The sequence below is a fragment of the Durio zibethinus genome, chromosome 2 (assembly GCF_047325235.1).
Source record: "Durio zibethinus cultivar Kanyao isolate XHJ-2024 chromosome 2, ASM4732523v1, whole genome shotgun sequence".
Lineage (NCBI taxonomy): Eukaryota > Viridiplantae > Streptophyta > Magnoliopsida > Malvales > Malvaceae > Durio > Durio zibethinus.
This window is the reverse complement of record NC_143163.1, coordinates 26,516,465-26,587,238: the sequence shown is the minus strand read 5'-3', so window position 1 is coordinate 26,587,238 and position 70,774 is coordinate 26,516,465. Positions and strand designations below refer to the sequence as shown.

Sequence of the window (70,774 nt, the reverse complement as noted above, 5' to 3'; positions counted from 1 at the left end):
AAACATGGTAAAACTTGCATTGGTTTTAATTTTTCACAGAGTTAAGTGTAAGTTATAAAGGATTTTAGAGCTTAAAACATCAGACATACTTTTTGAACAATTCGGGGCATAAAAATCGCACAATTTCAAATTATGGCGTTTTTGCATGATTTTAATTTTTTGTTGTCTTTCATGCTTATTTGCTTTTTGATACATTTTTAGGTGCTCTAAGAAACTTTCGGGATTACATATGAATGATCTTGATATTTGGATATTATTTGTGAAGTTGTTATTGTTGCTTGATGTGATTAGTTATGTGCTAACTTGTTTTAGCAGTATATAGAGGGAGCACTTGAAGCCTAATTCTTTGGAAAATTTATGTATTGCTTGAAAAATGATTGTCGCTAAAGTCAAGCGTTAAAATATGGAAGCATTATTTTAGCAGGTTTTTAAACGAAAATGAATTTGAATATCTTGAATCTATTTTTTTTAACACGCTTGAACAAAGAAACATGGCAAAACATGGATTGGTTTTAATTTTTCACAGTGTCAAGTGTAAGTTAAAAAGGATTTTAGAGCTTAAGGAACTTTTGGGTTAACATATGAATGATATTGATATTTGGATATTATTTGTGAAGTTGTTATTGGCGCTTGATGTGACTAATTGTGTGTTAACTTGTTTTAGCAGTATATAGGCGGAGCACTTGAAGACTAATGCTTTTGTAGTTTTATGTTTTGCTTTGAAAATGATTTCCATTGGAGTCGAGTTTTAAAATATGAAAGCATTTTTTTAGCGGGTTTTAAAATGGAAATGAATTTGAGTATCTTGAATCAAATGTTTTAAATGTGCTCAAACAACAAAGCCTGGTAAAACTTATGTTGGTTTTAATTTTTCATAGTGTTAAATGTAAGTTATAAAAGATTTTGAAGCTTAAAATATTAGACTTTGTTTTTCAAAAATTCTGGGCATAAAAAATATTCGCAGAATTTTAAATTGTGACATAAAAACCACCTTTGCATGATTGTAATTTTTTGTTGTGTTCAGTACTTATTTGCTTTTCTATACATTTTTAGGTGCTCTAAGGAACTTGTGGGATTACATATGAATGATCTTGATATTTGGACATTATTTATAAAGTTATTATTGGCGCTTGATGTGATTAATTATTTTGTGCTAACATGTTTTAGCTGTTAATAGGGGGAGCACTCGAAGCCTTATGCTTTTAAAATTTTATGTTTTGCTTTGAAATTGATTTTTGCTGGAGTTGAGCTTTAAAATATCAAAGCATTGTTTTAGCAAGTTTTTAAATGGAAATGAATTTGAATATCTTGAATCCAATGTCTTAAACTTGTTCAAACAAAGAAACATGGTAAAACTTGCATTAGCTTTAATTTTTTACAGTTTTAAGTATAAGTTATATAGGATTTTACAACTTAAAACATCAGACATAGTTGTTGAACAATTTTGGGCAAAAAAGCCATTCGGACATTTTCAAATTGTGACATAAAAACCTTTTTTGCACAATTTTAATTTTTTTATTGAATTTCATACTTATTCGCTTTTGGATACATTTTTTAGTGCTCTAAAGAACTTGTGAGATTACATAAGAATGATATTGACATTTGGATATTAATTGTGGATTTGTTATTGGTGCTTGATGTGATTAATTGTGTGCTAACTTTTTTTAGAAGTTTATAAGGGAAACGCTCGAATGATAATTTTTTGGAAATTTTATGTTTTGCTTTAAAAATAATTTTCGCTTGATTCCAGCTTTAAAATATGAAAAAGCATTATTTTTCAGGTTTATAAATTGAAATGAATTTGAATATCTTGAATCAAATGTGTTAAACATGCTCAAACAAAGAAACATGGTAAAACTGGCGTTGGTTTTAATTTTTCACAGTGTTAAGTGTAAGTTATAAAGAATTTTGGAGCTTAAAACATCAGACTTTGTTTTTGAACAAATCTGGCATAAAAACCATTCGCACAATTTCAAATTGTGACTTAAAAACCATTTTTGCATGATTTTAATTTATCATTCCGTTTCATACTTATTTGCTTTTAGATACATTGTTAGGTGCTCTAATAAACTCGTGGGATTACTTATGAAGGATCTTGATATTTGGATATTATTTGTGAAGTTGTCATTGGTGCTTGTTGTGATTAATTGTGTGCTAAATTGTTTTAGCAGTTTATAAGAGGAGCACTCGAAGCTCAAAGCTTTTGAAATTTTATGTTTTGCTTTGAAAATGATTTTCATTGGAGTAAAGCTTTAAAATAAGAAAGCATTGTTTTTGCAGGTTTTTAAATGCAAATGAATTTGAAAATCTTGAATCCAATGTTTTAAACTTGGTCAAACAAAGAAACATATAAAACTTGCATTAGTATTAATTTTTCATAGTGTTAAGTGTAAGTTATAAAGGATTTTCGATCTTAAAACATCAGACTTTGTTTCTGAACAACTTTGTTCGTAAAAGTCTTTCGCACAATTATTGCACGATTTTAATTTTTCGTTGCGTTTCGTACTTATTCTCTTTTAGATATATTTTTAGGCACTCTAAGGAAGTTGAGGAATTAGATATGAACGATCTTCATATTTGGATATTATTTGTGAAGTTGTTATTGGTGCTTGATGTGATTAATTGTGTGCTAAATTGTTTTAGCAGTTTATAAGGAGAGCACTCGAAGCCTAATCCTTTTGAAATTTTTTGTTTTGCTTTGAAAATGATTTCCACTGGAGTTAGGCTTTAAAATATGAAAGCATTGTTTTAGCAGATTTTTAAATTGAAATGACTTTGAATATCTTGAATCCAATATTTTAAACTTACTCAAACAAAGAAACATGGTAAAACTTGCATTTGTTTTAATTTTTCATAATGTTAAGTGTAAGTTATAAAGGATTTTGGAGCTTAAAACATAAAATTTGTTTTTGAACAATTCCGGGTTTAAAAACCATTCGCACAATTATTGCATGATTTTAATTTTTCGTTCTGTTTAATACTTATTTGCTTTTAAATACATTTTTAGGTGCTCTAAGGATGTTGAGGAATTACATATGAATGATTTTCATGTTTGGATATCATTTTTAAAGTTGTTATTCGTACTTGATGTGATTAATTGTGTGCTAAATTGTTTTAGCAATTTATATGAGGAGGACTCGAAACCTAATGCTTTTGAAATTTTTGTTTTGCTTTGAAAATGATTTTCACTGGTATCAAGCTTTAAAATATGCAAGCATTATTTTAGCCAGTTTTTAAATGGAAATGAATTTGAATATTTTGAATCCAACGTTTTAAACTTGCTCAACAAAGAAACATGGTAAAACTTGCAATAGTTTTTATTTTTCATAATGTTAAGTGTAAGTTATAAAGGATTTTGGACTTAAAATATCAGACTTTGTTTCTGAACAATTATGGGCGTAAAAACCATTCGCACAATTATTGAACGATTTTAATTTTTCGTTGTGTTTCATACTTATTTGCTTTTGGATAAATTTTTACGTGCTCTAAGGAAGTTGAGGAATTTCATATGAATAATCTTCATATTTATATATTATTTCTTAAGTTGTTATTGGTGCTTGATGTGATTAATTATTTGTTAAATTGTTTTAGCAGTTTATAAGGCGAGCACTCGAAGCCTAATGCTTTTGAAATTTTACGTTTTGCTTTGAAAATGATTTTTGCTGGAGTGAAGCTTTAAAATATGAAAGCATTGTTTTAGCAGATTTTTAAATTGAAATCAATTTGAATATCTTGAACCTAATGTTTTAAATTTGCTCAAACAAAGAAACATGGTAAAATTTGCGTTGGTTTTAATTTTTTATAATGTTAAGTGTAAGTTATAAATGATGTTGGAACTTAAAACCTCAAACTTTGTTTCTGAACAATTCTAGGCGTAAAAACCATTCACACAATTATCGGACGATTTTAATTTTTTGTTGTGTTTCATACTTATTTGCTTTTAGATACATTTTTAGGTGCGCTAAGGATGTTGAGGAATCACATAAAAATAATCTTCATATTTGGATATTGTTTGTGAAGTTGTTATTGGTGCTTGATGTGATTAATTATGTGCTAAATTGTTTTAGAAATTTATATGGGCAGGACTCGAAGGCTAATGCTTTTGAAATTTTATGTTTTACTTTAAAATTTATTTTCACTGGTATGAAGCTTTAAAATATGAAAGCATTGTTTTAGCAGGTTTTCTAAATGGGAATGAATTTGAATATCTTGAATCCAATGTTTTAAACTTATTCAAACAAAGAAACATGGTAAAACTTGCATTAGTTTTAGTTTTTCATAATATTAAGTGTAAGTTATATAAAGAATTTTGGAGCTTAAAACCTCAGACTTTGTTTCTGAACAATTCTGAGTGTAAAAACCATTCGCACAATTATTGCATTATTTTAATTTTTCGTTGTGTTTCATAAATATTCGCTTTTAGATACATTTTTAGGTGCTGTAAGGATGTTGAGGAATTACATATGAATAATCTTCATATTTGGATATTATTAGTGAAGTTGTTATTGGTGCCTGATGTGACTAATTATGTGCTAAATTGTTTTAGAAGTTTATATGCTGACGACTTGAAGTCTAATGCTTTTGAAATTTTATGTTTTGCTTTGAAAATGATTTTCACTGGTATCAAGCTTTAAAATATGAAATCATTGTTTTATCTGGTTTTTAAATGGAAATGAATTTGAATATGTTGAATCCAATGTTTTAAACTTGCTCAAACAAAGAAACATGGTAAAGCTTGCATTTGTTTTTATTTTTCATAATGTTAAGTGTAAGTTATAATGGATTTTGGAGCCTAAAACGTCAGACTTTGTTTCTGAATAATTCTGGGCGTAAAAACCATTTGCATAATTATTGCGCAATTTTAATTTTTCGTTGTGTTTCATACTTATTTGATTTTAGATACATTTTTAGGTGCTCTAAGGATGTTGAGGGATTACATATGAATAATCTTCATATTTGGATATTATTTGTGAGTTGTTATTGGTGCTTGATATGATTAATTATGTGCTAAATTATTTTAGAAGTTTATATGGGGACGACTTGAAGTCTAATGCTTTTGAAATTTTTTCTTTTGCTTTGAAAATGATTTTCACCGATATCAAGCTTTAAAATATGAAAGCATTGTTTTAGCAGGTTTTTAAATGCAAATGAGTTTGAATATCTTGAATCCAATGTTTTAAACTTGGTCAAATAAAGAAAAATGGTAAAACTTGCATTGGTTGTAATTTTTCATTGTGTTAAGTGTAAGTTATAAAGGATTTTGGAGCTTAAAACATCAGACTTTGTTTCTACACAATTTTTGGCTTAAAAAGCATTCGCACAATTATTTCATGATTTTAGTTTTTCATTGTGTTTCATACTTATTTGCTTTTAGATACTTTTTTAGGTGGTCTAAAGATGTTGAAAAATTACATATGAATGATCTTCGTATTTGGATATTATTTGTGAAGTTGTCATTGGTGCTTGATTTGATTAATTATGTTCTAAATTAGTTTAGCTGTTTATAGAGGGAGCACTCGAAGCCTAATGCTTTTTGAAAATTTTGTTTTGCTTTGAAAATGATTTTCACTTATATCAAGCTTTAAAATATGAAAGCATTGTTTTAGCAGGTTTTTAAATGGAAATGAATTTGAATATCTTGAATCCAATGTTTTAAACTTGCTCAAACAAAAAAACATGGTAAAACTTGCGTTTGTTTTAATTTTTCATAATGTTAAGGGTAAGTTATAAAGGATTTTAGAGCTTAAAACATCAGACTTTATTTCTAAATAATTCTGGGCGTAAAAGCTATTCACATAATTATTGCGCAATTTTAATTTTTCGTTGTGTTTTACTTATTTGATTTTAGATGCATTTTTATGTGCTTTAAGGATGTTGAGGGATTACATATGAATAATCTTCATATTTGGATATTATTTGTGAGTTGTTATTGGTGCTTGATGTGATTAATTATGTGCTAAATTGTTTTAGAAGTTTATATGGGGACGACTTGAAGTCTAATGCTTTTGAAATTTTTTCTTTTGCTTTGAAAATGATTTTCACTGATATCAAGCTTTAAAATATGAAAGCATTGTTTTAGCAGGTTTTTAAATGTAAATTAATTTGAATATCTTGAATCCAATGTTTTAAACTTGGTCAAACAAAGAAACATTGTAAAACTTAGGTTGGTTTTAATTTTTCACAGCATTAAGTGTAAGTTATAAAGAATTTTGGAGCTTGAAACATCAAACTTTGTTTTTGAACAAATCTATCATAAAAACCATTCGCACAATTTCAAATTGTGACTTAAAAACCATTTTTGCATTTTTTTTTAATTTACCATTGCGTTTCATACTTATTTGCTTTTAGATACTTTTTTGGGTGCTCTAAGGAACTTGTGGGATTACATAAGAATGATTTTGATATTTGGATATTATTTACGAAGTTGTTATTGGTGCTTGATGTGATTGATTGTGTGCTAACTTGTTTTAGCAGTTTATAAGAGAAGTGCTTGAAGGATAATTTTTTTGAAATTTTACGTTTTGCTTTAAAAATAATTTTCGCTCGAGTCCAGCTTTAAAATATGAAAGCATTATTTTGCCAGGTTTGAAATCGAAATTAATTTGAATATCTTGAATTAAATGTGCTTAACATGCTCAAAGAAAGAAACATGGTAAGACTTGCGTTGGTTTTAATTTTTCACAGTGCTAGGTGTAAGTTATAAAGAATTTTGGAGCTTAAAACATCAGACTTTGTTTTTGAACAAATTTGGCATAAAAACCATTCGCACAATTTCAAATTGTGACTAAAAAACATTTTTGCTTGATTTTAATTTATCACTGCGTTTCATACTTATTTGCTTTTAGATACATTTTTAGGTGCTCTAAGGAACTTGTGGGATCTTGATATTTGGATATTATTTGTGAAGTTGTTATTGGTGCTTGTTGTGATTAATTGTGTGCTAAATTGTTTTAGTAGTTTATAAGAGAATCACTTGAAGCCTAATGCTTCTGAAATTTTATGTTTTGTTTTGAAAATGATTTTGATTGGTGTTAAGCTTTAAAATAAGAAAGCATTGTTTGAGCAGGTTTTTAAATGGAAATGAATTTGAATATCTTGAATCCAATGTTTTAAACTTGCTCAAACAAAGAAACATGGTAAAACTTGCATTGGTTGTAATTTTTTGTAATGTTAAGTGTAAGTCATAAAGGATTTTGGAGCTTAAAACATCAGACTTTGTTTCTGAAAATTCTGGGCTTAAAAACCATTCGCACAATTATTGCACGATTTTAAAACATCATACTTATTTGCTTTTAGATACATTTTTGGGTGGTCTAAGGATGTTGAGGAATTACATATGAATGATCTTCATATTTGGATATTATTTGTGAAGTTGTTATTGGCACTTGATGTTATTAATTGTGTGCTAACATGTTTTAGCTCTTAACAGAGGGATCTGTCGAAGCAAATGCTTTTGAAATTTTATGTTTTGCTTTGAAAAAGATTTTCGCTAGAGTTGAGCTTTAAAATATGAAAGCATTGTTTTAGCAAGTTTTTAAATTGAAGTGAATTTGAATATCTTGAATCCAATGTCTTAAACTTGTTCAAACAAAGAAACATGGTAAAACTTACATTGGTTTTTATTTTTCGAAATGTTAAGTGTAGTTTATAAAGGATTTTCTAGGTTAAAACGTCAGACATAGTTTTTGAACAATTTTGGGCATAAAAGCTATTCGCACAATTTCAAATTATGACATACGAACCTTTTTTGCACGATTTTAGTTTTTTATTCTATATCATACTTATTTGCTTTTATATACATTTTTAGGTGCTCTAAGTAACTTGTGGGATTACATAAGAATGATCTTGATATTTGGATATTATTTGAGAAGTTGTTTTTGGTGCTTGATGTGGTTGATTGTGTGCTGACTTGTTTTAGCAGTTTATAAGAGAAGTGATCGAAATATAATTTTTTTGAAATTTTATGTTTTGCTTTAAAAATAACTTTCTCTCTAGTGTAGCTTTAAAATATGAAAGCATTATTTTGCCAGGTTTGAAATGGAAATGAATTTGAATATCTTGAATCAAAAGTGTTAAACATGCTGAAAGAAAGAAACATGGTAAAACTTGCGTTGGTTTTAATTTTTCACAGCGTTAACTGTAAGTTATAAAGAATTTTGGAGCTTAAAACATCAGACTTTATTTTTGAACAAATTTGGCATAAAAACCATTCGCACAATTTCAAATTGTGACTAAAAAAAATTTTTGCATGATTTTAATTTATCATTGCGTTTCATACTTATTTGCTTTTAGATACATTTTAAGGTGCTCTAAGGAACTTGTGGGATTACTTATGAAGGATCTTGATATTTGGATATTATTTGTGAAGTTGTTATTGGTGCTTGTTGTGATTAATTGTGTGCTAAATTGTTTTAGCAGTTTATAAGAGGAGCACTCGAAGACTAATGCTTTTGAAATTTTATATTTTGGTTTGAAAATAATTTTCACTGCAATCAAGCTTTAAAATAAGAGTGCATTGTTTTAGCTGGTTTTTAAATGCAAATGAATTCCAAAATCTTGAATCTTATGTTTTAAACTTGCTCAAACAAAGAAACATAGTAAAACTTGCATTGGTTTTAATTTTTCATAAGTTAAGTTTATGTTATAATGGATTTTGGAGATTAAAACATCAGACTTTTTTCTGAACAATTCTGGTCTTAAAAACCATTCGCACAATTATTGCACAATTTTAATTTTTTTATTGTGTTTCAAACTTATTTGCTTTTAGATACCAATTTAGGTGCTCTAAGAATGTTGAGGAATTACATATGAATAATATTCATATTTGGATATTATTTGTAAAGTTGTTATTGGTGCTTGATGTGATTAATTATGTGCTTTTGAAAATTTATGTTTTACTTTGAAAATGATTTTGAAAATGATTTTCGCCGGTATCAAGCTTTAAAATATGGAAGCATTGTTTTAGCAGGTTTATAAAATGAAAGTTAATTTGAATATCTTGAATCCAATTTTTTAAACTTGCTCAAACAAAGAAACATGGTAAAACTTGTATTGGTTTTAATTTTTCATAATGTTAAGGGTAAGTTACAAAGGATTTTGGAGCTTAAAGCATCAAACTTTGTTTCTGAACAATTTTGGGCATAAAAACTATTCGCACAATTGTTGCACGATTTTAATTTTTCGTTGTGTTTCATACTTGTTTGCTTTTAGATACATTTTAAGGTGCTCTAAGGATGTTGAAGGATTACATATGAATAATCTTCTTATTTGGATATTATTTGTGAAGTTGTTATTGGTGTTTGATGTGATTAATTATGTGCCAAATTGTTTTAGAAGTTTATATGGGGAGGACGAGAAGCCTAATGCTTTTGAAATTCTATGTTTTGCTTTGAAAATGATTTTCACTGGTATCAAGCTTTAAAATATGAAAGCATTGTTTTAGCAGGCTTTTAAATGGAAATGAATTTGAATATCTTGAATCCAATGTTTTAAACTTGCTCAAATAAAAAAAATGATAAAACTTGCATTGGTTTTAATTTTTCGTTGTGTTAAGCGTAAGTTATAAAGGATTTTGGAGCTTAAAATGTCAGACTTTTTTTCTGAACAATTCTGGGCTTAAATGCTATTCGCACAATCATTGCATGATTTTAGTTTTTCGTTGTGTTTCATACTTATTTGCTTTTTAGATACATTTTTAGGTGCTCTAAGCATGTTAAGGAATTACATATGAATGATCTTCGTATTTGATATTATTTGTGAAGTTGTTATTGGTGCTTGATATGATTAATTATGTGCTAATTTGTTTTAGCAGTTTATAGGGGGAACACATGAAGCCTAATGCTTTTGAAATTTTATGTTTTACTTTGAAAATGATTTTCACTGGTATCAAGCTTTAAAAAATGAAAGTATTGTTTTAGCAGGTTTTTAAATGGAAATGAATTTGAATATCATGAATCCAATGTTTTAAACTTGCTGAAACAAAGAAACATGGTAAAACTTGCCTTGGTTTTAAATTTTCATAGTGTTAAGTGTAACTTATAAAGGATTTTGAAGCTTAAAATATCAAACTTAGTTTCTGAACAATTCTGGGCGTAAAACTATTTGCAAAATTTAAAAATTGTGGCATAAAAGAAATTTTTGTGCGATTTTAATTTTTCGTTATGTTTCATACTTATTTCTTTTTAGATACATTTTTAGGTGCTTTAAGGAACTTGTGAGATTCAATTTGGATGATCTTGATATTTGGATATTATTTATGAAGTTGTTATTGTCGCTTGAAGTGATTAGTTGTTTGCTGACTTCTTTTGGCAGTTTATAGGAGAGCACTCAAAGCCTAATGCCTTTGAAATTTTATGTTTTCCTTCGAATATGATTTTCTCTAATGTGAAGTTTTAAAATATGAAAGAATTGTTTTAGAAGGTTTTTAAATGGAAATGAATTTGAATATAATGAATCCAATGTTTTAAACTTGCTCAAACAATGAAACAAGGTAAAACTAGCTTTGGTTTTTAATTTTTCACAGTGTTAAGTGCAACTTAGAAAGGATTTTGAAGCTTAAAATATCAGACTTTATTTTCGAACATTTTTTGCATGATTTTAATTTTTTCTTGCGTTTCATACTTATTTGTTTTTAGATACATTTTTAGGTGCTCTAAGGAACTTGTGGGATTAGATATTAATGATGTTGATATTTGGATATTATCTGTGAAGTTGTTATTAGTGCTTAATGTAATTAATTGTGTGCTAACTTGTTATAGCACTTTATAGAAGCAGCAGTCGAACCCTAATGGTTTTGAAATTTTAAATTTCGCTTTGAAAATGATTTTCGCTGGAGTGTGGCTTTAAAATATGAAAGCAGTGTTTTAGCAGGTTTTTAAATGGAAATGAATTTGAATATCTTGAATCCAATGTTTTTCGACTTGCTTAAACAAATAGACATGTTAAACTTGCATTGGTTTTAATTTTTCATAGAGTTAAGTGTAAGTATTTGTGAAGTTGTTATTGTTGCTTGATGTGATTAATTGTGTGCTAACTTGTTTTAGCAGTATATAGAAGCAGCACTTGAAGCCTAATTCTTTAGAAATTTTGTGTTTTGCTTTGAAAATGATTGTCACTGAAGTCAAGTATTAAAATATGGAAGCATTGTTTTAGCAGGTTTTAAAATGGAAATGAATTTGAAATATCTTGAATCTATTGTTTTAAACGTGCTTGAACAAAGAAACATGGTAAAACATGCATTGGTTTTAATTTTTCACAGTGTCAAGTGTAAGTTATAAATGATTTTAGAGCTTAAAACATCAGACTTGTTTTTGAATAATTCTAGGCATAAAAAAAATTCGCACAATTTCAAATTGTGACATAAAAAACATTTTGGCATGATTTTAATTTTTCGTTGTGTTTCACACTTGTGCTAACATGATTTAGCTGTTAACAGGGGGAGCACTCGAAGCCTAATGCTTTTGAAATTTTATGTTTTCCTTTGAAAATTATTTTCACTAGAGTTGAGCTTTAAGATTTGAAAGTATTGTTTTAGCAAGTTTTTTAATGGAAATGAATTTGAATATCTTGAATCCAATGTCTTAAACTTGTTCCAACAAAGAAACATGGTAAAGCTTGCATTGGTTTTAATTTTTCACAAAGTTAAGTGTAAGTTATAAAGGATTTTATAGCTTGAAACATCAGACATTGTTAGTGAACAATTCTGAGCGTAAAAACCATTTGCACAATTATTGTACGATTTTAATTTTTCGTTGTGTTTAATACTTATTTGGTTTTAGATAAATTTTTGGTGCTCTAAGAATGTTTAGGAATTACATATGAATGATCTTCATATTTGGATATTATTTGTGAAGTTGTTATTGGTGCTTGATGTGATTAATTATGTGCCAAAATGTTTTAGCTGTTTATAGGGGGAGCACACGAAGCCTAATCCTTTTCAAATTTTATGCTTTGCCTTGAAAATGATTTTTACTAGAGCTAAGCTTTAAAATATGAAATCATTGTTTTAGCAGGTTTTTAAATGGAAATGAATTTGAATATCTTGAATCCAATGTTTTCAACTTGCTCAAACAAAGAAACATGGTAAAACTTGCATTGGTTTTAATTTTTCACAATGTTAAGTGTAAGTTATAAAGGATTTTATAGCTTAAAACATCAGACATTGTTAATGAACAATTCTAGACGTAAAAACGATTCGCACAATTATTACACGATTTTAATTTTTCATTGTCTTTCATATTTGCTTTTAGATACATTTTTGGTGCTCTAAGGATGTTGAGGAATTACATATGAATGATCTTCATATTTGGATATTATTTGTGAAGTTGTTATTGGTGCTTGATGTGATTAATTATGTGCCAAATTTTATGCTTTGCTTTGAAAATGATTTTCACTAGAGCTAAGCTTTAAAATATGAAATCATTGTTTTAGCAGGTTTTTAAACGGAAATAAATTTGAATATCTTGAATCCAATGTTTTCAACTTGCTCAAACAAAGAAACATGGTAAAACTTGCATTGGTTTTAATTTTTCTTAATGTTAAGTGTAAGTTATAAAGGATTTTTGAGCTTAAAACATCAGACTTTCTTTATGAACAATTCTGGCCGTAAAAACCATTCGCACAATTATTGCACGATTTTAATTTTTCGTTGTGTTTCATACTTATTTACTTTTAGATACATTTTTAGGTGCTCTAAGGATGTTGAGGAATTACGTATGAATAATCTTCGTAGTTGGATATTATTTGTGAAGTTGTTATTGGTGCTTGATGTGATTAATTTATGTGTTAATTGTTTTAAAAGTTTATATGGGGAGAACCCAAAGACTAATGCTTTTTAAATTTTATGTTTTGCTTTGAAAATGATTTTCACTGGTATAAAGCTTTAAAATATGAAAGCATTGCTTTAGCAGGTTTTTAAATGGAAATGAATTTGAATATCTTGAATCCAATGTTTTAAATTTACTCAAACAAAGAAACATGGTAAAACTTGCGTTGGTTTTAATTTTTCATAATGTTAAGTGTAAGTTATAAATTATTTTAGAGCTTAAAACATCATAATTTATTTCTGAACAATTCTAAATGTAAAAACAATTCGCACAATTATTACACGATTTTAATTTTTCGTTGTGTTTCATACTTATTTACTTTTAGATACATTTTTATGTGCTCTACAGTTGTTGAGGAATTACATAATAATAATCTTCATATTTGGATATTATTTGTGAAGTTGTTATTGGTGCTTAATGTGATTAATTATCGGCTAAATTGTTTGAGAAGTTTATATGGGGAGGATTCGAAGCCTAATGCTTTTGAAATTTTATGTTTTGCTTTGAAAAAGATTTTCTCTGGTATAAAGCTTCAAAATATGAAGGCTTTGTTTTAGCAGGTTTTTAAATGTAAATGAATTGGAATATCTTAAATCCAATGTTTTAAACTTGCTCAAACAATGAAACATGGTAAAACTTGCATTGGTTTTACTTTTTCATAATGTTAAGCGTAGGTTATAAAGGAATTTGGAGCTTAAAACATCAGACCTTGTTTCTAAACAATTTTGGGCGTAAAAACAATCCGCACAATTATTGCATGATTTTAATTTTTCGTTGTGTTTCATACTTATTTGCTTTTAGATACATTCTTAGGTGAACTAGGGTTGTTCAGGAATTACATATGAATAATCATCATATTTGGATATTATTTGTGAAGTTGTTATTGGTGCTTGATGTGATTAATTATATGCTATATTGTTTTAGAAGTTTATATGGGTAAGACTTGAAGCCTAATGCTTTTGAAATTTTATGTTTTGCTTTGAAAATGATTTTTGCTGGAGTTGACTTTAAAATTTGAAAGCATTGGTTTAGCAACTTTTTAAATGGAAATGAATTTCAAACAAAGAAACATGGTAAAACTTGCATTTGTTTTAATTTTTCACAATGTTAAGTGTAGGTTATAAAGGATTTTATAGCTTAAAACATCAGACATAGTTTTTGAACAATTGCGGGCATAAAAGCCATTCGCGCAATTTCAAATTGTGACATAAGAACCTTTTTTGCACGATTTTAATTCTTTCTTGTATTTCATACTTATTTGCTTTTAGATACATTTTTAGCTGCTCTAAGGAACTTGAGGGATTACATAAGAATGATATTGATATTTGGATATTATTTGTGAAGTTTTTGTTGGTGCTTGATGTGATTAATTGTGTGCTAACTTGTTTTAGCAGTTTATAAGAGAAGTGCTCGAAGGATAATTTTTTGGAAATTTTAATGTTTTGCTTTAAAAGTAATTTTCACTAGAGTTAAGCTTTAAAATATGAAAGCATTATTTTGCCAGGTTTGAAATGGAAATGAATTTGAATATCTTAAATCAAATGTGTTAAGCATGCTCAAACAAAGAAACATTATAAAACTTGCATTGGTTTTAATTTTTCACAGCGTTAAGTGTAAGTTATAAAAAATTTTAGAGCTTAAAACATCAGACTTTATTTTTGAACATATCTGGCATAAAAACCATTCGCACAATTTCAAATTGTGACTTAAAAACCATTTTTGCATGATTTTAATTTATCATTGCGTTTCATACTTATTTGCTTTTAGATACGTTTTTAGGTGCTCTAAGGAACTTGTGGGATTACTTATGAAGGATCTTGATATTTGGATACTTGTTGTGATTAATTGTGTGCTAAATTGTTTTAGCACATTATAAGTGAAGCACTCGAAGCCTAATGCCTTTGAAATTTTATGTTTTGTTTTCAAAGTGATTTTCACTAGAGTAAAGCTTTAAAATAAGAAAGCATTGTTTTAGCAGGTTTTTAAATGTAAATGAATTTGAAAATCTTGAATCCAATGTTTTTTTAAACTTGGTCAAACAAAGAAACAAGTAAAACTTGCATTAGTTTTAATTTTTCATAGTGTTAAGTGTAAGTTATAAAGGATTTTGGAGCTTAAAACATCAGACTTTGTTTCTGAACAATTTTGGGCATAAAAATCGTTTGCTCAATTATTGCACGATTTTAATTTTTTGTTGTTTTTCATACTTATTTGCTTTTAAATACATTTTTAGGCCCTCTAAGGAAATTGAGGAATTACATATGAATCATCTTCACATTTAGATATTATTTGTTAAGTTCTTATTGGTGCTTGATGTGATTAACTGTGTGCCAAATTTTTTAGCAGTTTATAAGCGTAGCACTCGAAGCCTAATGTTTTTAAAATTTTATGTTTTGCTTTGAAAATATTTTCAATTGAGTCAAGCTTTAAAAAATTATAGCATTGTTTTACCAGGTTTTTAAATGGAAATGAATTTGAATATCTTGATTCCAATGTTTTCAACTTGCTCAAACAAAGAAACATGGTAAAACCTGCATTGGTTTTAATTTTTTATAACTTTAAGTGTAAGTTATAAAGTATTTTGGAGCTTCAAACATCAGGCTATGTTTCTGAACAACGCTGGGCTTAAAAACCATTCGCACAATTATTGCATGATTTTAATTTTTCGTTGTGTTTCATACTTATTTGCTTTTAGATACATTTTCAGGTGCTCTAAGGATATTGAGGAATTACATATGAATGATCTTCATATTTGGATATTATTTGTGAAGTTTTTATTGGTGCTTGATCTGATTAATCATGTGCTAAATTGTTTTAGAGGTTTATATGGGGAGAACCCAAAGCCTAATGGTTTTGAAATTTTATGTTTTGCTTTGAAAATGATTTTCATTGGCATCAAGCTTTAAAATATGAAAGCATTGTTTTAGCGGGTTTTTAAATAGAAATGAATTTGAATATCTTGAATCCAATGTTTTAAACTTGCTCAAACAAGGAAACATGGTAAAACTTGCATTGGTTTTAACTTTTGATAATGTTAAGTGTAAGTTATGAAGGTTTTTCGAGCTTAAAACATCAAACTTTGTTTCTAAACAATCTTGGGAGTAAAAACAATTCGCACAATTATTGCACGATTTTAATTTTTCGTTGTGCTTTCATACATTTTTAGGTGCTCTAAGGATGTTGTGGAATTACATATGAATAATCTTCATATTTAGATATTATTTATGAAATTGTTATTGGTGCTTCATGTGATTAATTGTGTGCTAAATTGTTTTCGTAGTTTATATGGGGAGGACTCGAAGCCTAATGTTTTTGAAATTTTATATTTTGCTTTGAAAAATATTTTCACTGGTATAAAGCTTTAAAATGTGAAAGCATTGTTTTAGCAAGCTTTTAAATGGAAATGAATTGGAATATCTTGAATCTAATGTTAACTTGCTCAAACAAAGAAACATGGTAAAACTTGCATTGATTTTAATTTTTCATAATGTTAAGTGTAAGTTATAAAGGATTTTGGAGCTTAAAACATCATACTTTTTTTCTAAATATGGGCGTAAAAAGATTTGGCACAATTATTGCACGATTTTTAATTTTTCATTGTGTTACATACTTATTTGCTTTCAGATACATTTTTAGGTGCTATAAGGATGTTGGGGAATTACATATGAATCATCTTCATATTTGGATATTATTTTTGAAATTGTTATTGGTGCTTAATGTAATTAATTATGTGCTAAATAGTTTTAAAAGTTTATATGGGAAGGACTTGAAGCCTAATGCTTTTGAAATTTTATGTTTTGCTTTGAAAATGATTTTCACTGGTATAAAGCTTTAAAATATGAAGGCTTTGTTTTAGCAGGTTTTTAAATGTAAATGAATTGGAATTTCTTGAATCCAATGTTTTAAACTAGCTCAAACAAAGAAACATGGTAAAACGTGCATTGGTTTTGCTTTTTCATAATGTTAAGTGTAAGTTATAAAGGATTTTGAAGCTTAAAACATCAGACTTTGTTTCTAAACAATTCTGGGGGTAAAAACAATTCACACAATTATTGCACGATTTTAATTTTTCGTTGTGTTTCATACTTATTTGCTTTTAGATACATTTTTAGGTACTCTAAGGATGTTGAGGAATTACATATGGATTATCTTCATATTTGGATATTACTTGTGAACTTGTTATTGGTGCTTGATGTGATTAATTATATGATAAATTGTTTTAGAAGTTTATATGGGTAAGACTCGAAGCCTAATACTTTTGAAATTTTATGTTTTGCTTTGAAAATGATTTTCGCTAGAGTTGAGCTTTAAATTTTGAAAGCATTATTTTAGCAAGTTTTTAAATGGAAATGAATTTGAATATCTTGAATCCAATGTCTTAAACTTGTTCAAACAAATAAACATGGTAAAACTTGCATTGGTTTCAATTTTTCACAATGTTAAGTGTAAGTTATAAAGGATTTTATAGCTTAAAACTTTAGACATAGTTTTTGAACAATTCTGGGCATAAAAGCCATTCGCATGATCTTGATAGTTTTTGCATGATTTTAATATTTTCTTGTATTTCATACTAATTTGCTTTTAGACACATTTTTAGGTGCTGTAAGGAACTTGTGAGATTACATAAGAATGATCTTGATATTTGGATATTATTTGTGAAGTTGTTATTAGTGCTTGATGTGATTAGCAGTGTATAAGGAAGTGCTCAAAGGATAATTTTTTGGAAATTTTATGTTTTGCTTTAAAAATAATTTTCGCTCGAGTCCAACTTTAAAATATGAAAGCATTATTTTACCGGGTTTGAAATGGAAATAAATTTGAATATCTTGAATGAAACATGTTAAACATGCTAAAACAAAGAAACATGGTAAAACTTGCGTTGGTTTTAATTTTTCACAGCGTTAAGTGTAAGTTATAAAGAATTTTGGAGCATAAAACATCAAACTTTTTTTTGAACAAATCTTGCATAAAACCATTCGCACAATTTCAAATTGTGACTTAAAAACCATTTTTGCATGATTTTAATTTATCATTGCATTTTATACTTATTTGCTTTTAGATACATTTTAGGTGCTCTAAGGAACATGTGGGATTACTTATGAAGGATCTTGACATTTGGATACTTGTTGTGATTAATTGTGTGCTAAATTGTTTTAGCAGTTTATAAGAGGAGCGCTCGAAGCCTAAATGGTTTTGAAATTTCATGTTTTGCTTTGAAAATGATTTCCACTGAAGTAAAGCTTTAAAATAAGAAAGTATTGTTTTAGCAGGTTTTTAAATGCAAATGAATTTGAAAATCTTGAATCTAATGCTTTTTTAAACTTGGTCAAACAAAGAAACATATAAAACTTGCATTAGCAGTAATTTTTCGTAGTGTTAAGTGTAAGTTATAAAGGATTTTTGAGCTTAAAACATTAGACTTTATTTCCGAACAATTTTGGGCATAAAAATGGTTCACACAATTGTTACACGATTTTGATTTTTCATTGTGTTTCATTCTTATTTTCTTTTAGATACAATTTTAGGCGCTCTAAGGAAGTTCAGGAATTACATATGAAAGATCTTCATATTTGAATATTATTTGTTAAGTTGTTATTGGTGCTTGGTATGATTAATTGTGTCCCAAATTTTTTAGCAGTTTATAAGTGGAGCACTCGAAGCCTAATGCTTTTGAATTTTATGTTTTGCTTTGAAAATGATTTTCACTGTATTTAACCTTTAAAATATTAAAGCATTTTTTTAGCAGGATTTTAAATGGAAATGAATTTGAATATCTTGAATCCAATGTTTTCAACTTTCTCAAACAAAGAAATATAGTAAAACTTGCACTGGTTTTAATTTTTTATAGTGTTAAGTGTAAGTTATAAAGGATTTTGTAGCTTAAAACATCAAACTTTGTTTATGAACAATTTTGGGCGTAAAAACAATTCGCACAATTATTGCAAGATTTTAATTTTTCGTTGTGTTTCATACTTATTTGCTTTTAGATACATTTTTAGGTGCTCTAAGGATGTTGAGGAAGTACATATGAATAATCTTCATATTTGGATATTATTTGTGAAGTTGTTATTGGTGGTTGATGTGATTATATGGGGAGCACTCGAAGCCTAATGGTTTTGAAATTTTATGTTTTGCTTTGAAAATGATTTTCACTGGTGTAAAGCTTTAAAATATGAAAGCATTGTTTTAGCAGATTTTAAAATTGAAATGAATTTGAATATCTTGAATCCAATATTTTAAAATTTTTCAAGCAAAGAAACATGGTAAAACTTGAATTGGTTTTAATTTTTCATAATGTTAAGTAAGTTATAAAGGATTTTGGAGCTTAAAACATTAGACTTTATTCCTGAACAATTCTGGTAGTAAAAACAATTCGCACAATTATTGCACCATTTTAATTTTTCGTTGTGTTTTCACACTTATTTGCTTTTAGATACTAGGTGCTCTAAGGATGTTCAGGAATTACATATGAATAATCTTCATATTTGGATATTATTTGTGAAGTTGTTATTGGTTCTTGATATGATTAACTAGGTGCTAAATTGTTTTAGAGGTTTGTATGGGAGGACTCGAAGCCTAATGCTTTTGAAATTTTGTGTTTTGCTTTGAAAATTATTTTCACTGGTATCAAGCTTTAAAATATGAAAGCATTTTTTTAGTAGGTTTTTAAATGGAAATGAATTTTAATATCTTGAATCTAATGTTTTAAACTTGCTCAAACAAAGAAACATGGTAAAACTTGCATTGGTTTTTAATTTTCATAATGTTAAGTGTAAGTTATAAAGGATTTTCGAGCTTAAAACATCAGACTTTGTTTCTGAACAATTTTGGACGTAAAAATCATTCGCACAATTATTGCACGATTTTAATTTTTCGTCGTCTTTCATACTTATTGCTTTTAGATACATTTTTGGGTGCCATAAGGATGTTGAGGAATTACATATGAATGATTTTCATATTTGGATATTATTTGTGAAGTTGTTATTGGTGCTTGATATGATTAATTACGTACTAAATTGTTTTAGCAGTTTATAAGGAGAGCACTCAAAGCCTGGAGTTAAGCTTTATGTAAATTGGTGCTTTTGAAATTTTATGTTTTGCTTTAAAAATGATTTTCACTGGAGTTAAGCTTTAAAATATGAAATTATTGTTTTACCTCGTTTTTAATTGGAAATAAATTTGAATATCTTGAATCCAATGTTTTCAACATGCTCAAACAAAGAAATATGGTAAAACTTGCAATGGTTTTAATTTTTCATAATGTTAAGTGTATGTTATAAAAGATTTTGGAGCATAAAACATTAGGCTTTGTTTCTGAACAACTTAGGGCTTAAAAACAATTCGCACAATTATTGCACGATTTTAATTTTTCATTGTGTTTCATACTTATTTGCTTTTAGATACATTTTTACGTGCTCTAACGATGTTGAGGAATTACATATGAATGATCTTCATATTTGGATATTATTTGTGAAATTGTTATTGGTGCTTGATGTGATTAAATATGTGCTAAATTATTTTAGTAGTTTGTAAGGGGAGCACTCGAAGCCTAATGCTTTTGAAATTTAATGTTTTACTTTAAAAATGATTTTCACTGGAGTTAAGCTTTAAAATATGAAATCATTGTTTTAGCAGGTTTTTAATTGGAAATGAATTTGAATATCTTGAATCCAATGTTTTCAACTTGCTCAAATAAAAAAACATGGTAAAACTTGCATTGGTTTTAACTTTTAATAATGTTAAGTGTAAGTTATAAAAGATTTTGGAGCCTAAAACATCAGACTTCATTTATGAACAATTCTGGGCGTAAAAACCATTCGCACAATTGTTGCACGATTTTAATTTTTCGTTTTGTTTCATACTTATTTTCTTTTTGACACATTTTTAAGTGCTCAAGGGATGTTCAGGAATTACGTATGAATGATCTTTATATTTGGATATTATTTGTGAAGTTGTTATTAGTGCTTGATATGATTAATTATGTGCTAAATTGTTTTATAAGGTTATATGGGGAGGACTCGAAGCCTAATGGTTTTGAAATTTTATGTTTTGCTTTAAAGATGATTTTCACTGGTGTAAAGCTTTAAAATATGAAAGCATTGTTTTCGCAGATTTTTAAGTGGAAATGAATTTGAATATCTTGAATCCAATATTTTAAACTTGCTCAAACAAGGAAACATGGGAAAATTTGCATTGGTTTTAATTTTTCATAATGTTAAGTGTAAGTTATAAAAGAATTTGGAGATTAAAACATCAAGCTTTGTTTATGAACAATTCTGGGCATAAAACCCATTCGCACAATTATTGCACGATTTTAATTTTTCGTTGTGTTTCACACTTATTTTCTCTTAGATACATTTTTAGGTGCTCGAAGGATGTTGAGGAATTACATATGAATGATCTTCATATTTGGATATTATTTGTGAAGTTGTTATTAGTGTTTGATGTGATTAATTATGTGCAAAATTGTTTTATAAGTTTATATCGGGAGGACTCGAAGACTAATATTTTTGAAATTTCATGTTTTGCTTTGAAAATGATTTTCACTGGTATCAAGCTTTAAAATATGAAAGCATTGTTTTAGCAGGTTTTTAAATGGAAATGAATTTGAATATCTTGAATCCAATATTTTAAAATTGCTCAAACAAAAAAAAATGGTAAAACTTGCATTAGTTTTAATTTTTCATAATGTTAAGTGTAAGTTATAAAGGATTTTTGAGCTTAAAACATCAGACTTTGTTTCTGAAAAATTTTGGACGTAAAAACCATTCGCACAATTGTTGCACGATTTTAATTTTTCGTTGTGTTTCATACTTATTTGCTTTTAGATACAATTTTAGGTGCTATAAGGATGTTGAGGAATTACATATGAATGATCTTCATATTTGGATATTATTTGTGAAGTTGTTATTGGTGTTTGATGTGATTAATTATGTGCTAAAGTGTTTTAGCAGTATATAAGTGGAGCGCTCGAAGACTAATGCTTTCAAAATTTTATGTTTTGCTTTGAAAATGATTTTCACTGGAGTTAAGCTTTAAAAATATGAAATCATTGTTTTAGCAGGTTTTTAATTGGAAATGAATTTGAATATCTTGAATCCAATGTTTTCAACTTGCTCAAACAAAGAAACATGGTAAAACTTGCATTGATTTTAACTTTTCATAATGTTAAGTGTAAGTTATAAACGATTTTGGAGCCTAAAACATCAGACGTTGTTTATGAACAATTTTGGGCGTAAAAACCATTCGCACAATTGTTGCACGATTTTAATTTTTCGTTGTGTTTCATACTTATTTTCTTTTAGACACATTTTTAAGCGCTCAAAGAATGTTCAGGAATTACATATGAATGATCTTTATATTTGGATATTATTTGTGAAGTTGTTATTGGTGTTTGATGTGATTAATTATGTGCAAAATTGTTTTATAAGTTTATATGGGGAGGACTCGAAGACTAATATTTTTGAAATTTCATGTTTTGCTTTGAAAATGATTTTCACTGGTATCAAGCTTTAAAATATGAAAGCATTTTTTTAGCAGGTTTTTAAATAGAAATGAGTTTTAATATCTTGAATCCAATATTTTAAACTTGCTCAAACAAAAAAAAATGGTAAAACTTGCATTGGTTTTAATTTTTCATAATGTTAATTGTAAGTTAAAAAGGATTTTGGAGCTTAAAACATCAGGCTTTGTTTCTAAACAACTTAGGGGTTAAAAATCATTCGGACAATTATTGCACGATTTTAATTTTTCGTTGTGTTTCATGCTTATTTGCTTTTAGATACATTTTTACGTGATTTAAGGATGTTGAGGAATTACATATGAATGATCTTCATATTTGGATATTATTTGTGAAGTTGTTATTGGTGCTTGATGTGATTAATTGTTGCTAAATTGTTTTAGCAGTTTATAAGTGGAGCGCTTGAAGACTAATGTTTTTGAAATTTTATGTTTTGCTTTCAAAATGATTTTCACTGGAGTTAAGCTTTAAAATATGAAATCATTGTTTTAGCAGGTTTTTAATTGGAAATGAATTTGAATATCTTGAATCCAATGTTTTCAACTTGCTCAAACAAAGAAACATGGTAAAACTTGAATTGGTTTTAACTTCTCATAATGTTAAGTGTAAGTTATAAAAGATTTTGGAGCCTAAAGCATCAGACTTTGTTTATGAACAATTCTGGGCATAAAAACCATTCGCACAATTGTTGTACGATTTTAATTTTTCGTTCTGTTTCATACTTATTTGCTTTTAGATACATTTTTAGGTCCTCTAAGGATGTTGAGGAATTACATATGAATAATCTGCATATTTGGATATTATTTGTGAAGTTGTTATTAGTGCTTGATATGATTAATTATGTGCTAAATTGTTTTATAAGGTTATATGGGGAGGGCTCGAAGCCTAATAGTTTTGAAATTTTATGTTTTGCTTTGAAAATGAGTTTTAGGTGCTCTAAGGAACTTGTGGTATTACATAAGAATGATCTTGATATTTGGATATTATTTGTGAAGTTGTTATTGGTGGTTGATGTGATTAATTATGTGCTAACTTGTTTTAGCAGTTTATAAGGGAAGTGCTCGAAAGATAATTTTTTGGAAATTTTATGTTTTGTTTTAAAAATAATTTTCACTTGAGTCCAGTTTTAAAATATGAAAGCATTATTTTGCCAGGTTTGAAATGGAAATGAACTTGAATATCTTGAATCAAATGTGTTAAACATGCTCAAACAAAGAAACATGTTAAAACTTGCGTTGGCTTTAATTTTTCACAGCGTTAACTGTAAGTTATAAAGAATTTTGGAGCATAAAACATCAGATTTTGTTTCTGAACAAATCTGGCATAAAAACCATTTGCATAATTTCAAATCATTTTTGCATGATTTTAATTTATCATTGCGTTTCATAGTTATTTGCTTTTAGATACATTTTTAGGTGCTCTAAGGAACTTATGGGATTACTTATGAAGCATCTTGATATTTGGATACTTGCTGTGATTAATTGTATGCTAAATTGTTTTAGCAGTTTATAAGAGCAGCACTCGAAGCCTAATTCTTTTGAAATTTTACGTTTTTCTTTGAAAATTATTTTCACTAGAGTAAAGCTTTAAAGTAAAAACGCATTATTTTAGCAGGTTTTTAAATGCAAATGAATTTGAAAATCTTGAATCCAATATTTTTTTAAACTTGGTCAAACAAAGAAACATATAAACCATGCATTAGTTTTAATTTTTCATAGTGTTAAGTATAAGTTATAAAGGATTTTGGAGCTTAAAACATCAGACCTTGTTTCTGAATAATTTTGGGCATAAAAATCATTCGCACAATTATTGCAAGATTTTAATTTTTCATTGTGTATCATATTTATTTTCTTTTAGATACATTTTTAGGTGCTGTAAGGAAGTTGAAGAATTACATATGAATGATCTTCATATTTGGTTATTATTTGTGAAGTTGTTATTGGTGCTTGATTTGATTAATTATGTGCTAAATCGTTTTAGAAGTTTATATGGGGAGACTCGAACCCTAATGCTTTTGAAATTTTATGTTTTGCTTTGAAAATGATTTTCACTGGTATAAAGTTTTAAAATATGAAAGCATTGTTTTAGCAGATTTTTAAATGGAAATGAAATTGAATATCTTGATTCCAATGTTTTAAACTTACTCAAACAAAGAAACATGGTAAAACTTGCACTGGTTTTAATTTCTCATACTGTTAAGTGTAAGTTATAAAGTATTTTGGAGCTTAAAACATCAGGCTTTGTTTCTAAACAACTCTGTGCTTAAAAGCCATTCGCACAATTATTGCACGATTTTAATTTTTCATTGCGTTTCATACTTATTTGCTTTTAGATACAATTTTAGGTGCTTGAAGGATGTTGAGGAATTACTTATGAATGATCTTCATATTTGGATATTATTTGTGAAGTTGTTATTGGTGTTTGATGTGATTAATTATGTGCTAAATTGTTTTAGCAGTTTATGAGTGAAGCACTCGAAGCTTAATACTTTTTAAATTTTATGTTTTGCTTTGAAAATGATTTTCACTGGTATAAAGGCTTAAAATATGAAAGTATTGTTTTAGCAGATTTTTAAATTGAAATGAATTTGAATATCTTGAATCCAATGTTTTAAACTTGTTCAAACAAAGAAACATGGTAAAACTTGCATTGGTTTTAATTTTCCGAAATGTTAAGTGTAAGTTATAAAGGATTTTGGAGCTTAAAACATCAGACTTTGTTTATGAAGAATGGGCAGAAAAACCATTTGCACAATTATTGCACGATTTGAATTTTTCATTGTGTTTCATACTTATTTGCTTTTAGATACATTTTTAGGTGCTCTAAGGATGTTGAGGAATTACATATGAATAATCTTTATATTTGGATATTAATTGTGAAGTTGTTATTGGTGCTTGATGTGATTAATTATGTGCTAAATTGTATTAGAAGTTTATACGGGGAGACTCGATGCCTAATGATTTCGAAATTTTATGTTTTGCTTTGAAAATTATTTTCACTGGTATAAAGCTTTAAAACATGAAAGCATTGTTTTAGTAGGTTTTTTAAATGGTAATGAATTTGAATATCTTGAATCCAATGTTTTTAAACTTGCTCAAACAAAGAAATATGGTAAAACTTGCTTTGGTTTTACTTTTTCATATTGCTAAGTGTAAGTTATAAAGGATTTTCGAGCTTAAAACATCATACTTTATTTCTGAACAATTCTGGGCATAAAAACCATTCTTTCAATTATTCCACGATTTTAATTTTTTGTTGTGTTTCATACTTATTTGCTTTTAGATACTTTTCTAGGTGCTCTAAGGATGTTGAGGAATTCCATATGAATGATTTTCATATTTTGATATTATTTGTGAAGTCGTTATTGGTGCTTGATGTGATTAATTATATGCTAAATTATTTTAGCAGTTTATAAGGAGAGCACTCGAAGTCTAATGCTTTTGAAATTTTATGTTTTGCTTTAAAAATGATTTTCACTGGTATAAAGCTTGAAAATATGAAAGCATTGTTTTAGCAGATTTTTAATTGGAAATGAATTTGAATATCTTGAATCCAATTTTTTAAACTTGTTCAAACAAAGAAACATGGTAAAACTTGAATTGGTTTTAATTTTTCGTAATGTTAACTGTAAGTTATAAAGGATTTTAGAGTTTAAAACATTAAACTTTGTTTATGAACAATTCTGGGCATAAAAACCATTCGCACAATTATTGTACGATTTTAATTTTTCAGTGTGTTTCATACTTATTTGCTTTTAGATACATTTTTAGGTGCTCTAAGGATGTTGAGGAATTACATATGAATGATCTTCATATTTGAATATTATTTGTGAAGTTGTTATTGGTGTTTGATGTGATTAATTATGTGCTAAATTGTTTTATAAGTTTATATGGGGCGGACTCGAAGCCTAATGGTTTTTGAAATTTTATGTTTTGCTTTGAAAATGATTTTCACTGGTATTAAGCTTTAAAATATGAAAGCATTGTTTCAGCAGATTTTGAAGTGGAAATAAATTTGAATATCTTGAATCCAATATTTTAAACTTGCTCAAACAAAGAAACATGGGAAATTTGGCATTGGTATTAATTTTTCATAATGTTAAGTGTAAGTTATAAAAGATTTTGGAGCTTAAAACATCAAACTTTGTTTATGAACAATTCTGGGTGTAAAACCCATTCGCACAACTATTGCACGATTTTAATTTTTCATTATCTTTCATACTTATTTGCTTTTTAGATACATTTTTTGGTGCTCTAAGTATGTTGAGGAATTACATAGGAATAATCTTCATATTTTGTTATTATTTGTCAAGTTGTTATTGGTGCTTGATTTGTTTAATTATGTGCTAAATTGTTTTAGAAGTTTATATGGGGAGAGTAGAAGCCTAATGTTTTTTAAATTTTATGTTTTGCTTTGAAAATGATTTTCACTGGTATCAAACTTTAAAATATGAAAGCATTGTTTTAGCAGATTTTTAATTGGAAATGAATTTTAATATCTTGAATCCAATGTTTTAAACTTGCTCAAACAAAGAAATATGGTAAAACTTGCATTGGTTTTAGTTTTTCATAATGCTAAGTGTAAGTTATAAAGGATTTTCGAGCTTAAAACATCAAATTTTCTTTCTAAACAATGCTGGGAGAAAAAACAATTTGCACAATTATTGCAGTATTTTAATTTTTCGTTGTGTTTTCATACTTACTTGCTTTTAGATACAGTTTTAGGTGCTCTAGGGATGTTGAGGAATTACGTATGAATGATCAAATAATATTTGGATATTATTTGTGAAGTTGTTATTGTTGCTTGATATGATTAATTATGTGCTAAATTGTTTTATAAGGTTTTATGGGGAGGACTTGAAGCCTAATGGTTTTGAAATTTTATGTTTTGTTTTGAAAATGATTTTCACTGGTGTAAAGCTTTAAAATATGAAAGCATTGTTTCAGCAGATTTTGAAGTGGAAATAAATTTCAATATCTTGAATCCAATATTTTAAACTTGCTAAAACAAAGAAACATGAGAAAATTTGCATTGGTTTTAATTTTTCATAATGTTAAGTGTAAGTTATAAAAGATTTTGGAGCTTAAAACTTCAAACTTTGTTTATGAATAATTCTGGGCGTAAAACCCATTCGCACAATTATTGCACGATTTTAAGTTTTCATTGTGTTTCATACTTATTTTCTTTTAGATACATTTTTAGGTGCTCGAAGGGTGTTGAGGAATTACATATGAATGATCTTCATGTTTGGATATTATTTGTGAAGTTGTTATTGGTGTTTGATGTGATTAATTATGTCCTAAATTGTTTTATAAGTTTATATGGGGAGTATTCAAAGACTAATGTTTTTGAAATTTTATGTTTTGCTTTGAAAATGATTTTCACTGGTATTAAGCTTTAAAATATGAAAGCATTGTTTTAGCCAGTTTTTAATTGGTAAAACTTGCATTGGTTTTAGTTTTTCATAATGCTAAGTGTAAGTTATAAAGGATTTTCGAGCTTAAAACATCAAATTTTGTTTCTAAACAATGCTGGGAGTAAAAATAATTTGCACAATTATTGCAGTATTTTAATTTTTCGTTGTGTTTTCATACTTACTTGCTTTTAGATACATTTTTAGGTGCTCTAGGGATGTTGAGGAATTACGTATGAATGATCAAATGATATTTGGATATTATTTGTGAAGTTGTTATTGTTGCTTGATATGATTAATTATGTGCTAAATTGTTTTATAAGGTTTTGTGGGGAGGACTCGAAGCCTAATGGTTTTGAAATTTTATGTTTTGCTTTGAAAATGATTTTCACTGGTGTAAAGCTTTAAAATATGAAAGCATTATTTCAGCAGATTTTGAAGTGGAAATAAATTTGAATATCTTGAATCCAATATTTTAAACTTGCTAAAACAAAGAAACATGAGAAAATTTGCATTGGTTTTAATTTTTCATAATGTTAAGTGTAAGTTATAAAAGATTTTGGAGCTTAAAACTTCAAACTTTGTTTATGAACAATTCTAGGCGTAAAACCCATTCGGACAATTATTGCACGATTTTAAGTTTTCATTTTGTTTCATACTTATTTTCTTTTAGATACATTTTTAGGTGCTCGAAGGGTGTTGAGGAATTACATATGAATGATCTTCATATTTGGATATTATTTGTGAAGTTGTTATTGGTGTTTGATGTGATTAATTATGTGCTAAATTGTTTTATAAGTTTATATGGGGAGTATTCAAAGACTAATGTTTTTGAAATTTTATGTTTTGCTTTGAAAATGATTTTCACTGGTATTAAGCTTTAAAATATGAAAGCATTGTTTTAGCCGGTTTTTAATCGGTAAAACTTGCATTGGTTTTAGTTTTTCATAATGCTAAGTGTAAGTTATAAAGGATTTTCGAGCTTAAAAATCAAATTTTGTTTCTAAACAATGCTGGGAGTAAAAACAATTTGCACAATTATTGCAGTATTTTCATTTTTCGTTGTGTTTTCATACTTACTTGCTTTTAGATACATTTTTAGGTGCTCTAGGGATGTTGAGGAATTACGTATGAATGATCAAATAATATTTGGATATTATTTGTGAAGTTGTTATTGTTGCTTGATATGATTAATTATGTGCTAAATTGTTTTATAAGGTTTTGTGGGGAGGACTCGAAGCCTAATGGTTTTGAAATTTTATGTTTTGCTTTGAAAATGATTTTCACTGGTGTAAAGCTTTAAAATATGAAAGCATTGTTTCAGCAGATTTTGAAGTGGAAATAAATTTCAATATCTTGAATCCAATATTTTAAACTTGCTCAAACAAAAAAACATGGTAAAACTTGCATTGGTTTTAATTTTTCATAATTTTAAGTGTAAGTTATAAAAGATTTTGAAGCTGAAAACATCAGGCTTTGTTTCTGAACAACTTAGGGCTTAAAAATCATTCGCACAATTATTGCACGATTTTAATTTTTCGTTGTGTTTCACACTTATTTGCTTTTAGATACATTTTTACGTGCTCTAAAGATGTTGAGGAATTACATATAAATGATCTTCATATTTGGATATTATTTGTGAAGTTGTTATTGGTGCTTGATGATAATTATGTGCTAAATTGTTTTAGCAGTTTATAAGTGGAGCACTCGAAGCTTAATACTTTTGAAATTTTATGTTTTGCTTTGAAAATGATTTTCACTGGAGTTAAGCTTTAAAATATGAAATCATTGTTTTAGCAGGTTTTTAATTGGAAATAAATTTGAATATCTTGAATCCAATGTTTTCAACTTGCTCAAACAAAGAAACATGGTAAAACTTGCATTGGTTTTAACTTTTCATAATGTTATGTGTAAGTTATAAAGGATTTTGGAGCCTAAAATATCAGACTTTGTTTATGAACAATTCTGGGCGTAAAAATCATTCGCACAATTGTTGCACAATTTTAATTTTTCGTTGTGTTTCATACATATATTTGCTTTTAGATACATTTTTAGGTGCTTGAAGGATGTTGAGGAATTACATATGAATGATCTTCATATTTGGATATTATTTGTGAAGTTGTTATTGGTGTTTGATGTGATTAATTATGTGCTAAATTATTTTATATGTTTATATGGGGAGGACTCGAAGACTAATGTTTTTGAAATTTTATGTTTTGCTTTGAGAATGATTTTCACTAGTACCAAGGTTTTTAAATGAAAATGAATTTGAATATCTTGAATCCAATATTTTAAACTTGCTCAAACAAAAAAACATGGTAAAACTTGCATTGATTTTAATTTTTCATAATCGTAATTGTATGTTATAAAGGATTTTGGAGCTTAAAACATCAGGCTTTGTTTCTGAACAACTTAGGGCTTAAAAACCATTCGTATAATTATTGCACGATTTTAATTTTTCGTTGTGTTTCATACCTATTTGCTTTTAGATACATTTTTACGTGCTCTAAGGATGTTGAGGAATTACATATGAATGATCTTCATATTTGGATATTATTTGTAAAGTTGTTATTGATGCTTGATGTGGTTAATTATGTGCTAAATTGTTTTAGCAGTTTATAAGTGGAGCACTCGAAGCCTAATGCTTTTGAAATTTTATGTTTTGCTTTGAAAATGATTTTCATTGGAGTTAAGCTTTAAAATATGAAATCATTATTTTAGCAGGTTTTTAGTTGAAAATGAATTTGAATATCTTGAATCCAATGTTTTCAACTTGCTCAAACAAAGAAACATGATAAAACTTGCATTGGTTTTAACTTTTCATAATGTTAAGTGTAAGTTATAAAAGATTTTGGAGCCTAAAACATCAGACTTTGTTTATGAACAATTCTAGGCGTAAAAACCATTCGCACAATTGTTGCACGATTTTAATTTTTCATTGTGTTTCATACTTATTTGCTTTTAGATACATTTTAGGTCCTCTAAGGATATTGAGGAATTATATATGAATAATCTTTATATTTGGATATTATTTGTGAAGTTGTCATTAGTGCTTCATATGATTAATTATGTGCTAAATTGTTTTATAAGGTTATATGGGGACGACTCAAAGCCTAATGGGAATGAATTTGAATATCTAGAATCCAATGTTTTAAACTTGCTCAAACAAAGAAATATGGTAAAACTTGAATTGGTTTTAATTTTTCATCATGTTAAGTGTAAGTTATAAAGGATTTTCGCGATTAAAACATCAGATTTTGTTTATGAATAATTCTGCGCGTAAAAATAATTCGCACAATTACTGCACGATTTGAATTTTTCGTTGTGTTTCATACTTATTTACTTTCAGATACATTTTTAAATGCTCTAAGGATGTTGAGAAATTACATACGAATGATTTTCATATTTGGATATTATTTGTGAAATTGTTATTGGTACTTGATGTGATTAATTATGTGCTAAATTGTTTTAGAAGTTTATCTGTGGAGGACTCGAAGCCTAATGGTTCTGAAATTTTTATGTTTTGCTTTGAAAATGATTTTCACTGGAATAAAGCTTCAAAACGGGAAAGCATTGTTTTAATAAGTTTTTAAATGGAAATGAATTTCAATATCTTGAATCCAATGTTTTCAACTTTCTCAAACAAAAAAACGTGATAAAACTTGCATTGGTTTTAATTTTTCATAATGTTATGTGTAAGTTATAAATGATTTTGGAGCTTAAAACATTAGACTTTGTTTCTGAACAATTCTGTGCGTAAAAAAAATTCGCACAATTTTTGCACGATTTTAATTTTTCGTTGTGTTTCATACTTATTTACTTTTAGATACATTTTTAGTTGCTCTAAGGATGTTGAGGAATTACATATGAATAATTTTCATATTTTGATATTATTTGTGAAGTTGTTATTGGTGGTTGATGTGATTAATTATGTGCTAAATTGTTTTAGAAGTTTATATGGGGAGGACTCGAAGTAAGAAAGCATTGTTTCAGCAGATTTTTAAGTGGAAATGAATTTGAATATCTTGAATCCAATATTTTAAACTTGCTGAAACGAAAAAACATGAGAAAATTTGCATTTGTTTTAATTTTTCATAAAGTTAAGCGTAAGTTATAAAGGATTTTGGAGCCTAAAACATCAAACTTTGTTTATGAACAATTTTGGACGTACAAAACATTCGCACAATTATTGCACGATTTTAATTTTTCGTTGTGTTTCATACCTATTTGCTTTTAGATACATTTTTAGATGCTCTAAGGAAGTTGAGGAATTACATAAAAATAATCTTCATATTTGTTTATTATTTGTGAAGTTGTTATTGGTGCTTGATTTAATTAATTATGTGCTAAATTGTTTTAAAAGTTTATCTGTGGAGGACTCGAAGCCTAATGCTTGTGAAATTTTTATGTTTTGCTTTGAAAATGATTTTCACTGGTATAAAGTTTTAAAATATGAAAGCATTATTTATATTTATGAAAATATAAATAAAAAAATAAAAATAAAAATAAAATAAGAAAAAAATATTAAACACAACAAAAAAGATAAATAAAATACAAAAAAATATAAAATATAAAATAAACAAAAATACGATAAAAAATATAAGAAGAAAATCAAAAATAAAAAAAGATAAAAATGAAATGAAATGAAAAAAATACAAAAAATTGAAAAACATATAAAAAATTAAAGACAATTAAAAATGAGAAAAGTTAATGCAAAATAAAAATGAAAACAAAAGAAGAAAATGCAACAAAAAAAAAAACTATAAGAATTTAAAAATGAAAATAAGAAATAAAAAGAAATTTGTAAAAGAATTAAGAAAAGAACAAAAATGAAAAAACAAGATTTATGAAAAAAAAAATCCAAGTAAAAAAAAAAAGAAACAAGAAATAAAAAGAATTTTGAGAAAAAAATTAGAAAAACAAGAAAAAATAAAAAATGAAGAGGCAAAAATATGAAACAAAATAAAAAGATAAAAAGTTTTGTAAAAATTTTTAAAACAAAGAAAATGTGAAAAGAAAAAAAAATATGAAAGCACATGAAAAGATAAGTGAAAAAATGAAAAAGGAAAAAGAGTTAATGAAAAATTAGAAAAATAAAACAAAAAATAACCAACAACAATAAATAAAAAAAGAAAATATAAAAGATAAAAAATTAAAAAACAAGATAAAAATTTATGAAAATATAAATAAAAAAATAAAAAATAAAATAAAATAAAAAAATATTAAAACAAAACAAAAAAGATAAATAAAATACAAAAAAATATAAAATAACCAAAATTTAAATAAAAAATATAAGAAGTAAAAAAATCAAAAATAAAAAATACAAAAATGAAATGAGAAAATAGAAAAAAAAATACAAAAAATTGAAAAACATATAAAAAATCAAAGACAAATTAAAAATGAGAAAAGTTAATGCAAAATAAAAATGAAAACAAAAGAAGAAAATGCAACAAAAAAAAACTATAAAAATTTAAAACTGAAAATAAGAAATAAAAATAAATTTATAAAAAAATTAAGAAAAGAATAAAAATGAAAAGACAAAAGATTTATGAAAAATAAAAAATTCAGGGAAATGTAAAAAAAAAATGTAAACAAGAAATAAAAAGAACTTTGTGAAAAAAATTAGAAAAACAAGAAAAAATAAAAAATGAAGAAGCAAAAATATGAAATAAACTAAAAAGAAAAGTTTTGTAAAAAATTTTAAAACAAAAAAAAAGTGAAAACAAAAAAAAAAAATAAAAGCACATAAAAAAATAAGTAAAAAAAAATTTTAAAAGGAAAGAGTTATGAAAAACAAAAAAATAAACAAAAATACAATAAAAATATAAAAAATAAGAAAATCAAAAATAAAAAATAAAAAAAGATTGAAAATAAAAAAAAGAAAAATATATTAAGTAAAATAATTATTATCTCTTAATAAAAGAAATATTATAAAATCCAAAATAATAAATAAAATAATAAGTAATAAAAAAATAATCGAAATTATATTAAATAAAAAATAAATATTATATAATATAATTTTGTTAATTACATAAATTACACGATAAATAAAAATAAATTTCAGATAAAATACAAGAAGATCTTAATTAGATATCTAATTAGCATACATACAAATAACACCTTCCATTTTTAATGAAGTCAAAGTCTCATTCAACAATGCTTAATAATAAGGTGATCTGCATTTAAGTTAAACACAAGCAACATGCCACATGTATAAAGAACAATGCTATTTTAGAAATAAAGACAATCAAACTTGAACTTCATTGCTCAAGCAGAAAGATTCAAGGCAAAGATTACCTGCAAAATAAACCTAATCACATCCATTGCTCACAAATCAGATATTATAAATGTTTTAACTCGAAAACCCAAAGATATGAAAGTAGAAGGCCTTTAAAAACCTAAAGAGAAATTAAAACTAAAGCAACAAAACCTTAACAAAAAAAGATTATAATGAAAAGCCAAAGATAAGAGGTAGTTTTGCATCTCAACATAAATATACAACAATTATATACCAAAGTTAAAAAACAACAGCCACCAACCACATCATAAGTCAGGATGCTTCCAATAATAATAGTGTTACTTAAGAAAACAAAGTCTATATTATAATCAGAAACACAGAATTTTAGCAACTTTAATCAAACTTTTCATGATCTGAAATGTACTAGAACAAGTACAATTATCATCGAAAGTTATCATACAATACAACAAAAATTCTATGCAAGATCATAGACTTTCAAAGAATCCAATAAGAAAGAGACAATCTTCCATCTCAGTGCTTAACTAGATTTAAGTTTATGAAATTAATCTTAAGAAAGTAATCAATCATGCAACAAAGTAAAGTGAAATCAGCAAAACAAGAAGAATCAAACACAACATAAGAAGAAAGAGGTACTCTTCATTGTAAGCATTCATCCTCAGTGCGAGGTTGGATTAAGTTTTTGAAATTAAACCTAAGATTATAATTTGTCATGCAACAGAGTTGAACTAACAAAATAAAAAAATAAAAAATAGAAAACTCAACCATACAAATTTGGAGTACACTGCTATACAATCTCTAATTCCTCTCTCTAACAAATCGTGTTCAGAGTACACGATTAACTAATTTCCGTATAGACTACTAAATGCAACCACAATTAAGAAAAGTTTACAAAACTACAATCTGTACACAAAAGATAAAACTAAAATTTAAATGGAATGTTAAAGCATAAGAGATCAAATATTAATTGAAGTTCAGATCAAACTCCAACAAATCAAAAGCACTACAAAAAATTAGACATTAACCAAAAGCTATGGGAATGAAATCTAGAAGCCAACTTGCAGAATAAAACCAACAAACACAGAAATTTTGAGACTTTAATTCCTTCTATCCTGCAAGGTATGCTTGGAGCACATAGCCCATTAAGCTTCAAAGAGAAACAGATGACAACTAGGCACACTCATGAATGAAGAAACCACAACCCAAGAATTTCTTTTGCAGTAACATTCTCCTAATGCATTCTCAAACAACTTCATCAAATTAGATGCAACCACAATAAAAAGTTTGACAACATCATCAATAACTAAAAAAGCCAAGCCAGTGAAACCTAAAAACCTTATTTGTCATGCCACAGAGAAAAAAACAAGAAGAAAACTCTCATACACACAGAGCCACACAAATTTTTAATCCTTAAATCTTACACACAGCCATACAAATTTAGAATTCATAATTCCCCTGCAAGTCATTCTTGGACCACACAACGCATTAAGTTTCAAACAAACCATCAGATCACAACCACACTAAAAGAAAAACCCAAGGGAATTTTTCAAAATAAAGTTACAAAGCTCTAATTTATGTAAAAATTTAAAAATGACAAAAAGAATCCAGAGACAATCTCAATAAGAAAGACACCAACTGAGAGCCTATGACAACATATAATTAGAGTTTCAAAGACTCCAATAAAAGAAAATAATCTTCCTTTTAAGCATTCAACCACAATGTCAAAATTAAATTACAGAAATTGAACCTAACAAACCAATCTGTCCTGTAACAAATAAAGTGAAACCAACAAAATAAAAACCTCCCTAAACACATACCTACACACACAAGAGGCACAGAAATTGAATTCACTGCTTGAAACACACAAGGAGAAAAACAACAGGAAAACTCTCATACACAGTCACATAAATTTTTAATCCTTAAATGCTACACAACCATAAAAATTTAGAATCCTTAATTCTCCCTACACTACAAAACAATAAAGAAACTACCATACACATATTTAGAGTTCCAAAGAATCCAGCAAAAGGAAATAATCTTCCTTTTAAACATTTTACCACAATGCATGTCAAAATTAAGTTTCAGAAATTGAACCCAACAAACCAAACTGCTCTGTAACAGAGTGAAATCAACAAAACAAAAAACTCTCAAAATACACCTACACACACATCAAACACAGAAATTGAATTCAACTAATCATGCGAGCCATTAGCTTAGAGCACACAAAGAAAAAAAAAACAAGGAAACTCCCATACACAGCCACACAAATTTTTAATCCTTAAATCCTACACATATAACTTTAGAATCTTTAATTCTCCCTACACTGCAAGTCGTTCTTGGAGCACATAGCGTATAAGTTTCATAGAGACCAACAAATCACAAACCACACTAAAAAAAGTACAACCCAAGGAATTTTCTAAAATAAAATTACAAAACCCTAATTTATGTAAAAATTTAAAAATGACACAAGAAGAATCCAGAGACAATCTCAATGAGAAAGACACCGAGAGCCTATGACAACATATATTTAGAGTTTCAAAGAATCCAGCAAAAGAAAATAATCTTCCTTTTAAGCATTCAACCACAATGCATGTCAAAATTAAATTACAAAAATTGAACTTAGCAAACCAATCTGCCCTGTAACAAATAGAGTGAAACCAACAAAATAAAAACCTCCCTAAACACATACCTACACACACAAGAGGTACAAAAATTGAATTCAATGCTTGAAGCACACAAAGAGAAAAACAACAGGGAAACTCCCATACACACAGCCACAAATTTTTAATCCTTAAGTGCTACACAACCATAGAAATTTAGAATCCTTAATTCCCCCTACACTACAAAACAACAAGAAAACTCCCATACACATATTGAGAATTTCAAAGAATCCAGCAAAAGGAAATAATCTTCCTTTTAAACATTTGACCACGATGCATGTCAAAATTAAGTTTCAGAAATTGAACCCAACAAACCAACCTGTTCTGTAACAAATAGAGTGAAATCAACAAAACAAAAAACTCCCAAAATACACCTACACACACATCAAGCACAGAAATTGAATTCAACTAATCATGCGAGCCATTAGCTTAGAGCACACAAAGAGAAAAACAAGGAAACTCCCATACACAGTCACACAAATTTTTAATCCTTAAATCCTACACACATACAACTTTAGAATCCTTAATTCCCCTACACTGCAAGTCGTTCTTGGAGCACATAGCGCATAAGTTTCACAGAAACAAACGAATCACGAACCACACTAAAGGAAGAACAACCCAAGGAATTTTTCAAAGTAAAGTTACAAAGCCCTAATTTATGTAAAAGTTTAAAAATGAAACAAGAAGAATCAAGACACAATCTCAACGAGAAAGACACCAACTGAGAGCCTATGACAACATATATTTAGAGTTTCAAAGAATCCAGCAAAAGAAAATAATCTTCCTTTTAAGCATTCAAGCCCAATGCATGTCAAAATTAAATTTTAGAAATTTAACCTAACAAACAGAGTGAAACCAACACAACAAAAAACTCTCAAAAGACGCCTACACACACAAGATGCACAAAAATTGAATTGACCTTATACTGCAAGCCATTTGCTTAGAGCACAGCCCATACAGATAATCTTCTTTTTAAGTAGCAATTTCTATCCTCGTCAAAATTAAGTTTCAGAAATTAAAAGAAAAAAACTATTCTATCCTACAACAAAAAGATTGTAACAAACAAAACAAGAAACTTGCAAAATATACATACACAAGAGGCACAGAAATTGAATTCCTCCTTATCATGCAAGCCATTCGCTTAGAGCAGACAACTACTAAATAATATCCACACTTAAAAAGCCACAACTAAGGGGTTTTTCAAAAAGTTAAATTTCAAAAACTAAACTAATATAGATAAACGTGTCACAAAAAAAATCAAAACATGACATAACAAAGCCTCAATGAGAAAAAAACGATGCAAACTACAAGAAGAGGGACAGCAGAAAAACACAGTCCAATCCTAAACATCTGAGAATGATTCTTACCCCTATGCTCCTTACCACCCATAAACTCTCAGCCATCAACAATCTATTCCACTTTTATTGAAGGCTAGAAATTCTTCAAAGATAATGCCTGCATATCCTATTACAAAAAGCAATGCCATAGAAATATGCATTATGAAATTAGATCAAATTAAGAAAGGCTTCTGTGGATAATACAAGAATATACAAAATATTGGCCAAAGATGAAAAAATGATTACAACCTACAAAGAAAGGATTGCACAAGAAATTAAAGATAAACCTGGATGTTGGTAACCCATGATAGGTTAATTGCCACAGTCCCTGTTAAAGCTGCTGTGAAAACACCAATAGTTTTCAACAAATTAGTCTTTGGCTGATAAGTAACTTCAAAATCTAACGAGCTAGCTTCATCAACTCAACATAAAGGATCACAAGGTCCAGAGGTTGAGGTCAACTCCTGTTGATATGCAAAGGTTATTTCAGTGTGTGGAAGAACCCAAAAATGAAGAAACACAGACACTGCCGTTTTGCTATGATGGTTGGTTTTTATAGCAATTTGGAGAAAGCTTTCTAAACAGCCTTTTGTATAATCTACCCTCATAAAGAGGATCATTACTCAGCCTCAATCCTGTCAATGAAGGATGAGAAACCAAGAAGAGTCATTTGAAAAATGTTCCTAGCCTTTAGGATTCAGCATTTTTTACACAATGAGGCTACTTTCAGGACTTGAACTTGCTCATTTGAGCCCCTCAGCCAAAATCTTTTATATTACACCAGACAGTGTCTCCTAATCAACCCTCATATATCTAACTAAATCAATCTGATTTCTGAGCTAAACATCTGCAGAAGGTAATTTCCAATAGCAACAGCTTGAAATTCTATCAAATTATTTGACCTCCTCATTAACCAAGATAAAATCTTCAAATGTATGAACTAGCAGTACAGGCAAATGGGTACCCTTAAACTGGAGTACTTATAAGCAAGACAATAGATGACAAGAGACACAAAATGAAATCAAAAAACACTCACCCAAATCATAAATCAATGAAAATGCAAATGGGTACTCGTAAAGATAAAATTTTTCATAATGGCATAGGGAATGAAAAGAACAAAAACCTCAAGCTGCTTTTCATTGTTGGGTTGAACTTTTTGTTGCCGTGCAATAACTTTCGTTATGGGGTTTACCTAGACTCATAATTGTTGTTATATTATTACATTATAATATAAATCAAATTAAGAATTTTTTTTATTGAAAGAAAAAAAGAACAATACTAATTTTTTTACTTGAGATACTATAACTAATTGAAGGTATGGATCCAATCTATAACTAAAGTTATAAAGGGGATACACTCGTTCTTTTTGGTTTCTAACCTTTGGTGACATGGCTAACCAGTAAGGCGGGGGATTGCAAATCCCTTATTCCCCGGTTCAAATCAGGTTGTTGCTTGATCAACAAAAAACTTGGAACCCTATATTCTGCTTTGCTCATATGACTCAAAAAATTTTCTCTACCAAAAGCATGTGCAAGAAAAGGACTCTTGATACTTTCTTAATTATAAACTTAGCAAGGTTTTGTCTTCAAAAATATTGTAAATCCTTACGTCTAGGATTCAAGGAAAAGTTAAGAGTAGGAGAGGGGAATCGGAAATCTTGATATGATATCCCCTCTCCTATTAATGGAGGGGCTGCTAGAAGAGTCTTCAATTAGATTGGATATCATAATGGGAGTGTCTAATTATTAACAAATGAATAGTTGTACAAGGATAAATAATGAACAACAGTTACCTTTAGGAAGTTTTTCATGCTTTGAAAGCAAGGTTCAGACAACACATCATTGCAACATATGATTAATGCAACATATATGTATGCAATAATCCCACATTCCCCAAAAGACAAAGGGAAAAGGAGGGAGGCAAAGAGGAATCTAACCCAAAAGGAAGCATCACATGCATGTGTTAATCAACAATAGGTGACAGACGCTAAAAGCACCCAAACAAGTAGACAACAGAGCTTGCATAGCATTTTACACGTACAGGCCACAACCAAACAGAATAAGTCTATTGCAAATCATTGAAAAGGCTGCAGATCCTAACAAAAATGTTCACCTAATGGCTCCAGCTGCTACTTTGTGAAAATAAGCATGTGAATGCAACCAATCTTGAAATTTTAGCTTTCCAACATATGCACGTGGTGCCATTTTCCGCAAACAATAAGAATGGAAATCAAATTGATCTTCAGTAATATCAGCATAGTGCTTCTCCACAGCTATAAATTTCTCCAGGGCCCGTCCAAAATCACCATGTCGAAAGTAACTTTCATCAGAAGCAAGTTCATACCTTCAAAAGATGGATAACACTCAGTAGGTGTACCCAAATTATAATTAGAGACAACAACATGTGGAAGGTAATAAACAAAAACAGACCACATGCACCGTATGTCTTGAAGGTTGTTGTGCTGGCCCCCATCTTTCGTGAACAAAACAGCAGTTTTTCCTGCCAAAGCCACTTCAAAAGTAGAAAAAGTTTGTGAACAGTACAATAATACCGAAAGAAATTTAGTGACAAATATTAACTATGACAAAAGATGAAGTGGGGAAGCCTTAGAACCTGATCAGACTGCAACATTCGCTTCACAGATTAACTGTTTATATAGCGATCTACAAGATCCATACACCTAGCTTCATCTGTCAATGAAGCCACAGCTACCAAATCACCAACATGTTTCAGTATCCGACTCTGTCACCAAAGAGAAGTAAATAATATAAACATAGACCCAGCTTCAAGAAAATTCCAAGAACTTCTCCAAAAGATCAAGAAACAATAGCCAGACAAACTAAAAAACACCAGTCAAACTAATACAAAAAAAAAAAAAAAATCTCACCTGTATATAAAGGCTAGAAAAGGCTTAATGCAATCAATTGCCGCTTTACGAAATTTGTTTCCTTGCAGTAAATCAAGTGGTATCCTCTAAAAATTGAGAAAACAAAGTTTTAATATAAGTCCTAGAACATTCATCACACATCATAAAGGAAGTAGCATTTATTGGCAATAATGATGCACATTGTAACAGCAATAATTACAATTCTCATGAATGAATACATAACAAATGTGGGTTACAGGAAGAAAACAATTTAAATACATCCTCACTGCATGAGTCAAATTCCAAAAGCTCTAGAGTTTGACACTTTATTTCAATCATGCCATAACCTGGCCCATCGTCAAAAGGTTTTTATATAGGAAAGTCAGTTTAACTAAAAGAATGAGATAAAGATAGCCACTAATAAAAGAATTAGCCACCATGTCAACTCTCTAGGGGTGAAGCATATGAAAGCATAATTTTAACCACCTAGAGTTCTTACTATTGTCACATCAAGACATCAATGAAGTATTTCAGCATAATACCACAACTATCTATTTCTAGATTATTTAAGAATATCACAAGCCATCGAATGGACTGTGTCTATTGTAGAACCACATCACTCGATTTTTGTCACATAATTTCTTATCAAGCCATCAAGAAAAACAAGATCCCTACAAGAGTATTTGTAAAAATAGCCGCCCCTCCTCTCTCTAGAAAAGGGGAGAAAGCTTGATAGCTCTATAAAAAAGTAAGGTTTTCGTTGGATTTGCATAATGTGATTCTATAAATAAGAGAGAGAAGAAATCCATAGTAAATATAATGAACAGAACATCCCAAGGTACCATTTGGAGCTCATTAAAAAAAAATACCAAACAGAAAATCAAATTAATATGACTAACAGCTAAGACATAATAAAACAGTTTACACTAGCAATATCATTATCTACAGTCTATAACGAGAACACATTTTATCATCAGAAAAAAATAGAAAAAAATCAAATCGGGCATTATTTGAAGTAAAAAAATTTAAATAAAATTAAGATGGTAGAAATCATAAAACCATTTCAAAGAGAACCTGATGGATGGACGCTCAGCTTCTAAGACACTCCAAACAAGTTTTTCAGCATCAGTTAATGGAGCAGGCATTGAGCCCAATTTATGGAAAAATTTAATCTGCATTAGATTAAATTCAAATAAGCATTGTAAAGATTACATGATCTTTGTATCTAAGAACAGAAAAGAATGCAGTTGTGCATGGCAGTGCACAAATATGGTAGGGCAGATGTTACATACCAAGCAGCGATGTGAATCTGGATTCTCAGCTTCCAGCCTTAGCAGTTGCTTTACAGCCTTCAGGAAAACAAAATAAAACCAAGACAAACGTACTAATATGAGCTCATGAAATAGTAAAAGTACTACTGCACAAAACCATTGTTCTACAACTCAAAGATATGTCGTGCAAACTATCTAATTCACACATAAATTCATTGAGTAGAGCAATAAGAAAAGGATGTTTGGTTAAACGGTACAGTTTCTTTATTTCAAGAACATATCCACAGGCAGAAAGTGAAAAAAGAGAGGAGAAAACAAGAGAAGGGGCTTCCTCACAAACCACTAGCTGACAATTAAATATCAGTTCTAGTTGACCAAACACAAAAAGAACAAGAAACACATCTCATGTTCAATTCTTGGAAAATATAATACCTGAAAGGCAAGCAAAATCTTCTGCTTTCTCATATTTACTTCAAAAGAAAGTAAGTGCGTCTCCAAAGAATCAGGTGAGCTCTTCTGAAGCAACTTCAAGTACTTCGTTGCTTCTGACAAGGGATACTCTGTCTGAAAAAAAAAAATACAGATTAAACAGTCTTAGCTTAATAGGCATTAGCGTAACACATTTTTACAGCACGAGGACTTTAATCAGGAATCTAAAGCACAGGGAAAAGATAATAATAGGTAACCTTCAATAATTTTTCTCCAAAAGGATAAGGATCTACAGGTTTAACATGTCGTTTCCCAGACTTAGAGATGCCACTAGAACTTGATTCTTCATTTTTCTCCTCTGCCTCTTAAAATAATACACGGCATCAGAATGAAATCATCAAAGAGAGTGTTAGCCAAGAATCACCAAAACAAGCTGATATACTTTCTTAGCTCGTTCCACCTTCCTCTGCTTCTTCATTTTCTTTTTCTGAGAAGGAGTCTTTGATGTGTCATCCTCTTCTTCAGCCAGTGAGTTCAAAGGAGAATCAAACAACTTTAGATAGCATTTGCACTTCAAAATCCAATAATTATCACAATGCAGAAAGAAAAGGTTCAAAATTGAAGTAATCACCAGTTTCAAGCCAAGAGTTTCAGAGAAAGAAACACCAACATAGAAATGGGACAATGGATCAATCACAAAAACTATTACTTAATTGTTGCATGGCCTGTCACTATATCATCCCATTCCATTTCACCATCAAATCAATAAGATCAATATAAAAAGCTATATAATCAACAATAAATTCTGGTACAGTAACATGCAATTCTCCATCCTTAACCCAACAGAAATCCCAGGTGCCGCCTTCCTATCATTTAAAAAGCCACAATCTCAAATTTCAATATGCCTGCAAGGAACATTTAATCCTTTCAGTAATAACATCACGAGAATATGAACTTACAAAAGATATAACGAAAGCAAATTGAGACTACCAAGCAAAATTTTTATCCTGTTTGGCATATACCACAAGGTCTCGACATAATATAATAAGAATCCCCTAAGTACAACGTAAAACACCATCCTAAGTATGAAACAAGTATATAACCTTATAAAAGAAACTATAACCTAGAATACTTGTTAAATTAAATTTGACTTGAGCATCATTTGAACACAAATTTTTTAAGCAGATCCAAATATTTGCATCTTCTTTTAATAGTTAATAATTTGTGGGAGAGCATTTGAACTTCAGACCTCCTACCAGGGCAAGAGGAGTTATTACAACTAAGGTATGTGTAAAGCCACAAAAAAAAAAAAAAAAAACTGCTTTATAATATAACATAATTGGCTTATTAATAGCATTTGTTTCTGTATGGTAAGGATAGACATGTATCCACAGTTGAAAATTCGCTAATGGTACATTTTCCTATATATTATGTATTTGGTCCATCAGGTATATAAAACAAAGAGACGGGGCACAAGGATTATCTTACATAGCATTCTGATACATAATACTAATTTAATCACATACATATCAATTAGATCAACAAACGAATCAACAACAGCCTCTTATTTGAACTCTAAAACTCTCTTTTGTATTCCTATACAAATGAAATTGAAAAACAGATTGATTAACATTATTTGAAAAAATCATAAAGTTCATAACGAACTTAAAATCATTGTGCATATCAAAATGACTAGTATTGTAGACAACAATTTTGTCTGGGTCTACTGTTTTAATAATAATAATAATATTTTTAATAAAAAAAATTATTAATAAACAAAACAAAAAAAAAAAAAACAAACAAAAGAAACAGAATAAGACAGAAATCAGGGAGTTGGTACGGCGCCGCTGTCGCCAGCTCCCGACCAACTACCCGACCAGCCACCCTACAGCCACCAACCAACTACCCTACAGCCACCTAGATCCCCCTAATTGAAGCCTTTAAAAATCTCCAGCCACTTCCCCTTCAAGAAGGAGGAAGCTGGCTGGAATCCCCATTCAACCTTGCTCTAAAAATTCCCTTTTCTGAAACCTCTCCCTCGAATCCCCCCTTTTCCGAAATCTCTCTCGAACGCATAGGAACCCGTTCACTTCATCCCTACCAAAAATCACCAAACGAGCTACCCCTCCCTCAAAACACTCCCAAACACCCAAAATACCCAAACAGAAACTACACCAACCGAAAAAAAAAAAAAAAGAAAAACAGAAACGAAAAAATAACACAGTCCTCGCCGAATCGGCGAGGAACCCAGCGCCAAGGAGGTACCTGCAACAAGAAAAGCAAGGTTATTAGTTTGAGTATTTTATAAAAAAAAAAAAAAAGTAAAAAAAAAGGAAGAAGAACAGAAAACTTAGAACCCCGATCTACGTCGATCGAGGTCGTTTTCAGCGAAGAGGAGACCAGATCTGAAAAGATCGCGTCGAAAGGAACCTCCTGGTCACTTTTGAAATTTCCTACCACCGCCGGCGGCTACCCAGGCAGCAGCCGGCGCGGTGGTCCGGCGACCGAACGGAGCTCTTCCTCAGAGCTTTCTCTCTCCCCCTCTGTCCCCGTTTTTTTCTGAAACAAACAGAATGAGCTGAAAAAAAAAAACAGGGGTCCTTTATAGGGGAACAAATAGCCAAAACGACGACGTCTGGACCATGAGGATCCGCACGCCCATGACCCGACTCGGATCCGCGCAACGACCCGCTGACCCGTTTCCTCCAACAGCTCTGAGCCGGTTCAATCAAACCGGACCGAATCGCTCCTCAGCTGGTTCTACTGAACCGCGAGCCGAACCGATCTTTTTTCGATCCATCCGAACCGATCGTTGACCGGACCGTTGACCGGTCCGGTTCAGGTAAAAAAATTTTGAATTTTTTAATTTTTTTTATATTATTATTTTTGTTATTTTAAATATATGATAAATTTATAAATTTGTTAAAATAAATTTTTAATTTTTTTAATAATAATAAAATTAAAAACAAATAATAATTAAAAATATATTAAAATGCTTTAAAAAAATAAATAATTTTTATTATTTTCCCTGCCTAGATGTTTGAAGGAATAAAATTATTTTTCTAAATAAATAATTTCACGGAATTATTATTAATAAATTTTCATAAAAAAATAAATATAAGAAATTTTTAATTAGTTTTCAAAAATTATAAAAAATTGAACCTGCTCCGAAAATCTGCCTAGATGATGAGGATTTTTAGAGAGATCCGTGTTTTACTTAAACCTTAAATACTAATTTTTAATTTTTAAAATCCCTTAAATCCAAACTCCCAAAAATCCAAAATCCCTGAAATCCAAAGTCCTAAAAATCCTAAGGACGCGTGTGAAATTTTTATTTAAAGCAATTTGTTCCCGAATATCGCCTAGATGATAAAGTATTTAGGAAATTTTACTTCGTTAAGTCTTTTCACACGAATTCGTAATTCACATTAATAATAAGATTAATAAATAAAGGTATAATAAAATTGAGATCTTAAATATAAATAGTCGCACCTAAACTCTGCCTAAATGTTAGAGAGTCGGGGTGGTCTCATTATACTTAAGAATCAAACTCTTAAATTGCATTTCATTATAAATGACATTCATTAGCATACATACGTTAGCATGTTATCATCGATAATCGATTACATTATTCTCTCTTTAATTTGCTGTTCGATGATAAAATATTTTATAGTAAAAAAAAAGGAATAATACTTTTAAAAATATATATTTTTGTGATATTATACAATAAAATAAAAATAACATTCCAAAAAAAATAATTCTTGATACTCTGTCTAGATGTTGGAGAGTTACTAACAATTTTCTATAAATAATGTTATTTCATTTTAAGGATTGTTATGTTAAATCTTAAGCGAAAAGAGTTATTTCAAATTCTACCTAGATATTGAAGAATTTTAAGATAATTGTTTAACTTAAAGATTTTCTCAATATTCCTAAATAAAAATTTTAGCAAAAATATTTTTAAATGAAGGGAATTAATGTTAAATTTTAAATTAAAACTATTTTTATTCAACGTCGAAAATAACGCATAATTAAATGGTATCAATTTATGAGCGTTGTGGGGGTGCTAATATTTCCCCACGCGTAACCGACTCTCGGACCCAACTTGATTTTTCGTAGACCGAAATTTATCTTTTTTATAAACTTTAAACTCGTTTTTATAATTTTATTAAAAAGATAAACTTTTTTGTGACCAATCACACCCTAACAAAGATTGGTGACGACTCCCTTTTTATTTTTCTCGATTTTAAAACTCCGTTTTTACGTCTGACGGTCCCAAAACCGTTACGACAAGTATTATTATTACTCATTATTAAAATTCACATTCAAAAAGAAGCGAGAAAATTTTGTTTTATGATAAAAAAATTCATTCATGGATCTCAGTTAATTTTCAAGGGGAGAAAAAAGAAAACAAGGAGTCCATTGAATTTCAACTAATTAGTTTCACAAATAAGATACAAAGATTTACCTCAAATTAGGAATTGCACAAAAAAAATTACTTACCTCAAAAAGATCTACGTAAAATTATAGGAAAACATTAATGGCTACTATCTTATTTATCAAAGAAAAATAAAATACACTATAAAGAATTAATTAGTGAGTTGGATATTCAGGAATAAAAAAAATCGCTAATTTGAAAATTTTGAATTAGTTAATTTATTAGATATTTCATTTTGATATACTTTTAATTTTCAATAATCCATGTAAGAGTGAATTAAGGAAAAACTTATGAATCTATCAGTTACAAAAAAAGGCCTTAGTATAGTCAATATGATAGCCATTTAGCCGAATGGAGTTTTGTATAGAATATCAATAATAATAATAATAATAATAATAATAATTCCATTGCTACCATTATTATGATATTACATATTCCAATCCAATTGAATACTAGAAAAATAAAATGAATTCCTAATTTTATATATTCATTTAGATAAAGAAAAAATAATCATAAAATATATATAGGTAGAGAGTTGATTTTTCTAAAACTTAACTTTTCCATAGATTTCATTGTTCAAAAAATGATTTGCAGAGAGACGTTTCACCAACTTTTTAGTTTTTTATTTTTTAATAGAATATTTAGAATATGATTGAAGTGTGCACGAAAAGAGGCTTGTATTTATTAAACATGCGCAGATATAGCATTTCTATTTATATTCTTTCCTTTTTTTTATTCCATTATAGAACTCTAGTGGAGAAAACACACAACGTGCTCTATGAAAAATTCTATTTTTCTTTAATTTTAATCTATTCAATGAAAAATTGAAACATGATAATTTTTTGCTAATTCCCTATGGACATCATATCTAGATAGATGAAATACATTATTAGATAACTATAGCTGTGTAATAACTTTTGTTCTGGGGTTTACATAGAATCATAATTGTTGTTATATTATTATAATATAATATAAATCAAATTAAGAAATTTTTTTTTATTGAAAAAAAGAACAATACTAATTTTTTACTTGAGATACTATAACTAATTGAAGGTATGGTTCCAATCTATAACTAAAAAGGGGATACTCTCATTTTTTTTGTTTCTAACCTTTGGTGACATGGCCAACCAGTAAGGCGAGGGACTGCAAATCCCTTATTCTCCGGTTCAAATCAGGTTGTTGCTTGATCAACAAAAAACTTGGAACCCTATATTCTGTTTTGCTCATATAACTCGAAAAATTTTCTCTAGCAAAAACAAATGTAAGAAAAGGAATCTTGATACTTTCTTGATTATAAACTTAGCGAGGTTTTGTCTTGAAAAATGTTGTAAATCCGTACATCCAAGATTCAAGGAAAAACTAGAGTAGTGGAAGGGAATCAGATAGCCCCTCCCCTATTAATGGAGGGGCTGCTAGAAGAGTCTTGAATTAGACTGGCTATCATAATGGGAGCGTCTAATTAACAAATGAATGGTTGTACAAGGGCAAGTAAGGAACAACAGTTACCTTTAGGAAGTTTTTCATGCTTTGAAAGCAAGGTTCAGACAACACATCATTGCAACATACGATTAATGCAATATATATGTATGCAATAATCCCCCATTACCCAAAAGACAAAAGGAAAAAGAGGGAGGCAAAGAAAATCTAATCCAAAGTGAAGCATCACATGCATGTGTTGATCAACAATAGGTGACAGAAGCTAAAAGCACCCAGACAAGTAGACAACATAGATTACATAGCATTTTTAACGTACAGGCCACAACCAAACGGAATAAGTCTGTTGCAAATCATTGAAAAGCTTGCAGATCCTAACAAAAATGTTCACCTGATGGCACCAGCTGCTGCTTTGTGAAAATAAGCATGTGAATGCAACCGATCTTGAAATTTTAGCATTTCAACATATGCACAGAGTGTCATTTTCGGCAAACAATAAGAATGGAAATCAAATTGATCTTCAGCAATATCAGCATAGTGCTTCTCCACAGCTAAAAATTTCTTCAGGGCCCGTCCAAGATCACCTTGTCGAAAGTAACTTTCACCAGAAGCAAGTTCATACCTTCAAAAGATGGATAACACTCGGTAGGTGCACCCAAATTATAATTAGAGACAACATGTCGAAGGTAATAAACAAAAACAGACCACATGCACTGCATGTCATGAAGGTTTTTGTACTGGTCCCCATCTTTTGTGAACAAAATAGCAGTTTTTTCTGCCAAAGCCACCTTCAAGAGTGGAAAAAGTTTGTGAACAGTACAGTAATACTGAAAGAAATTTACAGTGACAAATATTGACTATGATAAAAGATGAAGGGGGGAGCTTTAGAACCTGATCAGCCTGCAACATTCCCTTCACAGATTCACTGTTTATATAACGGTCTGCGAGATCCATACACCTAGCTTCATCTGCCAATGAAGCTGCAGCTACCAAATCACCAGCATGTTTCAGTATCCGACTCTGTCACCAAAGAGAAGTAAATAACATACACATAGAACCAGCTTCAAGAAAATTCCAAGTACTTCTCCAAAAGATAGTAAAAAGGTTCATCAAGAAACAATAGCCATGTACCAAAAACCCTAAAACCTAAGAAAGGAGGTCATATGCCTGCCCAATGCCCATCAAGACTTAAGGTCCACAAAGAAAAACTACTATGCATTTTAAATGAATGTATATCAACTTTGCACAATTTAGTGCAAAACAATATATTCAATCAAGGTCAGTATCATAGAAAGTGATAAGCCTCTTACAAGTGAACGATAACTACAAGGAAATATCTAGAAAGATTTTCAGGTATTGCTATGCCTTGTGAGATGTGAGACAAACCAGGCAAAAAGATTTCAAAATATAAGATCAAAAAATAAAATAAAAGAATCCAGCTAACAAAAATCTAAAACCAGCAGATGAAGCCAATGCAAAAATTTGAACATTGAAGACGAGAACAAACCTTGACAGAGTATAAATCAATTACAGTTGGTGTGTGCTCTATGGCCTCATTAATTTTTGAAAGAGCAACATCATATTGGCCTTTTCTATCATAATGCTGCATCAATAAATTCAAAGTTACTCAAATGCAAAGAAAGCACCAAACATTTATAGCAAGAAAAGAAGAAAAGGCCATGGCCCACGGGGTGAGGAAACCTGATGATTACCCGCCTGAGCCAAAAAGAATAAAATCCATAAAAGTGTTGAAGGGGGCTCTTTCACTGTCCTGCACTCAATATGAAACACAAGCAAGAAATGACTCAGCATAATACCAAATGCGTGCTTGTGTATTAGCATACAAACAAAAACATATAGAAACTTCACATGCAACCATATGGGACAACCATTATGTACTTGTTTAATAGATAACAACACATAAATGACGGAGGAATTCACCAAACAATAAGCAGTAAAAGAAAAAAATGCACTCAGACCGCACCCAATATCTAAACATTTAGACACTGTTAAGACTTACTAGAATATCACATAAGGGCTGGAAGTCTATATTACCTCAAAGAGTAGTAAATCTAAACATTTATTTGCTTTTAAGACTTAATAAAATATTACACAAGGTTTTAAAGCATATACTAGCTATCAGGGTATCTGCCAGTGGTCCTAATTGAATGCTCCAACTCAAGAACAAGTTGTTCCAATATGTCTGCCTGTGTAAGTGTCAACAAAGCAGGCAATCAATCCTAATGAAATCAAGCTCCAACCAGTTGCTAAGCAGTTTAGAATAATCAATATTTAGAAACTTAATTCTATTTTTAGAATATGTAAGTAAGAAAACTTACCTTTCCAGGGTGATCATCCAAGGGAGAAAGGTCTGAGAATAAAGATGGAACCCCCTGAGACCACCAAGAAAATATATCATTATTTCACCCGACAAACTAAAAACACCAGTCAAACTAACACAAAAAAAAAAAAAAATCTCATTGGATGTATATACCTTTTGTTAGAAGACGCTTAATGTAATTAAATGCTGCTTCACAAAATTTGTCTCCTTGCAGAAAATCAAGAGGTATCCTCTAAAAATTGAGAAAACAAAGTTCTAATATAAGTCCCTGTCAAATCTCTAAGGGTGAAGCATATGAAAGCATAATTTTAACCACCTAGAGTTCTTACAGTTGTCACATCAAGACATCAATTAAGTATTTCAGCATAATACCACAACTATCTATTTCTAGATTATTTAAGAATATCACAAGCTATTGAATGGATTGTGTCTGTTGTAGAAGCACATCACTAGATTTTTGTCACATAATATCTTATCAAGCCATCAAGAAAAATAAGATCCCTACAAGAGTATTTGTAAAAATAGCCACCCTTCCTCTCTCTAGAAAAGGGGAGAAAGCTTGACAGCTCTGCAGAAAAGTAAGGTTTTCGTTGGATTTGCATCATGTGATTCCATAAATAAGAGAGAGACAGAGAAGAAATCCAGAGTAAATATAATGAACAGAACATCCCAAGGTACCATTTGGAGCTCATAAAAAAAAAAAAAAAAGAGATACAAAACAGAAAATGAAATTAATATGACTAACAGTTAAGACATAATAAAACAGTTTAGACTAGCACATTCCACAACTAGGGAGTTTTTGCAATAAACAGAATGTATCGATAACATCCATCATAAATTCCTAATGAAAACAGAAGCACAACATAAATCCATCACCTTAACTGCACAAGACCAAGTGTACTATTGTGAAAGTGATTTGTATAATGCATCCAATCGATCAAATTCATCAGAGGAATACTTGGCATTTTCAGAATACAGGCCAAAGCATTTCTGCAAGCCTTCATAATATCTGAAAAATATACATATACAAATACAAAAATTGTAAGTTGGTTGGCTCCTGGTTTATCAGACCTAATAGCAATAAATTGCGCTGATATATAGGCATATACTGAGTGAAGAGACATAAGTTAACAGTTCTGTAAAAGAATTTTCCTCATTTCCCAATCTGAGAAAGCACCCAAGAGACTGTTGACACATATAGTGTTATAGAATTACAGTTCTGCTCATAGTTGCTTTGCTACCTTTTAATTATATTTATATATGAGGTGGTGCATAATGCTCCTTTTTACTAAAAGAGCTAAGCAAAGGGCTTGACAGGACAGAGAGATATAAAACAATCCCAAGAATGAAAAAAATAAAAATAACCTCATTTTGTGTAAAGATACCATGGTGTAAATGTAACACGCACAAGTATAAGCAAAAGCTTAAAGAAACAAAATTTAAAACTAAAAAACGATTGAATTTGTGACATAAGGGATACACACTGATTAGTTTCAAGCTTAAAGCACCAACAAAAATAGAGCATAAAAAATAATGACTATTTCTACCATTCTTTTAACCCTTCATAAAGTTCTAACATAGGTAAAGGAATTTGGGTGTTACTACAAGAAGAATTGAAAAACCTATTAGCCCAACAAAAATATATTTAAACACACAAACTATTCAGAATATTAATTATTCTTCATTTCCTACAATAATAATACACCACGGCATTGAGAAAAAGAAGTCAATTATAACTTCAAGAAGTGCTATATAAAAGGAAAGAGTTGACTAATATTCTTTGCTATGAAAGATTTATTAATGAGCTTAACTAGGTGTTTCAAAAGAGTACCAAATGCATAAGACTCACCTGTAACTGTCAGGGTTCATGGTAAGTAAAGCCTTGTAAATATTGGCACCTTCTTCTAGGCATCCAAGTTTCACCAGGAGAGAAACCTCTTGTTCTTTATAAGTCAATTTATCAACCTAGAATAATAGAATTGGTTAGAATTTTAATGTCCAAAAATTCATACAAAATTTTTAATGTTAAAAGTATTCAGGCATTATACATTTGACACGTACTATTTTTGGCTCTTTCTTATACAATTCCTCAAGTGCTCTCTCAAGAAACCCAGATTCCTCTAGCAAAGAGATCTGGAGAAAAATACCATACCCTCATAAACATCAGAAAAGCAGCAGGGGGCACCACCAGTCTAGATGTACAGCATCCATTATGCATAATGAATGTAGTTATGCATATTTCTATGCCAAAATATTATTAACGAAACAAATGCTACTGCAAGGGCTAAGGCTTGTAGGTACTTGTCCAATTGGTTAAGCTGTTTTCGAATCATGTTAATGGTGTTAAACCAAAAAAGAGTAGTCAAAAAGAAAGATAGACTAACTTATTAAGATGTCAGAAACAAAAATTCCGAAATGGTTCCACAGAACATATAATTGGAGATTAGCAATTATTAAGATTCAGAGCTGCTAAGTACAAACACCACAGATATGATTACTGGTAGAAGGCCCAACAATTAGTGAACAAGCCATATTTCTCTCTAACATGAATACATCAAGAATTAAATATCTTATAGATGCCAAATACCACTATAGGCCACTAGTTAGTCCTCCATCTCAGATTAAAGTAAACTTGGAGATGATTTAATTTAACTTATCAGCCATACACACAGAATCATGAAAAGCCATACTTCACAAGTAGAAAAAATGGGTGTAACATGTACACGAAAGTAGATGAGATTTTGGCAATAAAATAAGCAGAAGGAAAAAAGAAGTTAAGAAGAAATGGGTAGGTTTTCTAATTGCATGTGAAAAAAATTAGAATTAATTCAAAAAAGGGACCCCATTTATAAAGAAGGTAAAGGCATTAAAAATCTTTAATTTTTGTATATTTAATTACTTTATTTGGTTTATGGATAATTTCACTAACACTGTTGGCATCTGGTTAAGAAGTGACACCAAATCGGTCACTCCCATTCTATGTTAGTATAAATTCTAAAATTTTGAATGTCTGTATAATGAAGTCAACTCATGTGAAATTACAGCCACATCCCACATACATATGCATGCAAAAAAAAAAGAGTTGAAGTACATGACCAATACCTTATATAAAAGCATTTCACCATGCTCACAACGTTCATTATCTGGTGGATAATCATCTTCTAATGTCCCTTCAAATGCTTCCAAAATTTCAACTGCTTTTGCACCACTAATATCAACCAAAAAAAGGAATACAGCATAAATACCTAAAGGATGAATGAGATTAATAAGACTTCATTCACTTAGAACTACTCGGCTAAGACAGGGACAGAAAAGGGAAAACCCTCGTAACTGTTGTGCCAACAACTTCAATTCATTCATATATAAAGCCAAATGAAAATATGGCATCATCATTGTCTCCATATAAAACTATAGCAAAAACAACATAACTCTGCGGTTAACTAGGCATTGTTTGTAAAAGGCTAATTTGCAACCAAATTTCATAAATGCAAGTGCAACCAGCTTAGAATAGTAGGGTACCTATCTATCTACCCACCTATCTATACATATTAGTAACGTCTTTAACACATTCCACACCCACCATATATTGTCATAAAAGAAGTTTGATATCTTATTGGATGTTTAGTTGAAGTCATACAAACAATATGAACCACGTGTTAAAAATCAACAGTAATTTCATCCATGTTAGCACCCATTTGATCATATAATTAGAAACATTAAGTCCTGATTAAGCATTTAATTTAAAGAAAGGCTTTCATTATATCAACAAATATTTCAACTTTCAATACCAAAAGGCCCTTCAATTTGGACCTTCAAGTATACATAACAATGACAACACTCTAAAACATGTTTCACAAAATAAAAGTCAACAGAAATTGGTGAAAGTTAGCATAAGAATTGGAACAAATTTTTTTAAGAAAAAAATAAAGGACAAGTACTTTGAGTTTAAATGGTGGGCTACAGCAAAGCCAATCCAGTTCATGCGATGATTTGGTTTCAAATGCAAAAGTTGTTGTCTTGTATCAACAAATCCTGTCAAATCTCGCATTTGTGCCTGCAATGCAAAAGACAAAACATAAATGTAATAATTTCTGATACAACCTGAAACATGACAATGAGAAAATACAAAACCATGATCAAATCCAAAAAATTTCTCTCAAACTTCATATCTTAGTAGAAAGACAAATGCTCATCATCTTCATACTTTTTCCTTTAACTTTTCAAGGCATATAAACCATAAATAAGGGGGGGGCACAAATAAGTTAATGCCAACAAATGACTTATTCATCTGAAATCATGAGTTAAGAATCCATAATATGGCAAGCGCTAAAGCATCGAGGGAGAATAATAGAAATGAAAATCATCAATTTCAGTATCAAAGACGCCGACTTTTCTTACTATTCTGGAGCAGTAAGGCACATGGGCAGATGAAATTAAGAGAAGAACCGAACCAGATCTGATCCAGAAAGTATAAACACTTTCTAATTGCAAAGGTCATTAATGTTAAAACCTTCAACCATTAAGGAACTAGTAGAATGAGACAGAAAAAGGTTCTGTGGCGGTAGACCAGAAAGTATCAATTCAAGGTGGTTGATTCTTACAGGATAACGAGAATGAAAGGATCAAATCAGACTGGTTGCTTCTGATTATATTACTTGTCATTCTATAAACACTTTCAACCATTAAGGAACTAGTAGAATGAGAGATAAAAAGGATCTGTGGCGATAGACCAGAAACTATCAATTCAAGGTGGTTGCTTGTTACAGTATAATGAGAACGAAAGGATCAAATCAGACTGGTTGCTTCTGATTATATTGCTTATGTTTTATTTTTGCGTGTGGCTCAAAACAAAACCTTCAATTAAGATACTAAATCTGAACCATCTCTCATATTAATCTGCTGCCAGAATATCAGATGATGTCTGTTATATCCTTTTCCTTCCCCTAAAGCCATAAATTGTTTCTACCAAAACTATGATCTAAATTTTCAAAGTTATAAAACCAGCTGACTCATCTACGTTCTAAGTGTTTAAGAAGATATTTTTTTCATGGTCTCATACAGCCTCTCCCTTTTAGTTGAGTTATCTCCATAAATTCCATTCCTCTGTTTTAAGCCATATATCTTTGCCTCTTTTGTTACTATCTTAATATAATTATGCCTTTTCTATCCATCTACTAGTAGATTCCGTCAAGCAACTAAACAGCTTCAAATTTCATAAAATTTATTTTCACTTCACTACTAACTATGTAGCTGATCTTGTGTTTTCATCCAGTTATATTAAGTTACCACAATGAACCTGCCCTTACCAACTACCACATAACTTACAGTTGCACAAAAGTTGGCACCAAACTATTTTAGTTGCAATATTGACTTGCCTATAAGTACCCTAATACTTAAGATTCTCAAATTCTACAATGGAATCTGAAAAATCTTTTAGGCAAACCACAAAGCTTACAAGAAATCTTATACAGAGAAACTCCTTTAAATGTTCGAAAAATACCATGATAAGCAAATGTTCTTACTTAACATTAAGCATACAACAGATAAACATCTTAGATTTAACACTAAGTCTAGATGTACAAATCATAGAGAAGGAAGGTAAATAAGGTATACCTGCAAGAGTGACAAGTCCCGTAGTATTTCAATGTTGTCTGGATCTATTCTCAAAGCGTTGCGATAGCATTTGATAGCCTCCCTGTATTCTCTATCTGACCGATAGAGGAGACCATAAACGTGCCAGCAAACATGACTTTTTACATCATTCTACATTAAGACACAAACATGAAAACAATGTTAGGAAAAAGTGACACTGCTTTGACATTATAGCAACCAAAAGAAAATAAATAAGATAACCTTTACACCTAGCCAAACAAGCTCATAAGCTTCAGTTTTCCGATCCATGCAATTTAAGGTTAACCCCTTCATTGACAATGTTTCTGATAATAATGAATAAAAGCCCATATGACAACATACAAACACAACAAACAAACAGTTACCAGATAGTATAAAATATTACTTGGAAACTGCATATTTAAAAGGATGGATATATTAAACAAAACGCTACTACACTCTACCAATACCGCACACTAATGAATATTCACAAAACCCAACCAAGATGAAGAAGGTATTCAAATATTGCAGATTTCAAACTGCATAGGTTAAAAATGTAGTTATATACCCGAAATTAATGCAATAAATTCAGTTGATAGAGAATATCTCCACACTGATACTGCTAGAATGTTCCACTTATCTCTAGAACCATCATAAATCATGGACTAGTCACCATACAGCTAGTGCTTTCAAAAATGCAATTGACATCAATCATAAGACATAAGAAAGGAACATACAGTCTACAGAAACAATCATGTCAAACTTAGAGGCATTCTTGTAAGGATTATTGAAACCAATAACCTTGATAACAACATAAACAAGAGAAATTACTAAAGTAGGAAGAGTCACCAAACCCTTTTATTTTCATTTCTCTAATTTTCTCCATGATGATACAAATGAATTATCACCAAAAGGAAAGCACAACGAGCATCCTTACTTAAAAAAAAAAAAAGAAGGTCAAAGCAAAATTCAATTTTTTAAAGTTGCTTTTCAACAAATCGAATTCATTGACCTAAATTAAGCAAAGCAATAAACTTAATTAAGCTTCAATCGCTAAACAAAACAAAGAAAATGAACTTAATTTATATGAAAAATTGCCCAAAAGCAAAAACCTAATTGACAAACAAGCTTATCTTGTCCAAATTTCTATTCATAATTGATATCCACCGATTTTCTCAGCAAGCAAACAGACCAGTATCCAGCTAGGGTTTTGCAAGCAAAGAACAAAAAGAAAAAAGAAGTGCGATCCAATAAACAAAAAATAAGAAAGCAAAATACAAGTATAAATACCAACTAGAAATACGTAGATACGAACTCAAAAATGAGGGAGAAAAGAGAATCGAAGCCTTACGACAATGAGTTTGAAGAGGTTAGCTTCCTTCGGAGGCAACGAAGCTCCCATTGTTGAAGAAAATTAGAAAATTTTAGAAGAAAAACAAGAATCGTAAGAGAAAAAAAAATGAGAAGATTGAGACTTGATAAAGTGAGAGTTAGGGGCTTGCAAGAGAGAGAACAGAGTGGTGGCGTTATCTGCTGCTTCAACCCTACGGTCAACAAGAAGCTTGAACAAAAGTAAAATTAAAAAGGAATAAATAAATAATTTTTTATTAATATATATGGGCCGTTGGTTCATTTGTCCGACGGAAATTTACTAAAAGGGTGATCTCACAAATTTTTATTAATTATTTTTATCACTTTAATGTTTAATAGGTGTTAATTTAAAATTTAAATGATTATTATATCTTACATATACATTTAATCAAAATATATGTACATTTAAATATTGAGATGTAATTTTAACTTTTTATTAATTTTACTTATAAATATTTTTATTAATTATTTTATTATAAAATCAAATAATAAATATTTTTTTGAAGTACTTAATTTTATAATTCTCTCCTTGTCTTTTTTCATAGGCCCAATCATTTTTTAATCATCTATGTTAATAACAGATATTAATTAAAAAAATCACTTTGGCTTGTCTTTGAATCTGATATACTAAAAGACAACCTAAATCACTAATAAAATATGTTCGATGTTTTGATAAGCAAGCTGTTTCAAAGTACAAACTAATCGGAAACAATTGGATAAAACTTTCACTTCAAATAATAGCTAAACAAAAATAAAGTAAAAACCAAAATTTACCGTTTTAAATAATCATATTATCTTTGCATTACATGTCTTTTATAAATTGTGTTACGAATTTTATGAATGACAACAAATAAGATATATGTTAATTTTAGGTATCCCAATTTTTTATTTATTAAAATATTTGAATTCAATAAATGCTCAAATAATTTTTAATTTTATTATCTAAATCTAACTCACATAATATATAAAAAAAAACTCATTATTGTTTAAACTCATTAAATATTCATTTATTAAGTTAAATTTTAAATTTAAATTTAAAATTGATTTTAAAAAATATTATTAAAAAAAATTAAATTAATAAATGAAAGTAATCCATATAAAATAAATAAAAGCTAAAATTATAAATAAAAACACTGAGTGAATTAATTTAAGTATTACCTTCATAATAAATAATTTTTAAATAAATCTATAATATTAAAATATTATTATTTATAATCAAGTTCAAATAATTAGTACTCTTAAAACACTATCCGAACTTTATGGCAACCTACAATGAATTATAATATTTTATTATCGGAATATCATCCAAATCATACTACCCAAACCGACTTTTAGGATGCCTTAATCTTATCATCCAAATCCATACTACCTAAACTGACTTAGAGGATGCCCTAATCCAACCTGTTGTTATCTCTAATAATTTGATAACAAGATCAAAGTAAGAGATGGGGCAAGTATGTTTATTATAAAGATGATTTTTTCTACTATCATATATGATGAAAAAAAAAAATTTCATCGTCAAGTACAGCGAGCCACCAAATATTCCAACTTTAGCTTGGAAAATTCTAATTTACAACATGGTGAAGAGCAGATGGAGTATTCAAGAACAATACCGATCAAAACAATTTCATGGCAAAGAAAGAGCAAAATATAAAACAGTGGAGGGAAAAAAAAAGAGAGGTAACCTAAACAAACAATCTCTTAACAGCCATACACATAGAATCATGAAAAGCCATACTTCACAAGTAAAAAGAATGAGTGTAACATGTACATGAAAGTAGACGAGATTTTGGCAATAAAATAACCAGAAGGAAAAAAGAAGTTAAGAAGAAATGGGTAGGTTTTCTAATTTTTATTTTTTTCTTATTTTTCTCTTTTTTTCACAAATTTCTTTTTATTTCTTATTTTCATTTTTTTGGCACTTCCTTGTTTTGTTTTTATTTTTATTTTGTATTAACTTTTTTCCTTTGTTAAGTTTTCTTTTTACTTCTTATACATATATATATATTTTGCTTGTATTTTCTAAATTAAATTTTTTTCTATTTTATCATCCCTTTTTATTTTTGAAATTTTTTTATTTTGATTTTATTTTATATATTAGTATTTTCATTTTTTTACTTTCTCTTATATATTTTTTTCTCATTTCATTTTGTTTTTATTATATTTTGTATTAACTTTTCTTTAGTTTTTTATATATTTTTTTCTATATTTGTTTTTTTTTTTTGTTTTTCTTTGTATTTTCTAAACTAAAAGTTTTTTCTATTTTGACATTCCTATTTATTTTTGAAATTTTTAATCATTTTGTTTTTTTATTATTTTATTGATTTGTTAATTTTTTTTCTTTTTCTTTTTTTGTTTATTTCTAATTACTTTTCTTATTTTTATTACTTTTTCGTTAGTATTTTTTTATTTTTCCTTTTTTATTTATATTTAAAAAAAATTTTATAAAGTTTTGAATTTTTTTATTTTTTGGTTTTATTATTTTTTTATTTACCCATTTCTTGTCCTATTTTATTATTTTTCAATAACTTTTTTTCCTACAAATTTTTCTTTCTTTTTACTTATTTTTTCATATGCTTTCATTTTTTTGTTTTAATTTTTATTCTTCTCTTGCTTTTCTTATTTTTTCATATGGGCCGTTGGTTCATTTGTCCGACGAAAATTTACTAAAAGGGTGATCTCACAAATTTTTATTAATTATTTTTATCACTTTAATGTTTAATAGGTGTTAATTTAAAATTTAAATGATTATTATATCTTACATATACATTTAATCAAAATATATGTACATTTAAATATTGAGATGTAATTTTAACTTTTTATTAATTTTACTTATAAATATTTTTATTAATTATTTTATTATAAAATCAAATAATAAATATTTTTTTGAAGTACTTAATTTTATAATTCTCTCCTTGTCTTTTTTCATAGGCCCAATCATTTTTTAATCATCTATGTTAATAACAGATATCAGTTAAAAAAATCATTTTGGCTTGTCTTTGAATCTGATATACTAAAAGACAACCTAAATCACTAATAAAATATGTTCGATGTTTTGATAAGCAAGCTGTTTCAAAGTACAAACTAATCGGAAACAATTGGATAAAACTTTCACTTCAAATAATAGCTAAACAAAAATAAAGTAAATACCAAAATTTACCGTTTTAAATAATCATATTATCTTTGCATTACATGTTAAATCAAAGATCACAAAAATATCTTAATTCTTGTGATGATTCTAGAGGAATAAATAGAACATGTTTTTCTTCAGTTTGAAATTAGCAGGGAAGCCTGCTTTATAAATTGTGTTACGAATTTTATGAATGATAACATATAGGATATATGTTAATTTTAAGTATCTCAATTTTTTTATTTATTAAAATATTTGAATTCAATAAATACTCAAATAATTTTTAATTTTATTATCTAAATCTAACTAACATAATATATAAAAAAAAACTCATTATTGTTCAAATTCATTAAATATTTGTTTATTAAGTTAAAATTTAAAATTTAAATTCAAATTTAAAATTGATTTTAAAAAATATTATTAAAAGAAATTAAATTAATAAATGAAAGTAATCCATATAAAATAAATAAAAGCTAAAATTATAAATTAGAACACTTAATGAATTAATTTAAGTATTACCTTCATAATAAATAATTTTTAAATAAATCTATAATATTATAATATTATTATTTATAATCAAGTTCGGATAATTAGTACTCTTAAAACACTATCCGAACTTTATGGCAACCTACAATGAATTATAATATTTTCCTATCGGAATACCATTCAAACCATACTACCCAAATCGACTTTTAAGATGCCCTAATCTTACCATCCAAATCCCCTAAATCGGCTTAGAAGATGCCTTAATCCAACTTGTTGTTATCCCTAATAATTTGATAATAAGATCAAAGTAAGAAATGGGGCAAGTATGTTCATTATAAAGATGATTTTTTCTACTATCATATATGATGAAAGAAGAAATTTTCATCGTCAAGTATGGTAGAGCCACAAAATATTATAAATTTAGTTTGGAAAATTTCAATTTACAACATGGTGATAGCAGATGGAATACTTAATAATAGTACCGATCAAAACAATTTTGTGGCAAAGAAAGAGCAAAATATAAACAGCGGAGGAAAAAAAGAACAAGAGGTAGCCTGAAGAAACAATCTCTTAATAGCCATACACATAGAATCATGAAAAGCCATACTTCACAAGTAGAAAGAATGGGTGTAACATGTACATGAAAGTATATGAGATTTTGGCAATAAAATAACCATAAGGAAAAAAGAAGTTAAGAAGAAATGGGTAGGTTTTTTAATTTTAATTTTTTTCTTGTTTTTCTATTTTTTTCACAAATTTCTTTTTATTTCTTGTTTTCTTTTTTTTTTGTTTGCACTTCATTGTTTTGTTTTTATTTTTGTTTTGTATTAACTTTTTTCCTTTGTTAAGTTTTCTTATTACTTCTTATATATATATATATATTTTTTTGCTTGTATTTTCTAAACTAAATTTTTTTCTATTTTGTCATCCCTTTTCATTTTGAAAATTTTTTTATTTTGATTTTATTTTATATATTTAGTATTTTCATTTTTTTTTTACTTTTTCTTATATCTTTTTTCTCATTTAATTTTGTTTTTATTATATTTTGTATCAACTTTTCTTTGGCTTTTTATATCTTTTTTTCTATATTTATTTATTTTTTGTTTTTCTTTGTATTTTTTAAACTAAAAGTTTTTTCTACTTTGACATTCCTATTTATTTTTGAAATTTTTAATCATTTTGTCTTTTTTTATCATTTTCTTAATTTGTTAATTTTTTATTTTCTTTTTATTTTTTTGTTTATTTTAATTATTTTTCTTATTTTTATTGCTTTTTCGTTAGTATTTTATTTTATTTTTCCATTTTTATTTATATTTTAAAAAATTTTTATAAAGTTTTGAATTTTTTTATTTTTTGGTTTTTTTTATTTACTCATTTCTTGTCCTATTTTATTTTTTTCAACAACTTTTTTTCCTACAAATTTTTCTTTCTTTTTACTTATTTTTTTATATGCTTTCATTTTTTTGTTTTAATTTCTATTCTTCTATTACTTTTCTTATTTTTTTTACAAATTTTTTTCCTTCGTTATTTGCGTTTTTAAATTCTCGTACTTTTTTTTTTGCACTTCCTTCTTTGGTTTTCATTTTATTTTATATTAACTTTTCTCTTTTTTTAATTTTTTTGTCTTTGATTTTTTATACTGCTTTCTCATTATTTTTTTTATTTTTTGTATTTTCTTATACTAATTTTTTTTCATTTTGTCATTCCTTTTCATTTTTGAAATTGTTATTCATTTTTTTATTTTTTATTTTTGAGTCGTTATTTTTTCAATTCTCACTTTTTTTATTTTTATTATATTTTTGTATATTTTTAATTTTTTTCTTTTCCTATTGGTATTGATTTTTTTCTTTTTTATACTTTATTTATCTTTTTTCTTTTGCTTTATTTTTTTTATTTTTTTATTTATTATTTATTTATATTTTCATAAATTTTTATAAGGTTTTGGATTTTTTATTTTATCATTTTTGGCTATTTTCTATTGCATTTTTATAATTTTTCGTTAACTTTTTTTTCCTTTTAAAATTTTTTTCTTTTTTTTTTACTTATTTTTTCATGTACTTTCATATTTTTTTGTTTTCACCTTTTACTTTCTTTTAAAATTTTCTATATACTTTCTTTTTGTTTTATTTCATATTTGTCTTTTCATTTTTTTATTTTTTTCATTTTTTCTCTTTTTTTCACAAATTTCTTTTTATTTCTTGTTTCCATTTTTTTTTGCACTTTCTTGTTTTGTTTTTATTTTTATTTTGTATTAACTTTTTTTCTTTGTTAAGTTTTCTTATTACTTCTTATATATATATATTTAGCTTGTATTTTCTAAACTAAATTTTTTTATATTCTCTCATCCCATTTCAATTTTGAATTTTTTATTTTGTTTTTTATTTTGATTTTATATTATATATTTAGTATTTTCATTTTTTTATTTTTTTACTTTTTCTAATATCATTTTTCACACTTCATTTTGTTTTTATTATATTTCGTGTTAACTTTTCTTTGATTTTTTATAATTTTTTCTATATTTGTTTTTTTTGTTTTTTTTTGTATTTTCTAAACTAAAAGTTTTTTTCTATTTTGACATTCTTGTTTATTTTTTAAATTTTTATTCATTTTCTTTTTTTAATTATTTTGTTGATTTGTTAATTTTTTATTTTTTTCTTTTTTTTTGCTTATTTCTAATTACTTTTCTTATTTTTATTGCTTTTTCGTTAGTATTTTATTTTATTTTATCCTTTTTATTTATATTTTAAAAAATTATAAAGTTTTGAATTTTTTATTTTTTATTTTTTGAACCCTTTTTTCTTTTTTTTTGGTTTTTTTATTTTTTTATTTTCTCACTTCTTGTTCTATTTTAATATTTTCTAATAACTTTTTTTCCTATAAATTTTTCTTTCTTTTTACTTATTTTTTCATATGCTTTCATTTTTTTTGTTTTTATTTTTATTCTTCTCTTTCTTTTCTTATTTTTTTTCACAAATTTCTTTTTATTGTTATTTTTTTGCACTTCCTTATTTGGTTTTCACTTTTATTTAATGTTAACTTTTCTCTTTTTTGATTTTTTTGTCTTTGATTTTTTATACTATTTTCTTATTAGTTTTTTGATTTTTTTGTATTTTTCATACTAATTTTTTTCATTTTGTCATTCCTTTTCCTTTTTTTATTTTTATTTTTAAGTCGTTATTTTTTCATTTCTCACTTTTTTTATTTTTATTGTATTTTTGTATATTTTAAAATTTTTTCTTATTGGTATTATTTTTTTTATTTTATTTTTTTCATTTTATTTTTTTATTTATATTTTCATAAATTTTTTATAATGTTTTGGATTTTTTTCATCTCTTTATCTTTTCTTTTGGCTTTTTTTGTTTTAATTTTATCATTTGATGGCTATTTTCTATTGTATTTTTATAATTTTTCATTAACTTTTTTCCTTTAAAAAAAATTTTTTTTTTACTTATTTTTCATGTGCTTTCATATTTTTTTTGTTTTCACCTTTTTCTTTGTTTTAAAATTTTTTATATATTTTTTTCTTTTTTCTTGATTTTCTCTTTTTTTCATAAATTTTTTTTTATTTCTTGTTTTTTTTTTTTTGCACTTCCTTCTTTTGTTTTTATTTTTGTTGTATATTAACTTTTTTCCTTTGTTAATTTTTCTTATTACTTCTTATATATTTTTTTCTTGTATTTTCTAAACTATATTTTTTCTATTTTGTCATCCCTTTTCATTTTTTAAATTTTTATTTGTTTTTTTATTTTGATTCATTATTTTTTCATTTTCTTACCTTTTTGTTCATGCTTAATTTATTTTTCCTTTTATTTATTTATTTATTGTTTTAGAACTTTATTTTATCTTTTTTCTTTCATTGTAATATTTTTCTTATTTTATTTTACCATTTATTTTTATTTTTAATTGGGTCATCTTTTATTTTATTTTATGTATATTTATGTTGAGATGCAAAACTACTTTTTATCTTTGGCCTTTCATTCTAATCTTTTATTGTTAAGTTTTTATTGCTTTAGTTTTAATTTCTCTTTAGGTTCTTAAAAACCTTCTACTTTCATATCTTTAGGGTTTTGAGTTAAACATTTATAATGTTTGATTTGTGAGCTTGAGGTTTAATTGATTTGTGGCATTGGATGTGATTAAGTTTATCTTGTGGGCAGTCTTTGCCCTGAATCATTTTGCTTTGGGATTTGTAGTTCATTATGGTCTTAAATGATAAAGTTCAAGTTTGATTGTCTTCATTTCTAAAATAGCATTGTTCTCTATATATGTGGCATGTTGTTTGTGTTTAACTTAAAAGTAGATCACCTTATTATTAAACATTGTTGAATGAGACTTTGACTTCATTAGAAATGGAAGATGTTATGTGTATATATACTAATTAGATATCTAATTAAGATTATCTTGTAACTTTTCTTGGAATTTGTTTTTATTAATCATGTATTTTATCTAATTAACAAATTATCTTGTTTTTACTTATTATTTTATTATTATTTTGGATTTATATAATTTATCATTTATTTAATATAATTTGTTAAGAGATAATAATTATCTTTGTTATTTTCTTTTGGAATTTTATTGGCTTATATATAATAACACTAGTTTGGAATTGTTATCTCCATCATTATTTACTTCATGTATTTGTATTTTTACATTGTTCAAATTTTATTGGCTCTTATTATAATTATTAGTTTTGTTAATCATATGGCATGGGCTAGAGCTTGTTAGATGATTCATTTTTAAATAAAGCTTTTGAATATTTAAATTTTCAAGCATGTTTTAGATTGTAATATTGTTTATGCTATCTTTGTTTCTTAAAATACTAATTTTGTTTACAAAGAAAAAAAAAACCTCTCAAGAAATTTTTTTATTTAGTATTTTAGGAGTACTTTTGAAGTTTTTTTTGAATTTGAATGAAACTTACGAAAAAATTTAGAAGGCTCAAATTTAAATTACTTCTTCAATAGGTATTGTGCTAAGTTAAGCTCAATTATAACTTTTAACAAATTCAAAATACTAATTTGGTTTAAATATACAACTTCAAATTAATAATTACAAATAAAAATATTTTACATCTAAAAGCTTAAAAATTCAAATTTAGTTTTAAAACAAAAAAAAATTAAAAGATTCAAATTTAAATTACTCATTCAATTAAATATTTGTTAAATTAAATTCAGTTATAACTTTTAATTTTAAAAATTAAAAATTCTAAATTTGAAGCACTAAAGTCAAATCAAAATATTTTGCATTTAAACTTTAAAATTCAAATTAAGTTTTAAAACATAAATTAAAATTGAAGCATTCTAGAATTTTTTTATTTCTTTATTTCCTTTTTGTTTTTGGTTTTTTTAGCTTTATTTTTTTTAACTTTTTATGGATTTTCTTAATTTTTCACTTTTTATTTTTCTTTTATTTGGTTTATATATTTTTTCTTATTTTCATTCTTTTTTTTTGTTGAATACTATCCTTTTGTTTTCATTCTATTCCTCTTTTACTAAATATTTTCCTTTATACTTTGATTTTTTTTGTTACTTCCATTTAATTTGTCATTTATTTTATTTTCTATTAATTTTTTCTTTCTTTTCGTACTCTTTACTTTTTATCTTTATTTTTTTAGGTTTTTTTTAGCATTTCTATCTAATTTTTGTGTTTTATTTTGCACTTATTTCTTTTTTTTATTTTTATTTTGTATTACCTTTTTTTTAATTTTTATCTTTGGTTTTTTATATAAGTTTTCTTACTACAGTTATATTTTTTAGTTTTTTTTTATAAACTCATTTTTTTCTATTTTGTCATTCCTTTTCATCTTTGAAAATTTTAATCATGTTTTTGTCTTTTTTACTTTTTTTCTTTTAATTCGTTATTTTTTCATGGTCATTTAATTTTTTTATTTAGTATTTTTTTGTTCTTTAATTTTTATTTATTTATTTTTCTTTTTTTAATACTTTATTTTATCTTTTATCTTTTGCTTTAATATTTTATTTTATTTTATTATTCCTATTATTTTTTATTTTAATTATTTATTGATATTTTATAAATTTTTATGTTGTTCTGGATACTTTATTTTTTAATCTTTCTTTTCTTTTGGTTTTCTTTATTTTCTCATTTTCTCACTTTTTTGCTATTTTCATAATTTTTGGTTAACTCTTTTTTTCTTGTTAATTTTTTTTCTTATTCGTTCCTATGCATTCATAAGCTTTTTTTTTGTTTTAATTTTTATTCTTTGCTTTTAAAATTCTCTGTTTATTTTATTTTATCTCATATCTTTTGTATTTTTATTTTTGTATTTTTTCTTGCTTTTCTTATTTTTTTTCACATTTTTTTATATTTTTTTTATTTCTTAATATTTTTAAAATCTCTTCCACATTTCCTTCTTTCATTTTTTTAATTTTGTATTAACTTTTTTCTTCTTTTAATTTTTTATCTTTATATCTTATTATTTCTTATATTTTTTATTTTTTCTTTGTATTTTATAAATTAACTTTTTTTTTAATTTTTTTCTATTTTGTCATTTTTTTTCATTCTTATTAGTTTTTGTATTTTTAAATTTTTTCTTGACTCATTTTTTCATTTCCTTACTTTTTTTATTTTTTTATTATGTTTTTGTTTTTTTTCTAATTTTTTTCTTTTTTTAAGTACTTATTTTATGTTTTTCCTTTTGCTTTAATATTTTCTCTTATTTTATTTTTTCTTTTTTTTTATTGTTAATTATTGTTTTTTTTAATAAAAAATCTATAATGTTATGATATTTATTGTATTTTTTAATCTTTTATTCTCTTACTTTGTCTCTTTTTTGTTGTCATTTTTTATTTTTTAATTTATTTGCTATTTTTTATTCTATTTTTCAAAATTTTTCATTAATTCTTTTTTTTAACTTATTTGTTCATTTGCTTTCATTTTTTTGTTTTAATTTTTTTATACATTTTGTATATTCATTTTTTATTTTTTTCTTCCTTTTTATTATATCTTTTTGTTCACATTTTTTTTTATTTCTTCTTTTAACCTCTTTTTTTGTGCACTTTCTTTTGTTTTTATTTATATTTTGTATTGACTTTTATTTTATTTTTTATCTTTGATTTTTTATTTTTTTTCTATATTTGTTATATATTTTTTATTTTTCTTTTTATATTCTAAACTAAAAGTTTTTTCTATTTTCTATTTGAAATTTTTTTTCAATTTGTCTTTTTATAGTTTTTTGATTTGCTAATTTTTTATTTTCTTACTTTTTTATTTTTTTAGTATTTATTTTATTTTTCTTATATTAATATTTTATCTTAATTTATTTTTCATTTATTTTTTATTTATATTTTAAAAATTTTTTATAAGGTTCAAAAATAATTTTTGAAACTTTTTTAATTTTTTTCTCTTATTATCTTATTTTGCTTTTTTGTTGTTCTATTTTATAATTTTTCAATAACTTTTTTCCTTCAAAATTTTTTATTTGTTTTAATTTTTTCATTGTTTTAAAATTTTTTATATTCTTTTTTTCATGTATCTATATTTCAAATCTTTTGTCTTTTCCTTTTTATTCTTTTCTTGCTTTTCTTATTTTTTTCATAAATTTCTTTTTATTTCTTATTTTTGTTTTTAAATTCTCACACTTTTTTTTTTGCATTTTCTTCTTTGGTTTTCATTTTTATTTTGCATTAACTTTTATCTTTTTTAATTTTTTGTCTTTGATTTTTTATATTGTTTTCTTATTATTTCTTATTTGTTTTTCAATTTTTTTTATATTGTTTAAACTAATTTTTTTTCAATTTCTCATTCCTTTTCACTTTTGAAATTTTTATTCAATTTTTTTCTTTTTTTCTTTTTGATTTTCTTATTTTTATATTTTATTGTTTTTTTGTATTTTTTTGTACTTTATTTATCTTTTTTCTTTGGCTTTAATTTTTTTTATTATTTTATTTTTATTTTTATTTTTATTTATTTTTACTTTTTTTCTCTATTTATATTTTCATAAATTTTTATAATGTTTTGGGTTTTTTTATTTTTCTATCTTTTTTCTTTTTTTTATTTATCATTGTTGGTTATTTTCCATTGCATTTTTATAAATTTTCATTAACTTTTTTTCCTTTTAAAATTTTTTTCTTTGTTTTTACTTATTTTTTCATGTGCTTTCATTTATTTTTGTTTGCACTTTTTTCTTTTTTTAAAAAAATTTTCTATAAACTTTTTTCTTTTTGTTTTATTTCATATTTTTACCTTTTCATTTTTTCTCTTATTTTTCTAATTTTTTCACAAATTTCTTTTTATTTCTTGTTTCCAATTTTTTTTTTGCACTTCCTTGTTTTTTTTTTATTTTTATTTTGTATCAACTTTTTCCCTTTATTAATTTTTTATCTTTGATTTTTTTATTTTTTTGTCTTTTTACTTTTTTTGGCTTGTATTTTCTAAACTAAATTTTCTTCTACTTTGTCATCCTTTTCATTTTTTATTTTCTTTTATTTTTTATCTTTGATATTTTATATCTTCATTTCTTATTATTTGTTATATTTTTTTGTATTTTATAAACTAATTTTTTTTATTTTGTCATTTTTTCCTTATTTTTGAAAATTTTATTAGTTTTTGTATTTTAAAATTTTTTTCTTTTGACTCGTTATTTTTTCATTTCTTTACTTTTTTTTTCTATTTTGTGCTTTTGTTTTTTTTTTATTTTTTTCTCTTTTTTAGTACTTATTTTGTCTTTTTCCTTTTGCTTTAATATTTTGTCTTATTTTATTTTTCTTTTTATTTTTGTTATTTTTGTTATTTTTATAAAAATTTTATAACGTTATGGATATTAAAACATTGTTGAATGAGACTTTGACTTCATTAGAAATGGAAGGTGTTATGTGCATGTATACTAATTAGATATCTAATTAAGATCTTTTTGTATTTTATCTTGAAAATTGTTTTTATTTATCATGTAATTTATCTAATTAACAAAATTATCTTGTATAATATTTATCTTTTATTTAATACAATTTGTTAAGAGATAATAATTATCTTTGCTATTTTTTTTCGAAATTTTATTGGCTTATATATAATAACATTAGTTTGAAATTGTTATATCTATCACTATTTACTTCATGTATCTATATTTTTACATTTTTAATGATTTAAAAATTAAAAATTCTAAATTTAAATCAAAATATTTGGCATCTAAAATTTCAAATTCAAATTAAGTTTTAAAACATAAGTTAAAGAATGAACTTTGTAGAATTTTTTTATTTCTTTTTTTATTTCTTTTTTCTTTTCCTTTTTTTAGCTTTTTGTTTTTTTTCTTTTTATGCATTCTCTTAATTTTTCATTTATTATTTTTCTGTTGTTTAGTAAATTTTTTTTTCTTTTCATTCCTTTTTTTTACAGAATACTTTTTTTCTTATTTTTCTTCTATTACTCTTTCATG

The 70,774-nt window shown here is 27.3% G+C and overlaps 1 pseudogene across 1 annotated transcript; it reads right to left on the bottom strand.

Annotated features, from left to right (window-relative positions):
* Positions 1 to 40,139: 40,139 nt before the first annotated feature.
* On the bottom strand, positions 40,140 to 57,061 carry LOC111284137 (N-terminal acetyltransferase A complex auxiliary subunit NAA15-like; annotated as a pseudogene). The gene is made up of 25 exons (XR_016332545.1): positions 56,968 to 57,061; positions 56,643 to 56,725; positions 56,403 to 56,552; positions 54,728 to 54,843; positions 53,892 to 53,997; positions 52,851 to 52,922; positions 52,639 to 52,754; positions 51,666 to 51,798; positions 50,946 to 51,021; positions 50,788 to 50,843; positions 50,582 to 50,655; positions 50,165 to 50,219; positions 49,956 to 50,051; positions 49,340 to 49,468; positions 49,154 to 49,236; positions 48,840 to 49,070; positions 43,019 to 43,142; positions 42,834 to 42,938; positions 42,580 to 42,711; positions 42,169 to 42,225; positions 41,951 to 42,048; positions 40,898 to 40,983; positions 40,624 to 40,752; positions 40,440 to 40,521; positions 40,140 to 40,353 (listed from the first exon to the last, which is right to left on the bottom strand). The product of XR_016332545.1 is annotated as an N-terminal acetyltransferase A complex auxiliary subunit NAA15-like (transcript).
* Positions 57,062 to 70,774: the final 13,713 nt, after the last annotated feature.